Below are 72,089 nucleotides of genomic sequence, written 5' to 3'. Positions count from 1 at the left end.
TGATGCTGCTCTGAGCAACCAAGTCATTTTCTCCCATGTTCCTCAGTGTGACAGACCTAGAGCCCTGCACTGGCCCAGCAACCAGCCAACACAGGGCCTGCACTTCCATTTAGTATTTTTAGTGGAAGCACCCCGCTTAATAAGTTTTTAGTTTACCAGATGGGAATTACTGTTGAAGTTTTCCTGGTTGTTGGCCACAGTCTAGATATGACCACTAGGCTATCAAGATCTATATACTCCAAACAATAGGAGTAAAATAGTCCTGGTCATCAGCAGTCTCCCTTTAGCTTTGCAGGTCTGAAAGCTGTTGTCACTCAATGCATAATAAGCCTCACTTTCTCTATAATAATGGTGGTAGATGCTTGCTACTGTGTGTCATAAGTCTGAAGGTATATTTCCATTGTAAATACAGAATATAAAACCCAGTATTTGAATGTCATACCCACAACTCAGCTAACACTGTCACTGTCATTTTAGCATCCTAATTACATCAACATTGTCCTTTGTGACTCATACTGCAGATTTCCAATCAAAATGTCTCTGATGAGGGAAGCTGCATTATAGCAATCAAGCAGCAGAACAACATCTCTAAATAATCCCAGCTTATTCAACATCCCAACTGCACTGTAAAAAGGTGATCTAAACAGCTAAATATGGCAGGAAAGTACACATCACTATGTGAACAACTCTGGCTTAGATAGCTGATGAGGAGCAATTAAATATGTCTGAGTATTGCCAGAGTTCAGTACACATTACCCATGGAACCACATAATGATGAATGATCATAAAGAAAAGGTGAGAAAATATACTTTATGCCTGTTAATATCTTCTCTGCATGCCCTGTTTTTATTATTATTATATTATCTTTTATTTATTTATTTATTTATTTAAATTCAAGTGAATGGGGAAGCCTAAACTTGCATCAACCTTAAGTTCCTGGGAACCACAGCATTGTGAATTCACAAGAACCAGAGCTTCCATTTTCCCAAGGAAATACATTCCTAGCAATTGCAGCTGTAGAGGAAAGCTTGAAAAAGCAACCTGGTGTACCACAAAAAATAAGATAAAAAAATACAGTACTGATTACAAGAAATCCTATTATGGAATTGTAGGAAAGCAGCTCCCGAGTTTCAGTGCCGGCTACTTCCAATACAGCTTACAGAACTCAGTTCTTTTTCTCTCAAGGTGGAAGACTTTTAGTGTGGAAAGTTTGAAATAGTCCCCAAAAATGCTTCCTCCCCCTACCCCCCCCTTTTTTTTTTTAATTTCTCTTTTAATGTCACATGGATCCAAACCATTACTGCAGACTATGTGTTTGGAGCAAAATTATACTAAGTATACTTGGCTGTGATACTTCATTAGGAATTGATGTAGCAATTGAGTAGGCTCAGAGTAGAAACATATTTGGGTGATATTCTCTGTATTTTGGAACACATCTGAGAGGTGGAATGGGTATGGTCTGAATTGCTTTAGCTGTATTACTGTCACAGAATGACTATTATACTTCCGAGAAATTTTTCTTTGGTTAGATGCTCCTGTGCTGCTTTGCTGCATGCTAGGGCTATGCTAGATAGCATATGCTGTGAGGTATTTTCTGCAGTCTCTTGTTAGACTTTTTTTCTCCCCAACTTATCCATTAACATCAGTGGTGGAGAGTCCCATCCTCTCTGGAGTACCCCAGGACACTGGGATGACCAGAACCCCTCCTTAAGCTTGTATCTTCTCTGAGAACACTGTACCACTGCTGTCTGTACAGGACTGCCATTTGGTAGAGAGAGAGCAATACCTGTGGTTTGCCTGCAGTGTTATAATCACTGTCCCCATTGCTATAACATGAAGAAAGGTGAAGAACAGTTTTATTTTGTGATAGTGAAAAATATTACAGAAATTCTGCTGGGGAAAAGATATGCAGAAATAGAAAACACCCTGTTTCAGAGTTGCTTATAAATATCTAAAAATGTCTGATTTCTTATTTCATTCAAAAAAAGACATCAGGATGCTTACAGAGCTCTCACCTCTGGGATCCACTTCTGGGCAAGACCCCCATCCTGAGAACTGTCAGTACCGATCAGGATGCTGACCTGCAGCACGTCTTCCCAAATGCACACATCCTCCCCATTCACATTTTACTCTCTTCCACAGAATTTCCTGTGATTCTCAAACTTAATACTTAATCAAGGTATCCATTTTTAACATTGTTCCTAAAGGATTTCTAACTGTTACAGCATAGGTTTGGAAATGACAATATCTCTAGGGTGTAGTTAGAACTGTTGCCTGGCCAAACCGTCAACAAGCTTTTTCAGAATAACTGTGGAAAGCATAATGACTGGGCTGGTATTTAATTTTGTGGTGAACAAAAGATTTATCTCACTCAAATAAAATCCTCCCTCTAGACCAACAGGGAGAAGTTTATCTCAGTAAAAATTCATTTACACATTTAAAATATCATTTAATCCCTTTACACGGAAAAGCACTCTTTAGGCTACCATAAAAGAGAAGCTATAATCATAGTTTTGGCAGAGACTAAATACAAGAGGAACCAACTAGGAGGATACTCGCAGTTTCAGTGTGGATGACGCTGATACCTAGTTTGCTTGGGTGGTGGGACAGGTGATGGTGACACTGGTAATTCAGATCTTCTTCCTGAATTAGTTTCCTTGAATGTAAAATGAAGTTAAAAATACTTGCCTTCTTTATAAAGTGTTCTGAAAGTACCTACAGAAATTATCATGTAACTAAGATCGGTTCCCTTGTACTTACTGAATCTTCTGTTAACCAATTAATTGAAATCTGTGCCTGCTTTGTGCTTGCAAATCAGCACAGATGAGATCCAGCAGAGTGGAAAAATAAAAAACAAGTTATGGTCTATCAAGATACATTTTAATATCAGTTTCATGTCATGTGCAAGAAGTAGGTTGCACTGATTGCAGAAGAAACTCTGATATGCTCTACTGATAGACTAGTAGGTCCATATCATCAGATTATAGCCTTGGATTGCTTGCCCTCTAAGTAAGCCCAAATCAAGCCACTCTATTTCAGTGATGGTGCGAACACAAACTGTAATCTAGCTGATCTGATGTACCCGACCTTTAGCACGATGTCAAGAGGGCTAGCTGTGCTGATGACCTTAAACACAGCCCAGGGCAGAACTAGCTTACTTCCTGAGTATGGCCAGAGCAGTGTTACAGCACAGATCTTACGCAGCACAAATGCGTAATGACAGTCCTTATGAAGAAGAGATTCTTAAGGTTTCCATTAATTTGTGCAAAAGGACAATGAGTTTCTCTCATTGTGACTTCTCTCACAAGGCACACATAGGTGATCACACGTTGCTAGGCACTTGTGTCAAGGCCTTGCCATCTGAAAGACTGCTGTGCACTTTCTTTGATGGACACCAAGACTTTTAGGCTGGTAGAAGCAACCTCTGTTCTGGTATGGCTTCAATACCTGGAAGAAGCATTTCTTAGTCTTAGGATGATATAAAGAAGGGATAGGTAGAACTGATGGTTACAGAGGAAGAGAGGAGTAGGTAAATACACTCAGAGCTGATATTTTTACATTTCCTCTCCCTTTGTATTATATCATATGCTTAGATCAGTCAATATGCTATTAAAAGGCAAATGTTAAATTAAGATATATTTGCTACAGGAATATAACCCAATCTTTCATTCCACTTTCTGAGATATAGGAGTAGGTAGTATCAACAGTCTCTCTTCATCTGCTCATTACTACAATTCAAGTATTTTTATCTGGCATAGATCTTAAAAAAAGAAAACAACAAAAAAGTAGACTGTAACACAGATATACATTAGTAAATATATATGTATTTATGGAGATATGTCCCATATTACCCCTTTACTGCCTGTTAGTATTGTATTAAAGCATCTATCAAAACAGAATAAGAAATAATTGTTTTGGAAAGGATTATAAAGTTTCTAGTGGTGATGGACTCTATACTTCCCAAGGTAGAAGTTGTCCCTTCCTGTGTTCTTTTCAGCTGTTTCAGATTATGTCTCCAAACCATGATTTTCAATTCAAAGCTCTTTTGATAGAACATATGAATTATAGTTGTTATCACATGAAACCCCCTTTTTTTTTCTGAATAGTAACTTTAAAATTGCCCATTGCAAATCTGTAAGAACACTTTCTTTGTAAAGTCATAATCTTGTTTTATAACATAGTCAAAATGGCAACAGAAAAGAGTGAAACCCATGATTTCCACATTATTTCAGAATCTCTTAAGAGAATTAAAAAAGGAAGAACTAAAAAAAAATAAAAAATGTAATGATCAGAAGATTAAATCTTAAGAGTCAACAAGTGCTTCCATTCCTCTCTGAAGACTCATGTATAAAATTAATTTTTAAAGCTTCTTTTATAGTATTTTATAACTGTTTTACATAGTATGTTATATCTACTTTATACAGAGTGCAAGCAAACCACTGAATTTTAAACTATAAGTTAATTAAATATAATGAATTTTAATGGAACACAGAAATAAATTGTTACATCTTACAATTTGCATCTCATAATGATGGCCACATTAAAATTCCTTATTAATACATCTAGTGGTTTTAAAACCAGTTATAATTTAAACTATTGTTATGAATCTTAGCTTTCTCATATAAATCTTCCTTGAAAAATGTAAATGCTAAATTTAGTTTGCAGAATATGTTGCACATATAAAGTCCCAAGTCCCAAGTTAATGAAATGCACTAGGGTTCTCTTTGCAGAAGCACTAAGGGGGTACCCTTTCCAAAAGCCGGTATCATCTATATGCTTTAGAAATCTATCCCAATTTTCAAAACAAACCTAGGCATTTTAATTGGGACTTCATTATCTTAAAAATTAGGTGTCTGTTCTAAATTTTTCATATAATCTACATCTCATATTAAAGAAGAGAGAGGGATATTTCTCAGTAAGTCATATGTCTCATCATAAGATAACTATCTTGGACATTACATGCTTATTTCTCTGAGAGAATTGAGAGAACTTACTTCCCCTTGTAATGGAGAATCATTAACCCTCTTTTGGTCTTTGGTCAGTCCTTTCTGGGTTGGAAGGTGGGGGACGCAAGCTGCAGCTGGATATAACGCTGTTCTGGAAAACAGAAGAATCAAATCCAAATCCCTTCTGTGTTTGATTTAATTTCTTATCTTTTACGCAAGAGCTTAACAACTAAGCCATAAGGAGGCATTCAGAAATTAAGATCTCAGTGCATCCCAGAGTGAAACTTAAGTACTTGACTACTGCAGCAGACCTAACCAAGCTATTCTGGTTGTGGAGGTGAACATCCTCCCTCTATGACACATCACAGAATAAAGCAGTTGCATGTGAGAGCTTGGAGATGATGTAAATCTCTACTTCAGATTCTCAAACAAAACAAATTTTAATTAGTGATATTGTAAATCAATAAGTTCAGCTACTTGTCAAATAGATGTTCTTCCTCTAACTCCATGCCAACTGGCAAAGCTTAGACAAAACTGGTAATGAAGTCTGAGTATGCAGGTAGCACAGGGAAAATCCGTTTGGATTTGAGGATCCTATCAGGAGGTGCTCCAGGCACTGGAGCAGCAGTTCCCCTGTGGCCTGTGGAGAGGCCCCTGGTGGAGCAGGCTGTCCCCCTGCAGCCCATGGGTCCCACATGGAGCAGATCTCCATGCTGCAGCCCATGGAGGAGCCCCCAGTGGAGCAGGTGGATGTGGCCTGCAGCCCATGGAGAGCCCCCGCAGCAGCAGGGCCCATGCCGGAGCTGAAGCCCATGTGAGAGGAGCCCATGCAGCAGCAGAGGATCTGGGGGGAGCTGCCGCCTCCCCCCACGGGGAGGGGGCCCCGTGCTGGAGCATTTTGCTCCTGGGGGATGGACCCAGTGGTATGGAGCCGTGTGGGAGCAGTTGTTGAAGAGCTGCTGCCTTTGGGCAGCCCCCGCAGGCTCAGTTTGGGAAGGATGGCATCCCGTGGGAGGGACCGCACATGGAGCAGGGGCAGAGAGGGACCATGAAGGAGCGGCAGAGACGAAGAGTTAGGGACTGCCCACAGCCCCCATTTCCCTGTGCTGCTTGGGGGGGAGGAGGTAGAAGAGGGTGGATGGGGGGAAGTTGTTTTTAGTTTGTTTTGGGTTTCTCACTGCTCTACTGATATTAATTGGCAATACATTAAATTAATTTTCCCCAAACCAAGTCTGAGACAGTAATTGGTGAACCATCTCCCTGTCTATTTCTACAAGTGCCTGAAGATCAAATGTTTTCTGTTTATGTCAGAATCATTTAACGTGCCAGGGCAATTTTCTAAAGTTTTTGGGTACTGTTCATTAATTTACATTCATACCTTCAAATTCTGCCTTGTCCTTCCCTTGCACTTGCTTTTCAAAATGAAATTTCAGAAACTGTTATACAAGGTGCTTTTAAAAACCACCCTTCCCTTTCCTAGAAAAATGCAGAGTTTCTAGTCTTTTTTTTTTTTTTTTCCCCATAACAACAGGTTTACTTAAAATGTCATGTACAATAAATAAAGAAAAGGGAGAATGTAAATGTTAGCCTTTTAGGGTTTTGATATGTTTGAAAACCAAATCCAATTATACCTCCATATTTGCAATTCTTTATCCTAATAAAGTTGCCATGGGTGTTTTCTGCTATTTATACCATGAAAACATGAAGAAACAACATGATTATTTTCAGATTTGTGTTTAGATTTTTTTCACATCATAATCACATGAGAAAACTGCTTGAATGTATTCAATATTAAAATCAGCAAATAGTTTTTAAAGGAGAGAAGATAATTAACTTCCCTTTTTAATGATGCTTCTAATTTAGATTATGCATGAGATGTATCATAACTGAGAGAGATTTCACAGGAAAAGACTGTTCTGTAGCTAAAGTACTAAACTCAGAATCAATACAGTTTGATTCTGTTTTCATGTCTTCAGCAGACTTGCTGTGTGACCTTAACTGAATTATTTAATTATTCTGCTCCACAGTTTATCTGTAAAATTGAAATAATGACAGTCAGACTACTGAGAGGATGTGAGGATTAATTATTTAATATTTACATCTTCAGATAGAATAGAGTTAGAATTATATTATAGAATTATATGTTAGTTAGAATTATATGGTGAATGGTTAACATTATTTTGCTACTACCAAATTCTCAAATAGTAGCCTGGCTATTTTATTGTACAGAAATATTAATTTTTTATAGTCTTGCATCTGACAACTACTCTTCCTGAAATGTGTTAAAAAACAAATGTAAAGTCCTTCTCTTGGCTTTTAAATCTAATTAATGCCCAAAGTACTCCAAGAAGGGGTAGAGAACAGCACTGTTCAAGTCTACCTTTGTTGCTCCCACCTGCCAGTTCCACAGAAGGACGAGTAAAAGATATCTTCCAGATAATAGATATTTACCACAATCCAATTGTTAAAATAAATACCACTACCACAGAACAAAACAACAACAACAAAAAGAAAGAAAGAAACAAACAAAAAACACCAAACCAACCAAACAGAAAAACCAAACACAGAAACACACAGTGCATTCACTACAGGCTTATAATGCAGGTCCTGGAGACCAAAATAAATAAATAAACTAAACACTTTCTGCTTCTGGCCAGAGCTGGCAATTATACTCACAGGAAACAGACAAGATTTGTTTTGAAGGTGATGGGCTCCTGAAGTACAGATCTGTCCCACACAGAATCTGGCTACCTCAGATGTTATTCTATGCAAATCTCTCAGTCAGTGGTTAAAAGAAGAAGGCTGTATATATACCCCAAATGTGTATGAAATGCACTCTAACTGATGATAATGAATTGTCATCATCAATTGATAATTGATAATTGGCAATTACACAGCAATATTAATGATGTACAAGTACTACCATTTTGAATCAACAAGTAATTGCCAGAAAATGTCTCTAAAAATTTTCAGCATAGTTGTATTCGATATACTGAGTTAAATGGCCTTTTTAATTCAAACACTTTCTTGACATTATTGGCTGTACTTTGTGGATTATTACGTTGAACTGGAGTGTGCTGATAAAGGTCTTCAACTTCTTCAGATATGTGATGCAGCTGAGCAAGTTGAACTTCCCACCTGTTTGATTTATCAATGCAAGCTAGAGGAAGGTGGCATGTATCCTTTCTGGTATTAAAAGGAATGGAGACCGCAAGTGGATGATTGCTATCCCCGTGACCATATCCTAGGATGAGTCCTGCATACAAATACCTGCTCCTTATCACAGGTAGGGCACACAGCAAAGTCTGGGTTAGCTCATAGCTCAGCTGTGTTTTGCTCCTGCATATGTGCAAGGAAAAGTGATTTTAACTGTAGTGCTGAGGCACAGCTTGGAGAACTAAGAGCTCGTGCAAATACTTTGGAGAAAAAAGAGAAAGCAGAACTTCATTATTTCTTAGCAAGGCACCCAACACATTTAGAATAGATTATACTGAAATGCGATGATTTTAACTCTTGTGCCTGAGGATGATGCCAATAAAAAGCAGCTATTATCTAACATAGCTTAATATGAAATTTTTACAAATGGTTCATTTGTAAGAAAGAGGTCCCTGGTGAAAGGCAGGTTACTCAGATAAGCTGTGAGACCATAGTTTTTCACCCAGGAGTAAAAAGCATGAATTAGCCTACGATCTTACAGTGATGCCACAAGCAAAGATTAAACATTGTGAAACAGGCAATCTATAAGGTTCTTGAAGCTTAATGTCCAACAAAATCCCAATAGAATAAACTGTCTAAAATGACCTTTCTTATTACCTCACATTCTGTGAACACTGTGACAATATAAACACAGATAATTTAAAATAGCCTAACCCATATAAACACGATGTATGTGTATAAAAACTTCTCATTTTTGACTTGAATCTCTCCCGATATTTTACTTATCTCTATTACCTTTGGAGTCAGAAGCTTTGTTTCTGAATAACTGTAGAGCCTGCCTTGCTATAAACAAGCATTAAGACCCCTACCTGATTGGGGAAGCTTGTATTTCTTGGTCTTGATGAGCAAATGTAAGACTCACAAGTTCCACAACATAAAAAATAAGAGCAGGTGTACCTCTGAAGCAATTTGGTTCTTGTACGACTGCTGCTCAGACATAGAATCGTACATTATGCAGCCAGAAAAAAAATCACACAAAATTTCCCTGAGTTTTTCTCACATAGAATAGAAATGAATGGGATTTGAGCATAATTCCCATTGAGCTAAATTCTCTACAAAGCCTTATTCTGATTCATAACAGCAAGAAAAACCTGATCTGCTGATTCAAAATAAAAGCAAACTCCCCAAATAATTATTTTAAAGGACAGTACCAAGTTTTCTGATAATTTTGTTGGTCTTGGTCAATCACCTTACAGAACATTATTATGACCTGATAGGATATACAAAAGGCAGTGAAATCAGAGCAGCAAAAACTCTTAGTTAAATACTACTCTCTTTACTTTCAATGAACAAGATCGATTAATTCTAGGGCCAAGGTCTTTCTGTCCAGTAAAAATTTGCATGCTCTTGCTTTAGTATGCAGAAAAGTCTAATACCGCTATTCAAAAATAAACAAATAAATGAAATTTCTTTAACACAGAGAAAAATCTAATGCTATTGTAAAAAAAAAAAAAAAAAAAAAAAGTAACAATAAATAAAACCAAGGGACACTTTCCTGTCTATGTTTAATCTGCTCTGTGGACTTTGCACAAAAGTATTGTCATTAGAAGTATGAAATGTGATGAAATCAGAAATGTTCTACACCCTGTCTATAGACTAAGCTGAGCTGATATAAGAAGAATGCAGGGTGGTGGATATAAAAATCTTCTCCATCTTTCAGAATCAGGATCAAATAGACCATTGCAAATATGAAATAAATAAATAACTGTCCAGGAAATAGAATAAATCCTCAGTAACAGAGGTTCAAATATACTTAATGAAAATGTTGTTGCAAAGAAAATATCAGAATAAAATACTTAAGAAAGTATGGAAATTACAGCTTACTTACTTGGTTAAAGTGATGATTAAATATTTGTCAGGTAAAGTGACATGGTAACATGCAAAACTATACATAAATATTACAGTGATGAAGAAAAACAATGATTTTAGGAACAGAACCATAATCTCTTCTATCAAGCTCAAAGAGATTTACCTTTTTTTTTTTTTTATGTGAACATTCTTAAATTCACAAAAAAAAAATACAGAGAGGAAAAAAGTACAATTTCATACTATTTAATGACAGCTACACAGCTACATCACAGCCACTGGCCATGACAAGTGAAAATACCAAATATGAACCAATGTAGTAAATAAAATTCCAAATGCTTGGAATGCCAACCAAAAACATTATTTTTGACTTACAGGTCAAAAAATTAGAATTGCCCTTAGGAGGACAAAACACATATACTTCAGACCAGTATGATTATATTTTTAACACATGTCAATTACATTTACAACCCTGGATACACATTTGCAATCTATCAGAATAATCTAACTAAATGAGTGTCAGATGTGATTAGAAGCAGCAGAAGGAGGCAATGCAGTTAGAATATCAAATAGGCACAACATGTTTAGCCCTTTTCTGCATTCTGTCTACCCAGCTTTACTATATGTTTGCCATAGCTTTCTGCCCTGGACTCTAGGGAAACAATCAAAAATGAGAAATGTAAGATTTTATAGACTCATAGACTTTCTTTCATTCCCTAGCCATTTTTAACCCTTTAGATATTTCAGTTGTTTAGGTCTATCAGGTCACAATTAGGTCACAATGTGAAAAAAAAAAGGTGATTTTTATATGCCTCACTCACACTAAAAGATTTTGCTGTCACTGACTGTATCAGTAAATGCCTCAGTATTGCTCTTGATTAGCCACTGGTTTTCTCTGGATTATGCCAAATTCACCAGCAACACTGAGGACAAAGCCTTCTGAATATTCCCAGCACTTGGCTGTGCAAAGCAAGGATTTCAAGTGAGTGATGCCTCTTGCATTAAAACTGTTTGGACTGCTGAAGATGCAGTGAGACCTGCCACAAATACACAGGGGGTTTTGGAGCACAGCTGGTGACAGGTAATGGTGACATTGCATACCCTTACCTTAAAATTAAGAACATTTATTAAATATGTGCTTATAAGGCCAAAATTGTAACAGAAAAACATACTAAGTTAAAAAGGAATTAACATCTACTTGCTGCTACAGTGAAATGTCCCAGTTAGGGACTTTTCTGGATACCCTGGGCAGTCTCTTACAGAAAATATTGAAAATAGATAACAGCACAAAACCTGCCACCTATCTGTGCTTACCAAGGGCATTTCTTTCCACCTCCGTTCCTCCAACAGACTGTTTTTTTTTTTTTTTTTTTTTTTTTTTCCCCACAATATCTCTATTTACCCCCTCAGGGAAATCCAAAGTGAGCATGTGCCTTTGCTCCACCTCATATCACATCAGCTCTCAGTCACCCACATTCTCACAAGCTCTTAGTCTGATCTCAGCTAGGAATCATTAACTCTGCTTAAACAACTCTTTATAAAGATATCACTAATATAATGTATGCAGTACACAGTCAAGGTCAAGCTGCTTAACATGTGTGTTTGCTCAGGTGTTTTTGACTTTCTACCTGCAAAAGTGAGTATGTGGACTGGGCTAGCAAGTTTGATGCTCTAAGGGATAATAAATGAAATAATTGGGGGTAAGTTTCTTCAGCTGCATCCATGAAACTGGATTCTCAGACTGGGTTTTTAAGATTTTTTTCATTGTTTTAGAGACAAATTTCATTTTTCTTCTGAAAATATTAGCTAATATGTAGATAAAATACATAATGTTAGAGGACATTGCATTACTTGAGAAATGAAATACATGTAATTTGCATCTGTACTGTAAAACATATGTAGAAAAGAGTAAAGTTAAGACTGCAAATGGAATTTGTCATTTCCTGATGAGTACAACTTTATAATAAGCTATGTTATTGCATATCACCAGAAAAATTGTCACACTTTTTTTTTTTTAAATCTTTGTAAATACCATGCACTGAAAATTTACATTACATGGAAATCATAAATACTTTGTTGTATCCAAAATATTTTATTATGAATTCCTCTAGTTCAGTGGAATTTGCTTCACGTTCATGTGTTAAAAGTGATGACTTATGTAATACATGTAGATGATGCACTCTGAACTGAGTTTAGGTGGCTCAGACTTCTTTAGCATTTTGTAAGAAACACATGGGCACAGGACCCTTTCTTTTACAGAAGCATGTGTGCTTGGATGACCAACGCAGTTATAGTTTCTATAACAATATGGAAATTAACATATATATTGGTAGGTTCCTGCAATAACCCATCTGAACAGAAATTTTGAATGTATTTGCACCATGAAGATTCACATACATGTGGAAAATTTGCCACAAGGAACATTTTTTCTGAATCAAGATAAAATAAATGAATGCAGCAAAAGATAAGAAGAAAGACAAAGCAGAATTAAGATCACGTGTTTAAGTATGCATATCCAAACTGTTTTAGAAAGCTTAAAATAGATTTATATCAGACATCTGGTTTGCTCTTGAATTTATGACAAGGTACTTCTTTCCAAACTTCTTTCCTTAGGTCTTAATGGGAAGAGAATATGATCAATTTATGGATCAATTTTAGGAATCTATTGTAGGATTAAGAGGCTACCTCAGAGAAACTTCTAAGGTGTTTGCCTCCATAGCAAAAGAATGAATAAAGATGGACATGGTCCAAGGTGTTGTGATGTGCAATGTCAAAAACACAATGGCTGACCCTGATGTGGTAGGAAATAGGACAAGAAATAGAGCTTCAGAACAGAGGAAAGCATACTATAATAACCGACAGGACTATTTTGGCAGATGCATTTTTTGTAGGCAGAAGAGTGCAGTGAGAAGACTAGTTAAAAAAACAGGAGAGCAAATAACAAAAATCAGTTGTGGGTTTTAGCAGCAGTGGCAGGAAAACACACTTTGGAGGAGTAAGTGGCCAGAGATGGCTTTATCATGGCAACAAAGTAGAAGGAGGAACTGAAAACTTTCTTTAGTGAGTTAAAGGGTCACTCTTTCCTACCAGATGGGTTGTCTGAGCACACTACACATATTTCCTCATGGCAACCCAGTCTGAAGGTGGGAAGGAGCAAGTCATCCGTGTAAGAGAAACATCCCTGTGCCTGCACACTAAACCAATCACTGCTTCTCCTCAGTTTATTCCCTTTCCTTTCCAGTGTATAACACTATTGTTCTATTTACCAAGTATTTCCCAACATGGTCTACATTTCCCTATGATGATTTCTATTTGCTCAGTGCTTACTGAATCCCCTATTTTTAGAATTTAAAGAATTTCAATTATTCTTACTGAATCCCCTAAATAATCGAAATTCTTTAAATCTAATCATATTACTTATTAGCTTAGTACTTTGTGAGTAGACAGCTAACTTTGCACATAGCCTCTGAGATGTTAGAACTTGTGAGGACACTGTCCTGGCTGCCACAAAGGTCAGCATTATCTTTTCTCTTCTCTTCTGCTGTGTGGGCACAACAGTGAAGGTGTTCTAACCTTGTTCCTTTGAATTAAGGGATTTTCTCTGTAGGCTATGTCCTATTTGAGCACAGGTGAGAAGGGTGCTTTATAAAATGCATTTATGCTCAACAGGTGGTTAAAGAGCCTATATTACCAATCCCAGGGATGCTGTGTGTATGAATTATTTCTCAATAATTGCATTGTTTCTGAGTTAAATAATTTCCTTACCCATTTTTTTCATCAGTTTTCTACACCAAGTCACAGGTATGTTATCTAAATGCAAAATAGGCCTAAAATTACCCTAGCACACTACAATCCCTTCCCATACTGAAAGTTTCCATCCCAAATTATGTTTCACAAATCAGCTTTCCATCCTGCAACTTTTCAATTCTCTTCATTTTAAGCATTAATCTCTGAGGTCAAATCATCTTAAACACTTTTTGAAATAAATTCTGCACAGGAGTTAACTTCAATTTCATCTTCTCAGAACTCATATATGTCTTCTATGGATTTCTGCAGGCAGTAAAATGGCTACTTCATTCTGACTTTTCTCAGTAGCATGATGTTTTTTCTTTCAGTAGTATGTTGATTGTAATGTAACTCTCAGGGGTATTTTTATCATTATTATTATATATATATATATACTTTTTTTTTTTTTTTTTTCTAGTGTAAGAAAAAAAATGAGGAGAGAAGAATGCAGTGCTCAGTGTTATCTTTTTAAGAACTAGAAAAGGGCTCAGGCAACTGCAATTTAATGCTGCAATGCCTAAATCCTACACACTGAGAACCAAGTATAACATTTGCATTGAAAAGTGTGCAATATGAAGTCAGGTGTCCATGTTCCCTTGAATGCATGAAGAACATTTTGTAGCTATCAGCAAGTGAAACAATTTGGTGCTTAAATGAGTCCAGAGGAGGGTGAATCTACAACTCTTTTTCTGTTAGAAGCAGGCACTTGGTAGTTAGTCATCTCTCTTAAACTGAGAACATGAAGCCCAGCTCCTGAATATGGCTACCAAGCTGGATGTTGACTGGTCTTTGCTTCCTATGATGGGAAGGGCACATAGCTGCTTGAGTGCAGCACTCAATTGGAGTGAGTGGTCTCAGAAAACTGTCCAAGCCAACAAGCAGTAAGTCATTATGGAAAGATAATGTGTGTGCGTGTAACTTTTCTTTTTTCCCTGGTTCAGCCTGTCAGCCAAGACAACAAAAGACAAAAGGAGTAAGCATGATACCAAACCCTGAAAGGTTTTTATCTTTCAAATCTTATTAGCTCAGAACTTTGTGTTTATGACATTCACCTGAGAAAGAGTGTGCTGGAGGTTTCCTGCAAATGTGCTTTATTTTAGGTACTCAGAAAATATATTGTTTGACCTGGAGATAATTGTAAAGATAAGTAGATTCTCCTTGCATAGAGGATGCACAGAGACAGCCTAGTTATATTGCCTTAAAATGTTCAACTTGAGAGTAGAAGAACCTTCTGTGAGGTTCTGTGAGAAGAACCTTTCTGTGATGCTACCTTGGATTTAGAGTAGGAAATGTTTGTTGTTGGATTTATTTTTTGTCTTTCATTTGAAATTTGTGCGTAGTCACACTAAACTCAGCAGAACTAATTATGAATTTAGCAACAAGCACGTGAAAATTATTTGGAGGGCTTTGGACCCAAACTAACTGGTATGTCTACTTCATCTCCAAATGACAAGCTCCCTGGCTGCCTGCTTCTGGTCTGCTGGGAAAACCTGTGCAAGATTAAACTTTTTCCAACTTCATGCAAGAAAACTTTTTTTTTTTTTTTTTTTTTTTTTAATCTTGATACTATGTAAATCCTTTAGATGGGAATCAGGCTGCATGATATAAAAAACAGGACTAATCTCTTGAGAGCTGAAAACCCTTCTACCTTAACTTGATAGTTGTTGATCATTTCTTTGTTTGCATGGGGACGAAAAATCCTAATGAGCATCTCTGTAAATTCCAGTGTCAATTTAAATATTATTGAAAAACTGCTCAAGACTTACAAATGTTCTATTACAAAGATTACACTATACTGCATAGTGGTCTTTAATAAGAACCGAAAGTGATTCACTTTCAGTAACATTTTTCACCTTTTGATTCCTATAAATTCAGCTAGTACACAAAATAAACTTTTTTTTTTTTTTAATATATGACTAACGTGAACTGCTAGTATTGTTATTACAATTATTTATATATATATATATAAAAACCCAGCTACCTCAACCTAGCATCCTTAAGAAAAGGATTGACAGCCAATGCACATTGTTCATCAGAACAGCTGAGATCTATTTCCACCACAAGTTTTTCTCTGTTACTTTTAAAACATCAAATAATTTAATTCACCCTTCTATCTGAAATGGCATTCGTCATATCTATTTTTTTTTCCATTTTCAATTCTTTTTGCTATTTTTGCTTTTGCTATTTCTCTGTATTTTTCTTATGTTTTCATATGTTTTTATATGTTTATGTTTCATATGTTTTTTATTTGTGTATGTTAAAATAGATTTTAAAGCATTTTGTATAAATGAATAACTAGAATCACTTTGTATTTCTTCACAATTCAAAATGCTGAAAAGCTTTCACCATTCTTTAATGTGCTAAGTTTCTAAAGGAACCACAGCAAACATTTATTAAATTGCATGCTGGCAGTTCTACTGAGCTGTTACTCACATGTGTAGAGTTAAGCACAGGAAAAAAATTAAGACTATAATCATCTTTCTGTATATATTTAGAGAATATTGATCTAGAGGCACAATTTGGAGTCAAGTGCCAGATTTTTGGTTTGACAAAGGCAAAGCTGTCACATTACATATCTTTCTTCGCACCTGCTTATTGATACTAAAATTTTTGGCACCTTCCACATAGAATCACAGAATCATTAAGGTTGGAAAAGACCTTCAAGATCATCTGGTCCACTGTATGAAATAAGCATCAACTTAAATAACTGAATGTGGACAATCTTATTGTAGCTTTCTGTATATTGGATTAAATATAATGCCCAATAAGTATATTGGGCTAATATATATTTTAAATATATAGTTATATATAGAATGTTTCTATACATATATGGAATGTATATAGAATTCTATATACATGTATATAGAATGTTTCTATATATATATTATATATTGTAAAATATACATGATATATTAAAAATTATCTGTGTTGAGTATCCAATGGATAAATTAATAAAGTTCCTAAAATGACAAATAACTTTTTAATATAATATTATGTAAGATCATACCCCTTTTATTTTTCAACATTTTAAAAAATGGTAGTCAATTTGTATCACTCAGCTAATTATGACAATTTTACTTAGATATGTCCTTTGATATATTGCAACTTCTTCTGGAAAGAAGGCAATGAATGATTATGATTCCCTGGTTCAGAAGGTGGATCGGACCAGATGACCTCCAGAGATTCTGTGAAAAAAATGTAGTTTCTTTCTGGAAATTCTGCTTGAATAAAGAATTCATGATCATTTCCCAATTCAAGGTTTAGAAGAATGTTGGCCCAGCATTCATGTCTGTATCTTCAATCCTTTGAAGACACTGCAGCTATGTTTAGGTAAATATGACAAATAGCAGAACAGGCTTAATAAAAATCAAAACCAGATTTGTTTGAATAGGGATTGCGTGATCAGGTTATTTACTAGCAGAATAGAAACTACCCAAGGCCACAGGACCTTAGAGGGAAAACATATTCTACGCAAACAGTGAAAACAGGCTGAGCTTTATGGAAAGAATTATTTTAGAGTTTGAGAACTGTTGTCTCTGGTATATATAGCAGCAATGTATTTCTGCTACACTTCTACAGTGCTACATACCACTAGCCTCACCTGTGTTGGCCCCAGAATTTTCATCTGTATGCACAAGGGTGAACTATATACCTCACAGCTATTGCCTGCTCACTGTTTCCTCTTATTATTCTTTAAAAACAATAAATTTTTTTATCCACAAGATAAGTGACTTTTGCCACATTTCTCTCTCATCTACCTAAGAAGATTAATTGACGTAGCATAGATTTTAGATGCAGAAGACCTTTCCTGCAGAGATTTATAAAATGCTTAAATCCACTTGTATGAAACTTTTTTTCTGAAGTGAAATGCCCTTGATATTGTAAAGGTGCAGTGCCAAACAACAGATACCTGTCCTTTTGTTAATATGTCATTCACTTAGAAGTGATTTGTGCCACCAAAAGAATGATAAAGCTGGTGTAGTCTTTGACACTTACACAGACAACATAGCTACATTACAAAAAGGATATTTGTGTGTGTATTTGCACAGGATTTAAAGTACTCCACCTCTATAAAAACTGTCAAAGAACCTTTGTGTTACCTGACACCACTGCACTACCAGAAGTTTTAGAGTAGGTCCTATAGAAGATTCCTGTGTAAAATACATGAATGGAATGGGCAAGGAAAGGAGCTTATCCATAATAAAAAATATCAAAGTGTTCCTTAACCTTCTGGAGAAAAATATCCATTGGTATTTTGTTATAGTCTGGTACTGAAGGATGAGAAAGAGAAAGAGGAGTAGTGAAGAAGAATGAATAAATACAGAAACACTTAACACTGAATTAAAAACAAACAAACAAACAAAACTATTGTTTTTTTAAAAAAATGACTTTTGAAATTACAAATAGTTTCATGAAATGCTGGTTTGGATTTCTTTGTTTTCATACTGTTCAAGTCTCACTACCCCTTCATAAATTAGATTATCACTTCATACCCCCTCATAAAAAGATTATTTATCACTTTACGTTTTTGACAGAAGTTAAGAAAGCAATGTTAAAAAAAAAAAAAAAAAAAAAAAAGTGAAACAAAAACCAGACTAGTCTCACTAACACCAGTGTGTATTTTCCTATAGAACTGTAAATTTCTGTGCTATGGGCAGGGACACTTTCTACTAGATTAGGTTGTCCAAAATCCTATCCAACCTGCCCTTGAACTTTTCCGGGGATGGGGTGTCTGCAGCATCTCTGGACAACCTGTGCCATTGCTTCACAACCCTCATAGTAAAGAATTTCTTCTTAATGAATAATCTAAATCTATCCTCTTCTATTAGAAAACCGCTACCCCTTATCATATCACTCAACACCCTGATAAAGAGTCCCTCTCCATCTTTCTTGCAGGCCCTCTTTAGGTACTGGAAGGTTGCTATAAGGTCTCTCCAGAGCCTTCTCTTCTCCAGATTCTCTCAGCATGTCTTCATAGGAGAGGTGCTCTAGCTCTTTGATCATCTTTGTGGCCCTCCTCTGGGCTCACTCCAACAGGTCCATGTCCTTCTTGTGCAGGGGGTCCTATAACTGAGTGCAACACCTAGAGTGTTCCACTCTCATGAGAGTAGAGAAGGAAAACCACTTCCCTCAACCTGCTTGCCATGCTTCTTTTGATGCAGCCCTGAATACAGATGGCTTTATGGGCTGCAGCTGCACACTATAGACTCTTGCTCAGTCTTTCATCCACCTACACCCCCAAGTCTTTCGCCACAGAACTGCTGTCTATACCACTCAGTGCCCAAACTGTGTTCATGGTTTGTCTACTACCCCCTCCCTGTCTGCTACCTTTAAGCTACTGAGAACTGATCAGATGGAAGCAGGGAAGCAGGTAACTACAGAGATTAAGCATGATGAGAGTCAGTGCTGCGACAACCATTGTCTTATTTTCTCCAAATTTCTTTACAACAAAAGAGACTCTTGGTCTCTATGGTCTCTTACATATCTTTTTTTTTTTTTTTTTTTTTTTTTCAAACTAGGCACTTTCTAATTTTTGACAAAAAACACAAGTGGAGAACTACATGGAGTTAAAATTAATATGATTTCCATGGCTTCTCAAAAAATTGTTCATCAGTGACTCTGTGGCTTTTCATATGAACATTTAGGCTACAATACTAAAAGTGAGCACCTGCTTGTCATTTTGCATTGCAAACAGCTTCATTGATTTAGTGAGTTAAGCCAGGTCTCTGAGTATACCTTTGCAGGATCAAAGCTCAGCTGCTTCAAATTTCAAACAATAATAACATGACATGTCTAGGTCTAATGTTGCTTCTGCTTCAACAATCTATTTCTGTAGCTGGTTTTGTTAAGTACCCTGGTTTTTATCCTACCTCCAATAATTAAATTTGAGTTCAATCTCATGCTTATTTAGAGATTTTTTTTTAAAAAAGAAAACCAAAGTTAACTACTTTTTGTAACTGGATTTGACAAGAAAACAGAATGAGCAAAAGAGGTCAAAAGCTTTACAGGCAAAATAAAACCAAAAGAAGTTAGGAAACAATACAGAAAACTTGAGACTTAATTAGGATGTGCATAAGAAATCTTAGAATGGAACTAGAAAGACAGAAATGAAATTGTTTTCCACAAAATTAAGTGCCTACAAACTGCACAATGGAAAGATTGCACAGCTATTTCAACTTAGAAGCTAATATAGATATTTTTCAAAACCTGAAATAAATAGTAACTAGACAGAAGTAATGGAGTACTTCTGCTTCCTTGTTTCTTTCTAACAGAGTCTAAAGTTCAGAAAACCCAATGAGAATTACATGCCCGAGTTTTTAAATCATTCAGAGGAACCTTATCATATGACTTTCTCACTCTTTATTCCTTTCATTTAGACCTGCTTTGTGTGTTCATACCATATTGGTTTGCTAGGCAGAAAAGTCATTATCTTGAAAACTTACTTTCTGATTTGGTAGCTTTGCTTTGTAGCAATAGCAGGTACAGTAACTTTGTAGATGAAGTAGTCAAACTTTATGTCAGGAACTCATGAATAAGCTCAAGCAGGTCTGTCTATGATGGAAGTTAAACTGCTGATTAGTTACAGATGAAAGTGAACTTTATTGGCTTGCATAGAATCTAATAACTTAGAAATGTCCAATAAATCCCCAGTTTATGTAATGGCTATAATAATATCAGGTAGGTTAATCTTGCCTCTCTTTTATTCAAATTGGCCTTCAACTTGATTATTAGCTTGAAGAATGTAATGCACAAGAGAGACAGTCTTAGTGCTTTTGGTTCCCAGTGCTAGAGACCAGAGTGACCTGTAGAATACGGGAGAAGAAATTGTAGGGAAAGTCCCTCTCAGTCTACATAAGTCTGAGATGTAACATTCTCAGTTTAAATATATTTTCCAGAGAAGTTAGTAGCTACACTATTAACCATTTATGAACTAAACATTCTGAGAAGCTATTTTTTTTTCACTTGGCTGAGTTTGAGCATTCTTACATCTTTTTTCCCTTTCCCTTGCCCTTGCCCTTGCCCTTGCCCTTGCCCTTTCCCTTCCCCTTGCACTTTCCCTTTCCTTTTCCCTTACCCTTTCCCTTTCCCTTTCTCTTTTCCTTTTCCCTGTTAATAACAACAGCAGTGATACTAAACATCAAATCTCAGCCTTTTTACTTCCATGTTATTTGGAGCTACTTAAACAATTCCAAGAATTACTTTGAAGAACCAACCAACAAACAAACAAAAACATCCCGCAAACCCCCAAACAGAAACAAAACCCACAAAAAATAATGAAACTATCTTTCTTCCATTTTTATCCTTGGAAATAGCGAACCAGACTTGGTCTCAAAATTGTCATAAATCAAACACTTAATACAGAAAAATGCCGATCAGATGACTGAAACTTTACCACATAGCAAGAAAAGGATTTTGTGTCTGAATATATCATGTACTAGCTCTCCCTATAGAATCAGGTTGGAAAAGACCTCTAAGGTCATCTAGTCCGACCTTTAAACCTATAATAAACTATCATAAGTGACATGGCCTTAAGAGTTTAGAAGAGGACTTTTAAGCCATTGCTTCTCTCTCTCTCTTTATTTTATTTTATTTTATTTTATTTTATTTTATTTTATTTTATTTTATTTTATTTTATTTTATTTTATTTTATTTTATTTTATTTTATTTTATTTTATTTTTTTGGTCTTCAGAAGACATTGTCAAAAGTCATGGGAGGTGGCACTGATTGCTTTTGTGCTATCCAAGATATCTTCTAGAATAAATGAGCTAAGTACTTGGGTGGATAGCATTCTTTTTCAGATCCTGCCTTCTGCCTCCTATTTTTGGTGATCTATGCACTATTCCAGATGGTGAATAATCTTCATAAAATAAGACAATAAATCATAATAAGAGAAAAATACTACATTATGAGGTTGAATTGGAATAAGTTTCCTATGTCTAATGATCTTCTAGCAGTGCTCCATGTTTCGGTAATATCTGTTCATCCAGAGTATATTTCTCCTACTATTGCCTAGCATTAAGATTAGCAGCATTTTTGTTTCTCCAGCTGCTTTTGTTTCTCTTGCTTAGCAATTAAATACAACTACAGACAATTACTTACTTTATAATTTGTGTATGTAACTGGGCTGTCTTACTATTATATGTTTCAAACTGTGCATGATCATCTTTATTATCAAACACAATATGGAGGAAAATTTGTGGTGGCACAGAGAAATATATTTGAGTAACTATTATAGACATTAATAGAAATCACACAGCCTGATCTATTTAAAACTTGCTGGAATTTAAATACTGAAATATTCTAAAGAAATGATTAGGAAAACAGGATAATTCCAATCAAAGTAAATTCCATATGTCAAATTATTATTTTTATTTATATAACTTAAGGCCACTCATGAATATTCACCCACTTCACTTCTGTCAAGACAAAATCAATTTCTGTTGTATCAATTTTATACTATTGTCTGAAAAGTCTTTAACTTTCTTTCAGGATAATAGTGCTTTTTGGATGACTGTTTCTTTATTTTCTTTATCCACTGAGAACTTTCCAAATCTTGTGTTCAGTGAGTCAGAGGTCCTTTGAGAAAAATAGTATGTGATCATGTAATTAAAGACAACATGCACATTCACATAAGGGTAGACTGAAGACTCACAAACAGCATTGATTCAGGCATTTCCTAACTCACAATGTTTTGGCTTTGCAACCCAAATAATATTCTTCAGTATATTTTTTGCGGGTCAAGAACTGATTTATGTGAGTGAACATTTGTAGGAAGTATGGTTCAAATAGGAGAACAATACTCTGGACTAAATATGAATGTTGCAGAACTTCCAAAGATGGTCATTTCGTTGTGCAACACACTGATTAACTTTTCCTACTTCAGTCTCAAAATGTCTTAGCATGATGTCATGACGTTACTTTATATCTTCTTGTGGCTTTAAGGCAACTCCTCTGCTTTTCACCACAGTATGTAGTTATTTATCTTCAGCCCAGATGTATTTATCTCTGGCTATATATATATATTCTTCTTACAAGTTAAAGAAATGACTTGATTGAATTTACAATTTAGTCTACAGTAGAGTAGTGTTTGAACTTCATGGTTTAAAGACAAGGTGATAACAAATTTGGAGGGAATCTTATATACTGTTACTCAGATATGCTATTTTTTGGTAAATGAGAGCCAATTTGGTGCAAATTGCAGCATTCTGAAGTAAACATATATATATATATATATATATCTGTGGAAGCTAGATGCTAAGAACTGTATAATCTCCCATTTCTCTTTCAGTTCTACTGAAGTTCAGTAAGGCTAGGTGCTGAATGCGATGATACAGGCTGAGGTAAGAGTTGCTGGAGAGTTGCCTGGTGGAAAGGGACCTGGGCGTATTGGTCAATAGCTGACTGAACATGAACCAGCAGTGTGCTCAGGTGGCCAAGAAGGCCAACAGCATCCTGGTTTGTATCAGGAATTGTGTGGCCAGCATGACTAGGGAACTGATTGTCCCCCTGTACTCAGCTCTGGTGAGGCTGCACCTCAAATACTGTGTTCAGTTTTGGGCCCCTCACTACAAGAAAGACTTTGAGGTGCTGGAACATGTCCAAAGAATGGCAATGAATCTGATGAAGGGTTTAGAAAACAAATTTTATGAGGAGCAGTTGAGGGAGCTGGGGTTGTTTAACCTGGTGAAGAGGAGGTTCAGGGGAGACCTTATCACTTACTACAATTACCTTAAAGGAGGCTGTAGCGAGGTGGTCTATTCTCCCAAGCACTAAGTGATAAGACAAGAGGAAATGACCTTGAGTTGTGCTGGGGGGAGTTGTGTTGGATATTAGGAAACAATTCTTCACTGAAAGGGTTGTGAAATATTGGAACAGACTGCCTAGTTGAGTCACCATCCTTGGAGGTCTTCAAAAAAATGTGTAGATTTAGACATGGTTTAATGGTGGACTTGGCAGTGCTAAGCTAAAGGTTGGACTAGATGATCTTAGAGGTTTTTTTCCAACCTAAACAATTCTATGATTCTATTGGGTCTATCCTGTTTTGCACGAACCAATAAGAACCATTAGAAACATAAGAACCATTCTCTGATAGGAAAATCTTATTCAATTCTCATGACTACTCTCAGCAACTTGATGGATGTTAACTGAATATGAGTTCATTACTTGTGAACATATACCAGGATAGGATTTTTTGTCTGCTGCCATTCTAAGATAACTTCTGAAACTGCAATATTCTTATTAAACTAAGTGGTAAAATAGAAGTATACAGGCAATTGTACAAATAAACCCAAGATACTGGGTCATAAAAATATGACATATTTACCATAGTTTTTAACGCAGTATGAAACAAGCAACAGATACAAGACTCAGAGAATGAAGCTCCATCTTTTTCTTCCCACCTGTAGATTTCTAAAGCAACAATGCTGTAATAAATACAAAGGTGCCTGCCATCTGTTCTATTTTATGAAGATTATTTGTTGCCTTTGTAACACTGGAAACTTTCCAGCAAATGTTCCAGCAAATTTGAGCAAAGAAACAATCAGGTGCAAGGTATATGACCATTATTCATGTGATGTGCTATAAAACATAAAGCAGCACAGAAACACACAAAAAATAAATAAAATAAATAAAATAAAATAAAATAAAGTACCAAGCAGAAGAAAATAAATGTTAATAAAGATAAATGATATTTGATATGTTTTTTTTTTTTTTTTTCATTTTCACTAAAAATTAATAATTCTATGCACAGAAAAAGGCAGTGGCTCATAGAATCATAGAATGGCTTGGGTTGGTAGGGGCCTTAAAGATCATCCAGTTGCAATGCTCTTACCATGAGCAGGGATGCCACCCACTAGATCAGGTTGCCCAGAGCCCCATCCAACCTGGCCTTGAATGCTTTCAGGGATTGGGTATCCACAACTTCTCTAAGCAACAATTTCCAGTGCCTCACCACTCTCTGAGTGCAGAATTTCCTCCCAGCATCTAATCTAAATCTCCCCTCTTTTAGTTTAAAACCATTCCCACTTGTCCTGTCATCATGCGTCCGAGTGAAAAGTCACTCTCCAAATTGTCAAGCTGTGATTTCAAACACTTTTAAGCTAGATAATAAATATGTCATTGATGAACACTCTTGATCAATAGCACACATCCCTGGTAGCTTTAGGAGAAACTAAGCACTACCTGAGCAAAGTGAGGCCAACAGTGAGGTTTGGAGCTCGTGAGAAAGTACTGTTGTTATGTGTTAAATGGATAGCAGCAAACAGCTCTAAAACAAGACAGGATGGAATACTTGGATAACACTTCAAATTTGGAAGAAATTACTGTAATTTCATTAGGTTTGGAAGAAGAATTGACAACAATTTAGCATTATTTTTGTCTCCTTTTGTGAAACACTGTATGACTTTCAGCTTTACTTCATTCACTTGACCATCAGAGGTTGTCCAGTCCTCATTTATGAACTAGTAAAGTGTTCTTACTGTAATCTCTTCAAAGATGCAGCAGGATCAGCTTCAGGTTTTCCAATAAGATGTTCTCTAGAAATAAAAATGAATGAGATGCAAATAGACTTTTAGAAAAACATTGTTCTGGCCAGTGGATTCAGGTTAGGATGAATGGTGTTTGGAACAAAATAGAGACCCAACTGTTCTAATTTTTACTCAGAGCTTTGACATAGCCATCCTCTATGATCATGGATAAGACCTATTGTAGACTGGAAAGTCTGGCAGAGTTGAACATCTAAAGATGATAGTCACTTGGAATATTTTTCATTTGGAGTCTTTATGCATTTCTACTTTGACTGAAGCCAAATTTTAGTTGGAATCCTATGACATGCCAGGAAAAAAAAAAAAAAAAAAAAAAAAATCAACTATTGCTCAAACCTGAATGGAAAAAAAAAAGAACAGGTTTCTTTTTCAGTTTATTTGAGATTTAGTTTTGTGCGCTCATATTAGATATTTTGTCAGTGTGTCTAGAATCTGAAATAGAGCTTGTACAAGACCCAGGTTAAATGGTCATGAAAAGTCAACACTGCTATCTCAGTTTTTCATCAGTATAACTATGCTTGCTCTTGAAACATTCTTCTCAGTTGCTATTAACATGTTTGACCAGCCAAGAAGCAAACACTGTTTACATTGAAAAGGAAAGAACAAGTCTATGATCCATGGTGAAGACAGTACAAGCTACTGGAATTTTCAGGGTTACCAGAAAACTAAGAAAATATGCTCCAGTTCAGGATTTATTTAGCTGCTTTTGTAGTTAAAACACCTTTTCATGTTAAGATATTCATAAATAAACTCAAATAAAATAATGTGTAACAAAGAGGTGTTTTGAAGATGCATCATAAGAAAGAAATAAAACAAGACGATATCTCTCTGTACCACTCAGGGGAGGACACAATCCTGGATATCAAGGCTTCAGAGGATATAGATGAAAACAGAGCAAGATCAGGAAATGGAAGAAAAGTGATAAAGAGTCCTGGAGGAATTGATTTATGAGAAAGATCAAAAAGGTAAAACAAATCTATAGCTAAGTAGTGACTAAGGATAAGAGAGAGCAGGAGAAACTGGCATGCTTTATAGCCACACAGAGAAATGTTACTGGAATAATAGCGGGGAATGGTAGTCCTGTGAAACTCATTACAGAATAAGCTGGTAGAATAGCAAAGTAGGCTGACTAACATCTTAGAAAAACAATGGGAGAAAAGATGTTAGTTATTGTAGGCAGATGACAGAGAGAACATGACTATTTTTTTAATTACAAACTTGGTAGTGTATTAATGTTAAACTGGAGTTGATGAATAAATTAGTGGTGCTGGCTGCTGTAGTGGGTGGCCTCAGCTTAAATCACTTGGTTTATTTTTCAGTGATAACCTCATCACACAAGGCAAGGAATACATAAGAATCTTGTATACCTATGATGCTAAATTGTGTATGAGGCAGGAAAGATGCAAAACCTTCATTCAGTCTAAATTCAGAGTGTTGGGTTGTGGAATGAACTGAACTATGTTCCCTCTAATTAGTGTCTGACTTTCTGAATTCATTCATCATAATTAGTCATTCATATGAAGACAAACGTGGAAGACCTCTGTGTCTAGTGACCACAGATATATTGCCATCCACTTGGAAAACAAACAAACAAACAAAAAACCAAAACCAAACAAAAACAACAACAACAACAAAAAAACACACAACAAAGAAGATTTTGTTGACCTGATATGAAAAACTAAAGGAATTATTTGGTGTGTGAATTGATAGAAAGATATTGATACTAGTATCTAAAAGGGCAATCCCGAATTTATCATATGAATTACAGCCTCTGGCAGGAACATCCGCAGGGGAAAAAATCCAGGAGAAAGAAGACTTTCTTCTATTTTTGAATGAGATCAAACTCCCTGGATACTCTAGTGAGGGAAAAACAGAGCGTGTATTGGACCTGCCTGCTAATGACAAGCCTGGGTCCAGAATTTCTGGCACTAAAAAACTATGACTGGAATTTAGCACATCAGGGAAGATAGAAAAAAAGTATTATCTAACGATTCTATCAAACTCAGTGATTCTACTTTTGATGAAAGTGATTCAGATTTTGTGTTCTTCTAAAGCATCCCTATTCAGAAGCAAAAGCAAATCCCAAAGCTGCTCTAAGTCAACAATGAATGATAGAATCCTAGAATGGTTGGGTTTAAAGGGAACTTGAAGATCATTTGAAGACCAAACCCCTTGCAATGGGCAGGGACATCTCCCCCTAGATAAGATTGCTCAGAGTCCCATCCAGCCAGGCCTTGAACTCTTCCAGGGATTGGGCTTTTCTAGCTTTTCTGGGCAACCTCTTCCACTGCATCACCACCCTCATAGTAAAGAATTTCTTCCTAATGTCTAAGCTAAATCTATCCTGTTTTATTTGCAATCTGTTACCCCCTGTATCATTCCACCCCCTGATAGAATCCCTCCCCATCTTTCTTGTAGTACTGGAAGGATACTATAAGATCTGGTCTCCATCCTTGGACATTTTTAAGATCTGAATGCACACAGACCTGTGAAACCTGGCCTGACCTGAGTTTGAGCATTTGAGCAGAAGATTGGACTAGAAATGTCCTTGGATCCCTTCCAAACTGAATTATCCTAAGATTCTGCCTCAATAAATATTAAGGAAATGTAAAAAAGCAAAGGAAGGAAGAAGTGAGAATATTTATGGTAAGATCAGAAAATTGTCTGTATACTAACTCCTGCAACCTTCATTCAGGTAAAATTGTCATTTTATCTTGTGTGATATAGGCAACTGGGATCTACAGAAGGATTTAAATGACTGCATTTGCATTGAACTGAAATCAATGAGGGCTGTACCTATTTCAGTAGAACACTAGATTTAACACCCAAATCTGCTAAGTATATCACAGACTTTTAAAATAATTCTGCAACACTTCAGTTCCACCTTATTCAAAATAGGAGTAAAGTAATATCTACTTAGAGTTACAAAGACTTAAGTGCTTGTTTTTATTTCTGCATTTTTATTTTTATTTTTTTTGCATATACAAGGTGGTGCAGTCTTACTGATATCCCAGAACAGTAACAAATAAATAATGGTTCAGTGTACGGTCAAGGGAAAGTGAGTTGCTGATGGAATTAACACTATTGTTTCCTGGGTTACCTGTATGATTTATAAAATCCCTTCCTGCCTTTAGAAACAAGAAAATTTAACTTTTTTTTTGATCTGCCAACAAATCAACAAACAAACAAACAAACAAAAAACTTAAATACAAGGACATCAAGTTTATTCTGTAATTGTGCTTGTAGCCAGTGTTATACCTAGGTGTTGCCAACAAAGATCTATTTTTTTTTTCTTTTTTTCCAGTTATCTTCTCCACTGCCACAGACATTATATGTGAAATGAAAGGCACTCACAGTGCACCTGAAGAGTTTAAAGTCTGTACATGCTACCTATATAAACATGTAATATTATTGTAACTATCACAGAATCATAGAATCATCTAGGTTGGAAGAGACCTCCAAGATCACCTAGTCCAATCTCTGACCTAACACTAACAAGCCCTCCACTAAACCATATCACTAAGCTCTACACCTAAATGCCTTTTAAAGACTTCCAGGGATAGTGACTCCACCACTTCCCTGGGTAGCGCATTCCAATGCCTCACAACCCTCTCAGTAAAGATGTTCTTCCTAATAGCCAACCTAAACCTCCCCTGGCGCATCTTTAGCCCATTCCCCCTTGTCCTGTCACCAGGCATGTGGGAGAATAGACCAACCCCCACCTCACTACAGTCTCCTTTAAGGTAGCTGTAGAGAGCAGTAAGGTCACCCCTGAACCTTCTCTTCTCCAGGCTAAACAATCCCAGCTCCCTCAGCTGCTCCTCGTAAGTTTTGTTCTCCAGACCCCTCACCAGCTTTGTTGCCCTTCTCCGGACTTGCTCGAGCACCTCGATGTCCTTCTTGTAGTGAGGGGCCCAAAACTGAGCACAATACTTGAGGTACGCCTCACCAGAGCTGAGTACAGGGGGGCAATCACTTCCCTAGACCTACTGGCTACACTGTTTCTTAGGCAAGCCAAGATGCTGTTGGCCTTCTTGACCATCTGAGCACACCACTGGCTCATATTCAGCCAACTATGAACCAATACTCCCAGGTACTTCTCTGTCAGCCAATACAAAATATGGTTGGAATTACCTTTTTGTGTATTTACTTTCCTTCTACGTTCCTAATTCCTCTTTTATTATGTGTGTTTTTGCTTTTCTTCTTTTTAATTTCTGGAAGTTGTCCAAATTATCCCTATCTTGGAAGCACACACTTCTTTTCCACTTATGCTCTAATTCCCTCCTTTCCCTTATTCTTTGATATAGGTTAATCTCCCTTTTATTCCAACCCATGACTTGACATTTGCTCCTTTTAGGAACCAGAGAATCTGTAATATTTCAAGAGAGAGAACAGAACAGAGCAGGAGAAGCATGCAACATACTGAAAAGAGGAATGGAGAAAAATTTGGTGTGGGAGGGTGGTTGAGCTGAGTAGAGAACTAGCAGAGTCCTGACTATTCTTTAGACACCAGAAGACTCATGGTGTAGGACTGACAATGGACCTTTGGGGTGATGAAACATCAGCAGAGAGCACAGTTGTGATGGCCTTGTTCAAGACAAATAGGAAGAAGACAATGTCATATAACAATAAAAAAGTGACAGTATATGTCATCATTGCTATTATATTTCCTCTCTTTGTGTTTCCTCTCTCTGGTTTCAGAGCTAGAAAATCTATAATATGCCTTTCTGTATATTTTGCCATCAGAATTGATCTCTTTTTATACACTGTTTCAGTTATCAACAACATGCTTTCACCACAGGCTGCACAATTAAGAGACTATTGTGGACTATCCTAAAATAATGACTAATGTACAAACTAAATTATCTGTAGAAAATGTAAAACAAAACAAAACAAAACAAAACAAAACAAACAAACAAACAAACAAACAAACAAAAAAAACACCAAAAAAACTAATTAAAGAATTCATCCCCTTGGAATATGAAAACCTGAAAGCAAACAAGTCAGAGCACTGCTTAACTTTCATGCTAAGAACAAGACAATGTAACTAAATACAATTATATACAATAAACAAACAAGAAAATATTTATTGCAGCTATGTTCAGAAGTCATGTTAGAAACATGAATACTTTCTGAACTTATATTAAAATGAAAAGCTATGTACTTTTTACCAGAAGTTATAAACCATGTCTTAGCTCAGTTTTCTGATATAACATACTTTGCAAAAGCACCTGCATTGTAAAATGAAGAAAAATATCACTTTTCAAAAACAGAAAATAATTTCATATTGCATGAAAGATGGATATTTATATATATATATATAAAGTTGCATAGTTTATAACTATATACCTTGAGTTTTAAAAAGTCCATCAAGAAATTAAGGATAACAAGATGGTCATCCTCACAAGTAATGAAGATATTTTGTTTTCAAAATATAAGCATGGGCTAAGAATTATTCGAGATGGGAAAAATCAACTTTTACTGGGGAATGAAAAAAACAACATTTTAATGAGGACTTAGAGAACTTATACATTATACATGATTACAGGCATACTGCATACTGATGAAAATATTAAAATAAGCCAGGTTAAAGGAAAACAAGATGTCTTATTCTGCATAAGTCAACATTTAAGATTACTGTTTCAAATCAATGATTTTGAATATAGTGACCTTCTGTGATTTTAAAACATGTGATTTAAAACTCTTCCAAGTTTGATGTTATGGCACAGAGATTTGAATCCTCATTGTTGACAGATTAACAGCATAGGTAGTCGTACCCTACTGCTATGGATACAGCATAAAAACCTAGATAGATGAGTTACATATGCCAGATTTCCTAAGAGAATTTAGGATCATGCTTCAACAAAATTAGAACAATTAAGTGGCAAGCATGTACTTCACAAAGAAATACTGCCCATTACAGGTACATCATGTAAGCCATATGGTACCAAATTTTCACAACAGAAATATAATTTGGTTTTAAAAATGAATGAAATGAGCAGGGATGGCTTAGAATGAACAGAAAACTTTTTAAGCATGAAATGCATGGAATAATGAGGATGTTGCACCTCAGTGGAGAAACACAGCATAATGACACAGAGATGCTTGCAAACAACTGCCTTGTACAGTAGACCTTAATCAAATTACACTGTTCTTGTTTTTACAGTCCAACCCCTCTCGGTTTCCCTTTCTTTCCATTTATTTCTTCTCTCATAGTCACTAGGGATGACAGAGAGTACATGTAATACTTTTGACAGAGATAGGGAGAAAGGACAGATCTGGTTCTGCTCTGAAAGTGATTTTCCAAGGATCATGCTACTAGTAGTCACTACTAATGAACACTGTGAAGATAGGAAGAATGTACATTTTTGTATGACTCAACACCCACTGAATTAAAAGGAAAATTACTTCCTAAAATTATATTCTTGATGCATTTTTGAGTGTGTGTAGGCACAAAGAGAGAAAGAGAGAAAGAGAGAGAGAGAGAGAGAGAGAAAGAAGGAAGGAAGGAAGGAAGGAAGGAAGGAAGGAAGGAAGGAAGGAAGGAAGGAAGGAAGGAAGGAAGGAAGGAAGGAAGGAAGGAAGGAAGGAAAGAAAGAAGGAAAGGAAGAAAGGAAGAAAGGAAGAAAGGAAGAAAGGAAGAAAGGAAGAAAGAAAGAAAGAAAGAAAGAAAGAAAGAAAGAAAGAAAGAAAGAAAGAAAGAAAGAAAGAAAGAAAGAAAGAAAGAAAGAAAGAAAGAAAGAAAAAGAATACAAAGAGAAAACATGATTTAATTTTCAGTTTTTAGGAAGAAAATTAAATTGATAATAGCTCCTGGAAAAGATATAACTACAGTTTATTTTTAAATGTATTGCTCTCCTAAGTTAAAATTTTTTGCTATATAGATATTGTGTTTCAGGTCTATATGGTGGCTTGGAGTGATGCAGATCACTGAGGTTTTTCAAGGAAATGATTTATCGAATAAAATACAGTCCTTAAAGAACAGGCACAAGTGATTGCATATAGGATAAAGAAGAAATAATGCTGGAAGTAATATTTGATTTGAGGAATGCTATTCAAAAGTAAAATGCTACGACATGTAGAGCTTGTAATGCAATAATTCTTGCATGTACAGGTAGTTTTAGCACTGTTTTTCTGCAAGACAGAAGTCTTTACAATTACAATATTTAATTTAAAATAATATGGGTTCTTTTCCTATATTAATTTACTTGAGAAAAGAAACTTAAAAAGGATCCAAAGAAGGAACTTTACCTAGGCTTGCACTACTTCCTGTAAAAAGAACTAGAAAAAGAATGCATTCACATATTCATTCAGGTCAAGAACCTGAACCTGTGAATGTTTATATCCATCTGGATTCTGCAATCAGATTTGCCATGGCTGCTAATAGGGATTAAGCTATTCGTGTATCAAGGAATCCTAGGTGCTGCATCACAAGGCCTGGACCCTTCTGAATTAAGAGATAAAAGGGTAAGCCTAATGTGTGCACCTGCCTAAAAACTTTGGTTCCAGCAAGTTCTATAAACTGAAACCATATTATTAAAGAACTCAAGAACACATATGCATTTGTTCAAAAACTCCAAAATCCTATTTCCTTTTTAAATCTGGTTCTGGGCCATAACACGTCACAGGGACTGAGCAATTTATGGAGTACTTAATTATTGAGTGCAAATTTTCTCAAGTGCCTAGCTAATGAGTTTAGCAAAAACAAGCAAAGCAATAACCAGAAAGAGGTTCGAGTTGAAATTAAAGTCAGTGCTTCAGCCAATTTGTATGTGTGTAATACCTCTTTAGACTGTTTTTGTAATTCCATCTGGAAAAGATATGCTTCTTTTATCACCTTTAAACATTTCCATTTTGTTTCTATGTGCCATTGACCTGAAGCTGTATTTTAAATCTAACCTGATGTATTTTGTGGCTTCAATTAACTCAGTGCGTATTGAATAAGGGTCTGATCCTTCATCTTTGATTCACAGGTATATTCTGTATTTGATTCATATCTGTATTCTTTGCTTATCTGGACTATCTATTTGTAAGAGTAACAGTCTGTAAAAATGGCCTTTGGAGCTCTTCAAGCACTTTCAGATGAGACATGAATTACTGTTCTATAGCAAATTTCTTCTGTCTCTACTACGGTGTTTTGACTTTTATTTAACCAATTCTCTCATTCTTTTTCTAAATATATGCTACCCTTATTTTGGTCTTTTTTCTATATCTCACAATTAGAAACTTCTTTAAGTCTCAAGACATGAAGCCTCAAGACTTTGGTAAGTAGTAATGGTAATAATTATAGTATGTCTTGTTCTTTATTCTCTTTTTATTGAATGAGACCTGGTATAATGCAAACATGGTTATCGCATGATTGTTTTAATTATATTACATTTTGTGGAACAACATACAACTGTGCTAAGTTGGTGTAACAGCCTACAACATCAGAACTGTGCTGGTCTACATCCACTCTGAAATTGCTTTGCACGGACAAACACATATACAAAAATGGTAAGGGGGGGGGGAGAGAAGACAGAATCAGACCTTCTCAGTATAGACAGAGTTTAATTTTAGATCATAATTGAATTACTGTAACTGGCTTAATGCCTACTAAAGTCTGTTTCTTGCATAAAACATAAGAACATTTAAGATATGTGTTTCTAACCTCATAAGACACCTTTATAATGTGGATTATTGAAAATTATTTTAGACTTGTTATCAAATAGGCCCACATAACTATTCAAAAAGACTTGTAATTTTCAACCATCACCAGCAGAAAAAGTCTTCAACAGTGAAAGAGGTGGACAAAGAGGAAAGCATATTAGTTGAGCATGCCAAAGGGTAACCAACAGAGAAAGAAACCACTCACCCTTTAAAATTAAAGCTTGCTTGGTGCGCTTTAATGTGTTCTATATCTAGGGCTGTGCTTTTCACTGCTCTTGAAATTCCTTTCTAGTCCAGAGACAACAGCTATTAGTGTAGCTGCTCTGAATTAATTTACACCATATTTTATTGCATATATTTTTACAACGAAGCTTTTATTCAAATCAACCATACCAACATATAATTATCAATCATAGCTTTCTCCTGGAAAATTACCAGTATATTCAAATAATCTGACTGCATGGGAAATAAATATTATTTAGAGCTCTATTTCTGTAAAACTGTGAGATCAATACTTCTGAGGCTGTGGAATACTTTATTTTTATGAATATGATGTGAATTAAGTTACTGCCATGACTGATGTGTTAAAAAGCTTTATTTATTATTTCATGCCAGACTCACTGAAATCTTTGGCCTGTTCTGATATGTAACTTGAATTCTCTTCATTTTCCCCCAATTACTAACTGACACAGAAAAGAAAATCAGCCTACAGAATTGCTTCCAGGAGAGTCTAAGGTGAAACTTTATTTGCTTCAGTAGTACAAGGCAAATTCTAGCAGTTTTAAAATTATAATTTTTTTAACAACATCAATTTGTGCACTGATCTCTTTTATGGTTAAGAAGTGTCTTCTGTAAATGCGAGTACTGGTAAAAGACATACACAAAACCAGGGAGGTGCACTATTAATTATTTGAATGTGAAGATGGAATTGAAGTTTAAATGTGAAGCACTAGTCCATGGTTCTTTATTTCTAGGTACTTTCTAAAGCCTTTAGCCCTGTGTGCATATTAATTCCATGATCTTCGGACGGGAAGGCATCAGAGCTGAAGCTGATGAAGACATGAAAGTTGATAAGGTTATGTTTCTATGCTACCTGTGCTGTGCTATGCTATGCTTTACTGTCTTATCCTACCCTTGACAAATCACATACATTTACAGGACTCCTAAAATCAATATTTTTATCTACAAGGAGACTTCAAAGGGGAGTCCTTCTTCAGCCAGAAGGAGGCAGGATCTAGATGGATAATGAAAGATAAAACACTGAGATGATGGTACCATTTGCTTGGTGGAGATTATCTATGGAGAAAAATACAAACAAGTAGACCCCAAAAGAAGGTTGTTAAATCTCATGGAAAATTAAGGAAGGAATGGGGAGAATCTGCTGAAGTGGAAGACAAGAAGTGTTCATCAAGAAGATAGTCAATATTGCCTGGCAACCTAGGGAATGTTAAGTTCAGTTCTGAGACACCTAGACTGGGACATACTTGTAGAGTGACTTCACTACAGTGGGTAGAACTTGATTTAGAAACAATCTAGCATAATTTTTGTCTGGTCATAGAAAATGTTGCTGGTCAGGCAGGACTTGCCTTGACACAGGACTTTGTGTCCTCCATTCCATTCTACCTTTCACTTTAAGGTTTATTACTTTTAGAAGTCTGGCAAAATGTAAATTTTTTGCTCTCAATATAAAAGGGCATGATATGATTGGCTCAAAACACTTTAGTACAGTCACTTCTGAATGCCTGAGTACAAAGGCACTGGCAGCAAAACATATAAAACAGGAGAGAAGAAGAGTGATGTTGTTCATTTTGAGCGAAATAAGGTCAGAAAGGCCTCAGCCCATTTTTTTTTAGACAGCTGTAATAAAGAAATCTGTGGCAAGTCATCAAACATCTATGTGACTCACCTCTTTCCTTTATTTAGTGTCCTCAGTATGATGTTTTCAATAGCAGAAAATATCCCTAGGTGTTTTTACTCTTTTGATTTGCACTTCTAGTTATTCAGGCACTTGGCTAAACTGATGCTGCCACAGAGCTTCCTGTTATGGATAACTTGTTGGAGCCAGGAACTTTACATGAAACAGCAGTGCAAGCTACAGGCATACACAGTATCAGCTGAAATAACACTATGACCCAGATGATCGTCCTGGAGTTCTGTATGGTGTATAATCATGCATATGTTGTTTTCTCCTTTGAGTACCAGTCTCTTTATAACCAAATGCTCAGAAGTAAAAGCACTTAACCTGATCCTACTGATTATGCAGTGAGACAGTGAGACAATGTGCTCTCCTCTGTCTTTTAGATACAGCATTTAGGTGTCTGACCCCACATCTGAAGCTGATTTTTAAAAATCATAACAATCAAATTATGGATTTATTTATTTATTTATTTTTTAATAACAAAACTTTTAAAGCCTTTCTAAGTAATCTCATCTGGGATGATGTTGTCTTCAATAATTTTAAGATACCTTTTCTTCCAAGATGAATTTATGCTAATCTTTCATACACATTATCAGATTTCATGAGGTCCAGGTTTTTAATTTCTCTCTTGATACTCTTGATAACAACAGCTATGAATATGTCTTTTTCCAAATCACTATTTAAAATGTTATGAAAAGTTACACTTACCAACAAAACTAATAGCAAGGTCTGGATAATTCATCAAGTAATGCATGTTTTATTCTTTGAATTTAGTCCTTCAGAATTTAAATTATTTGGGTTCAGAAGCTGCCAGGATGAAGACAGCATTTATATATTGCTTCTCCATGCCTCCATGTTGTGGAAAGAAAAAGTTATTAAGATTAAATGAAGGCAGAACAATTCTGCTCAACTTTTCATGGATTTCTGGGATTTTTTTTGATGTGAAACCAAGCAGATGATCTACACCTTTGGCAGTGCAATGACATGTCACTTTATGTAGATAGTAACAACATACATTCATACAATACCTTGTAATCTTTACAAGAACTGTCACCTTATACTGTAGCAAAATGTACTATTAAGCACCATTTAATCCACATATCAATGGCATAATGCCATGGAGTAAGATTATAACATTTTCCTTGCAGTTCTAAAAATTATCTGTCTGAATTGTCAGCTCTTTAAAGACTGACATGATTTTGGTGTGGTGTTACAAGTGTACATCATGATAAAAAATGTAATTTAAAGTAACTCCCCTGAGTGTACAGAATCTTTTTAAACAGCTGCTTCAGATTTATTTATTTTATTTTGTTTTATTTGTGAAGCATAAAACATAAGAAGATATCAACTCAGTAGGTAGCAAATGTACCTATACTTCTTTTTTAAACAAAGTCTTTGTCTGAAATTGAGCCAGGAACAGTATTCCCTTTCCAGCAACATACTGTCACAGTGGAATATGAGATATATGAGATATTCCTTCCCATGTTCCACTCTCTCTTCTCCTGAAATTATATATACATATAAATCTATTTTCCACTAGTATCTTGTCACAGTCCTCTACACTTCAATGGGAGAAATAGATATTCAACATGAAATCAAAATGAAGGTTTGTAGCATGTATAAAGTAAGCATGTAGCATGCAGAACTTATTTATATATTTTTTTTAAAGCATGCACTTTCATTAAACTCCATGCAATAGACCTGATGGGAAGAATTGTTTTTGAGTAAATGTCTCAAAAGGAGTTCAGTCATTTCTCACCAAAGTACTATATGTAGAACAGCTAAAGAAGACAAGAGGATATATTAGTATTCTGGTGATCTTTTATATGCAGACTGCATGGAAATCACAAAGGTTAATTTACTGCTAAATTAATTAAAACAAATACAAAGTCAGACTGTGGAATTTCCAAGGTTTTTCTGTCTCACCCAAACACTAATTCTTGATTTTATTCTTCAAAGAAAATAATACTTCTTTGTGTTCCAAGACATGCAAAAGACTTAGGAAAGCAAAGCATAATGAATCTCATAAATCATTTTAATTCCAACCTCAAAAACAAACAAACAAACAAACAAACAAACACTTTTTTTGTTTGTTTCTTAGACTACTGATATTATGTAGACTGCAAAGGAGATCATACTGAACTCATGACTGTGAGAAGTGCTGTATGATGTCATTCAATCATAATTTTTGTTGTTGTTATTGTTTTTTTCACCCATCTTTTCCTGAATAAGTGCAAAGTTGTTAATAATGTGTTAGACCAAAATGTGGGGCAGAGAAAAACAGAGAAATAGTACTCAGGGGGAAATGAACAGATCAGAAAACTGGCAAAATAGAGCAGTGATCATAAATTATGGGAAGGAAAATCAAATGTGTTTATATATATCAAAATATCAGCCCTATTCAAGTACTTGTTTCTATTTCCATGAAATGAAATGACATCTTAACTGAACCCATTAAATTCTATGCAGGAGAATGAAAATGACAAAATACTAAACTTGAATTTAAAAGCAGAAAACACAAGATGGATAAATATGGTCACATTTTGTGTTATCAGTATTGGGAGCCTCCATAGGCTGGTATTGACTGAATAGGCCTATTAGATCACGTGGTGTCTCTCTTTCCATTTGACCACAAGCAATCATTACTTTTTTCCATGACTGCAGTCCTGTAAAGTGATCATTGATCACTTCATAGATTTTAAGGCCAGAAGAGAACTCTGCAGTCATTTAATCTGACCTGCTATGTGACACAGGCAGTAAGATCTCACCCAATAACTTCTACACGAAGTCCAATAATTCATGGTTGACTACAGAACACCTTTTAGAAAGAAACCAACACTGATTTTAAAATGTTGTATGATGCACAGAAAATCTACTACTTTCCTTCATAAATTGACCCAATAGTTATTTTCTCCTCACTGTTGGAACTGTGTCTCATATTTCCATTTTGAATGTGCCCATCTATAAACTGTGGACATTTTTGTTGTTGTTGTTGTTGTAGTTTAAATAACATGGTATCCATTAGCCCTCCCTTGTTACATACATATATGGGAGTATTATAGGTCAGTCTCTTTATTTTCCCCCTGATAAACAGATTATTTCCTGACGTATATTCCTGTAAGGGAGTCTTTAAGCCTCATGATTCATTCTTTTGAGCAACAGAGCTAGAAGTTACATTTTCAGCCTACACTTTGTACCTGCAAACAACAGAACTAGAAAACTTTCCTGTATAGAGACAATATAAGCTTTTGGTTTCTGTTGTAATTATCTGTATATACACAAATAATTTAACTTAGTATCTGTTCTAATGATCCTATGAAGATAATTGTGTAGTTTGTCTTAATGGGGAAATGGCACATGCACATTTGCAAATAGAATAGAATTTACAGCTAGCTAAGTGTAAGGAAAACTAACTATGATAAGCAGAAAGTTACTTAGTCCAATATTTCCTTAGTCTGAAATATTCAACAGACTGTGGAAACAGAGATTCCCAGGAAGGAAAAGGTTAGAGCATACCAAAATTACGTAATATTTTCTGGATCATAGCACATAGTGCACTGATACTAGAAACATCGTTCTGATTGCAGCCTAACTTCACATGTATGTGATATTATTAGAAATGGAAAATAAATATTTTTATTTTTTATAAGCTTTAAAGCATGTTTGACAGTCTTGAGAGGTGAGACTATGAAATTAATGTGAAATTAAGCAAGACCAAGTGCAAGGTCCTGCACTTGTATCAGGGCAATCTCAAGCACAGATACAGGCTGAGTGGAGAATGGATAGAGAGCAGCTATGAGGAGAAGGACCCAGGGGTGTTGGTTGTTGAAAAACTGAATGCAAGACAGCAGCGTGCACTTGCACTCCACAAAATCAATTGTATCCTAGGCTGCACCATGAGAATTTTGACCAGCAGGTCGAGGGAGGTGATTCTCCTCCTCTACTCTGATCTTGTGAGATCCCACCTGAAGTATTGCATTCAGTTGCAGGGCCCCCAGCACAAGAAAGATGTGGACCTGTTGGAGTGAGTCTAGAGGAAGGCCATTAAGATGATCAAAGGGCTAGGGCACCTCTCCAGACAGAGAGTTATCCAGCCTAGAGAAGATCCGGGGGTGACCTTATAGCAGTCTTCCAGAACTTAAAAGGGGGCTACAAGAAAGCTGGGGAGGGACTCTGTCAGGGAGTGGAGTGATTGTGGAGTGACAAGGGGAAATGGTTTTAAACTAAAAGAGGGTAGATTTAGATTAGATAGGAGGAAGAAATTCTTTACTCAGAGGGTGATGATGCACTGGCACAGGTTGCCCAGAGAAGTGCAGATGCCCAGTCCCTGGATGTTCAAGGCCAGGCTGGATGCGACTTTGAGTAACCTAGGCTAGTGGGAGGTGTCCCTGCTCATGGCTAAGAGTTTGGAAGTAGATGATCTTCTACCCTATTATTCTATGATTCTATGATTTTATGATATTATAAAGTGATAGAAATTAGTGATAATGTTTGGAATGTTCTTAGCAACTCCTCAAATGAATAAAGTTTCTAACTTTCTGTCTTAATACACCTCAAATATACTGTAGGAGTCCTATTTCACTAGGGCCATCAGATTCTCTTTGCTGCATTTCAGAGTTAGTTTGGGATTTTGAAAAGTCTTTTTCCAAATAAAGCTTCCTCTCTCCTTTCAGAACAACCCAATTTCCAGTTTGATTTTCAGTTTCAAAGCTTCTCAAAACCAAATGAGATATGCTGGATTTTCTGAATTATTCTAATGACATAACCTAGTTTCCACAAAAAGCAATGGGAGCTTGATCGGTTGCTCTAATGGGAGCTAAAATGGAAAACTTGAAAAAAAAATCACCCATAGCTAATTGGCTTTTGTGTACATATTAGCTCTGCCAAGTTGAGTTGTACTGAGGAGCCAGCCTAGAACTGGCAGGATACTTGATGATGCAGTTGCCATCCAGTCTGCCAGAAACACTTTTTTGAAATAATGCTACACTTCCATTACTTGAAACTTTCTTATTTCATTTTCTGTATAATCTGATGTATTAAAACAGTTGGTGAGGGAAAGAGTCCTGAGTTTACAAAGAACAATGTGAATAAAAATTTCTAGAACTATGAAAGACCAACTTTAGGATTTGTTTAATCTTATTTTATAAATGCATATGATCTAAGCAGTAAACTATGTAGAATTCTAGAGTCAAGGTAGGGAGATGGTAAATCACACCTGACTAATCTGATTACCTTCTATAGTAAAGTGGATGGATCTGTGGACAAGGGGAGAGCAGTGGCTGTAATTAGCGTCTGTTTTAGCAAGGCATTTGGCTGTCTCTCAGAGCTTCCTTGTATGCAGATTAGGACATGATCTGTATGGGTGGATAACTATATGGGTGGAAAGCTGACTGGCTGGATAGACTCAGAGGATGCCAGTTAATAAATAGGCCACAGTCCACTTGAAGGCTAGTAAATAGTGAGTACCACAGAGGTCTAAATGGGGACCTGCCCTCTAACATCTTTATTTATGACTTGGAGGATTCAATGGACTGCACTCTCAAGTTTGCAGATGATACTGGGGACACTCATCAGTTCACCTGAAAGCAGAGATGTCATCTAGAAGGTACCAAACAGCATGGAGGAATGGACCAGTATTAACCTTTGAAATTCAACAACATTAAGTTCTCCACCTACAAAGAAGAACCCTTTGTGATTATACAGTCTCAAGACTTAATGGCTTGAAAGCAGCACTGTGGAAAAGGACACAGATATTGTAGTGATCTTGGAGGAGAGTAAGCTGAATGTGAGCCAACAATGTACCCTAGCAGGAAATGTCAACAGTTTTGGGGGCTGTATTAACAGAGGAGCAGAGCCAAGAGGTAAATGAAAGTGATTATCCTTCTCTACCTGAGACAATTCCTAGACACAGTGTCCAATTTTGAGGCTCCTCCTTCTCCTCCCCCTTCCTTCCTTTCTCCCTAGCCCTATCAGTAATCTGGAGAAAGCACAGCAGAAGTGACCAAGATGCTCAGGGGGATGAAGCACTTGCCCTGTGAGGAGAAACTGATGGAGTTCACCTTGCTCAGCACTTCCTGAAGAAGAAGCAGTTTTGAAGGGACCTAAAAGAAGCCCCCTAGTAGCTACAAGATGGTCACTGAGAAATGGTGCCAGTCTCTTCACAATGGTGAAGGATGAGAGACAACAGGAATAGGCTGAAACAAAGGAGGTTCAGGCTAGATATAGGGAGAAAAGTTTTCCACTGAAGACAGCTGAATCATGGAACAGGCTGCCTGGAGATGTTGTGTAGTCTTCATTCTTGGAATTTTTAAAGGCCCAGTAGGATGAACCCCTGAGAAACAGTAGATTGGACTGAGAATTTTCTGAGACCACTTCCAACATGAATTAGCCTATGATTTAAATTCTTTGTAAGACATAATTGCCCTTACCAAGTGTCTAAACTGCTACAGAAGGAGCCTAGCTTGGGGTAAGATGACTAATTTTTAATGTGTCATTGTTAAATAAAAATGTCCTCCTATTAGCAGGGAACTGCAAGTCAGCTAATGAACTGAATGGGTGCGATTACTGGTAATAATAAAAAAGCTTTTAAATCACAAGCCAATTCTCCAATCTCACCTGCATAATAGTGACCAAAAATCTTTTCTATTGGACAAGGCATTATCTGTAAAATCCTGTTATTATATATTTTCCTCCTTCCCCCACTTTCCCCTCCTCCCCCCCACCAATATACAAACAGTGCAGCAGCTGTATCAGAACTCCACAATAGTTTCTGAACTATATTTATACCTATTTTGCTTACTTCAATGAGCAGTAAATTGCTCTAACTTTCTGTTTAGATGTGGACATGAGACCCAGAAGGATGTTGCTTTCCTGGTTTCTAAGCTACTTCTCTGTCCACTGCACTACCTTTCATCTTTATCAGATGGTCTTCCTTGAAAATTATCATCCTACATAAAGGTCTAATCACATGAAAGAGTCAAGGACCAAGGTGCTGCTCGTCATGCTTTATTCAAACAATGCTTATTTTTCCTATATCTTATACACTAACTTCCAAAGCAGTAATTAGCTTCACGTTCAATGATCTTACAGAATTCTCTGGTCTTCATTAGGCTTTTAGCCCTTCACAAATATGAGCTATTAATTCATTAATAGATGAGCAGTTAAATTATAATGTCTTTTTGGTGTCAAGAAAGAAAAATATCTTAATGTCACAGCAAAGCTGAGAATAGTTTCAAGGAATATAGAGAAGGTTGTTGTCTGGAGTACAGATGTGAGAGGATAAGATAAACAAAAGATGAAGTAATAGTCTGAAGGGAAACCTGATACACAAGGATAAATTATGTGTTCTTAATTCTTAGATGAGTGTTTCCTATATCTACTAAAATGTAGGATAAATAGATGTAAAAGGGAAGCATCCTTGAAGACCACTGTAGAGAGGATAGCAGGAAGTGGCAGGAGTAGAAACCATAGCCTGCCTGCTCTTCTTTATACTCCAGAATAAATAGGGCAAGTATAGAGATCTGGAAATGTCCATAAGCAGTATGAAAAATTTTAAAGAAAAAGTATGGACTTCTTATTGATAGGAATAGAAGAAAAGGTATATGTTTCTCGAGACTCTTTTCATCATTCTTTCCACAGTCTTTCCCTTCAGCAATTAGTAAATTAATAAATTTAATTAGTAAATAATTAGTGATCCTTTAATTTACATGATTATAGTATACATACATTAATAAATTAACACAATTTGAAGAACTCTGTCCTTTCTTGTTTTTAACCTTCCAGTCATGCCATCTGGTCCTGTGCAACGGCTGCTTAAATCACTCATTTTCCTTTTTAAGTTGACCTTGGGTTGACTTCTTCACTTTCCACATAACTGATTAAATTTAGTGGCAATTATTTTTGGGTAGTCTAACATACTCTCAATCCTTTTTAATGTACTTGCCAGAAATATAATTTTAAAATAAATTTGCACATGTACAATTTTTGCTGTTTGCTTTGCTTATATAATTATACTTGCACCACTGTGCAGGCAGCTTCAATATGTTCAAAGATGGGTAGAAAGATCTTCCTGTAAATGTATTCACAAAGGTAATTTTGGCATCACCTTTCAAATGTAAAGGTAATGATGAATCAAGGGCAAACACCCTTTCTTTACAATTTGGTCTGTAGTAATATATGTTCCAACAGATTAATGTCTTTGGCAGTACAATTTTAAGACTTCATCTCAGTCATCTATTTTTTGTTGGAAATTTCTTGAATCTTTGCCATATGCTGAGGCAATCCCTGTTCAGTAGGCCAGTTGAATTACCGAATAAAATTCAAAAGGCATGCAGGCATTTTGTCTCAATAACTTGATATTGTATCGTCACTTATACTCAGAAGTTATTATAAATTAATTAAAAGAGCATCTGAAACCCCTCAGGTAATTTTTAAACACAAGAAGAACCTCTCTTGTAGTGATACTGCTGTCCCCGTAAGTCTATGAAGATATTTTAATCAGACATACTAATTTTACTGCACTAAAAGGAAAGGGGGAAATATATGATTATGGTCTGTGCCTACTGTCAGAAATGCATAAATTTTCTGGCATAAGTAGGATACACAGGGTGTAAATCAATGGCACAAAACCAGTGCCATTGATTTCACATGAAGTATAGCAGCCTAAAATGAAGTAAAAACATTCTGTGTAGGCTGTCATGTTTAAGAAACCAAGATGCAGAAGGATTTACTTGACACCTTTGGCAATTAATATACATATGTGCTGTGATAGTTTGTGGAAGAGGTTGGCAACAGTACTCTCTAAAATAGCAATTTGGCTGAGATGCTCAAGGATTTCAGGGTATCCACTGATGACAAAAGATAGCTGTCCGAAAGCTACTTCTTTCTGCACATCTCTTTTCCAGTCTTACTCAATGAGGCTCTTGATGTGTAACATAGTTTATGAGCTGTCATACTGCTGGATGGACTGGAAAATGATTCCCATCCTTCTCAAGTTTTTTCTTGTTTTGGCTTCGTACATGTAAAAAACTTCTTCTGCAGGCTATTTTGCTCCCAGGTGCCCAATATTTTCTGCTTACTGAAGATACTGTTCTTGGGATAGGTCTTTTACTGCTCATGCTTCCTTCTCTGTATTAGTCATTAGCTGTTGTAACAGGGACTTGAGCCTTATTTTCATTTCATTATGTCACAATGGAGCAAAGGCTCTAATGAATTTACAGGAGCTTTTTAAGTTACTGTCTCCCTGTATGTGCTGACCTACTTATGGCCATGTTATTGCTAACATGGAATGGACAAAAAAAGTGGAAGTGCATTGGCTTCTCAGTTGACACAGTTCATATCCTATAATATGAAAGTAAAATCCATTAATTTCAGTTCAGTATGGTATGATGTGCCACAGGGTGTCAAGAACGAAGAGAATAATATACATTCAATTTTCCTATCTCTGATACTTGGGCAGAAAAAATCTGGAGCAAAAAATAAGGATGATAATTTCTTAAAATATTTCACCAGGATTCAGGAGGCCTCAGTAACTGCTTCCATTTCATGTTTTCCTTCTGAAACTATTCCATTTTCCAGGGGGTTGGCCAAAAGAATTTATTTATTTTTAGAAGTGGTTCTTCTAGAATGGAGAATGGCTATGGGTGCCTAGAAGCTTGCAAATTAAACTGGAAGGAAATAAGAAATGATTTCATCATAGCTGGACCATAGTTTGGTATGATATATCAGTATGTAGTTTTGCAGGAAGTCATGTGTCTTTAGATATCCCTGAAAATTATTATTCTCATAGAAACATGATTCTCCATAATAGGTGTTTTAATCTATAATCCTGGTAAGTAATATAAAGGTAAAGTAAAATGATGAAAAAAATTCTTAGTTCACTTGTATGCTTTACAGTTTTATATTCTTATATTTATAACTCTTAAGGGCAAAAATCACTTGTTACTCATATGAAAATGGATACGATAGTAAGTGTGCTGTTGAAGAGTCAGTACTGACTCTGACTTCTGGTTATGATTCTTTTTTCCCCCTGTTACCATACTGAAACTCTGCAGAAGCAATGCAAAGAATGGAGAAAAGTATAATAGAAGGGGAGGGGAAGGGTGTCACTTTTTGAAAGCTGATCAGCTAACTCCATCACATTATTGTGTTTGAAGGAAAGCACACTTATCTTCCAGGCATGAATACAATGATAACAATTTTGGCCCTACACTTTCATAATATCTTTAAGGTAGTTGTAGAAAGTTCAAAGGTCAAAGTGTGACAGATAATAGCCAGCTCTTTTAGGACAGTTCCTGAGGCTGAATTCCATGCTTATCCAATACTTTAAAAAGTGTCATTGATACTTGACATGCAAAGATTTTAAAAGCCCGACTCATTTTAAATTCAACAATATCATTAAGCTACACAGGACTCAACACTGCCATTGCTTTTCAATCTGAGAATTTAAAATTCAACTTGGAAAAAGTGTCCTAAGGAATCAAAACTAAAGTAAAATAAAATAAAGCAAATCTAACATATGTAGACCTCTTAAACTATCTACAAATACATTGCTATTAATTTTTTCTTCTATTTACTTAAAAAAAAAAAAGAAAGAAAGAAAGAAAAAAATGTTTGCTAAAATTCTACCTCATATCTTGCTTTGGAACTCAAAGTAAATATAAAACAATTCAGCCCGAAGAAATATCCAGATCTGAAGTGTACTGGTCATAGTGCTCATATCAACATTCACTACAAATCTGCACAATCAAGTTCTATAGCCAGATTTAAGAACACAGAAGCATTTACATTTACATCTTTTTACTATCCAAACCAACCTGTAAGCTGTGGAATATAAAATGGATTTGTTCTTTACTAAAGAGCAATAGAGGCCCTACAACATGCAACCAATCCTCCATAAACAAAATATAAAACAGGAATAAGTTTCTGTTACCTACAGCCCATATAACAGCAGTTTAAATTTTGGTCCAGATAGTGAGAATTCCAAGATTCTAATTAATTCACATTTTGTCTGCCTCAAACTTACAGAAGGTCAATATTTTAAAAACAACAGCTAGAATAATAAAAAACTACAAACATTTTTGTGATCATGCACAAGAACATTACCCCATGTCTCTGGCAACCTTGCAGCAAAATTAGCTGACTAGGTCCAAATTATACTGATAATAAATTTTCTCACTGCATAGCCTGAGGAGAGAGATGAAGAAAATGAACAAATACAAAATGAAGAAAAGTGAGAAAGGAGAGACATGGAGGGAGAGTAAATATATATTAGAGACAAGGAAGCTTTTAATAACACTGTTCCCTGAGCTTGAGCTTGTTCTTTTCTTTTGTTCATAAAGGTTTATAAACTATGAACTCACAGAGAAGAATCACTATATTTTTTCAAGGAAGTTTTATAACTTTTATTATCATTTGCACAATCCAATAGATATGTAGGACTCAATACAAAGCAAATTGATATCAGATTCTATCTTAAGTACATATATGGAATTACAGATGGAAATATAGAAAAAAAAAAAAAAGTTTAGCACAGCATATCTAAGCCCACATTTAATATCTTCCATGGAGTAGCATTGTTTTCAGTGCAAGCTGATGACATTCACTTGGATATTATACTAACTCTTGCATTGGTATATAAGAAATCATAATTTTGTGTCCAGATAAATGGCAATGTAGAACATGTAAATCCTAACAACACGTTACTGCTTTGGATGCTTTCTAGTATTAGGATGCTTTGGAAGCAGCACCTAAGCAAGCATCATCATAAAACTCACAAACCGTTTAGAGGGATATACATGTAAACCTACTGACAATATTTAATTTGAAGAAAGGAGACTTAAAATGGCTCAATTTCAAATTCAGCTAATTATATCTTGTGCAAATCAGACAGATGAGAAAATTATCTATCACTTTACTTTTAAAAAGCTTAAATATTTTTTCAATATTTACTCACAACACTGGAAGAAGGTGGCATTTCCAGGCTGAGACAATTCAAGTATAGTACATTCTTTTGGGAAAGATGCTCCCATTATCAGTTAGAGAAATTAATTTATAAAAGGTAGTCTAACAGTTAATTACTCTTATTTACTCAAAGGAACCAATAGCATAAGATTATGTTGGTAGAACACCAGCCCTACTAAAGAAAAGTTACTTTCAAAGCTTAATTGATACCAATTACAATAAATTTCTTTCCTTGACTGAAGCAAAATGCGCTGAACTTTCCCAGTACTCAGACAAAAGCATACTGATTCGATACTTTTTCCATAGGTCTTGAAACTCATCACTTGACTCCTCTAGTAGTTCTGCTTTAATGTGACATACTGGGAAAGCTACAATAGTGAATCATATTAGCTATTTTTTTAGCATTATTTTGGAATGCAGTCTGGGTTTACAGTCTTAAATAAACAAGCATTGGGTCATTTCAAAAATACATTCTACTGCTCTGTTACTTTTGTGCAATTTAGAATGAGATAGAAAATCTGTGGATTGAAAAAAAAAAAAAAAAGAAAAAGAAAAAAGAAAGAAAGAAAGAAAAAGATCGAGGAGTTATGCCCTTTCATTCTTAAAATGTACTTTTTGGCAGTGAAAGAATCCAACTGAAAAAAGGCTTTCTTTTAATCTGGGGGCCAATTTAAATGTCTGCACTTAAATTTAGTGCGTAGGTTAATGTCCCTCCAATTGGATCTCAATTACATACACTCCAGTTCTTGCATTTAGATCATTGTACTCCTTAACAAATCAATAAATAATTTAGCTCCCTGGGGAATAAACTATTAAAGCAAAATCCAGTGGACTTTAAGAGAGGGGTGTTTGAACTTTCTAAATTATATTGGAAGTCTTTCAATAGTTATTGTGTAAAGCTAGTACAAAATTATGCTGGTAATGATACTGTCTTGCAGATACAGTGACATCACTCACTCATTTTGCCATTACAAGACATTCTCTTATCATTTATTTTTACTTAAGAGTTTATTTTGGTTAATGCTAATGAAATAGTATTGCTCACAATTTTTCTCAGCTTGAGTGAATGCTCTTTTACTTTGCACCAGCCAAGTATCTTTATTTATTCATGATTCCTCCCCAAGAAAGCTGGGTGTCACAGAGGCTCCTTTTGAGGGCTGTGATATCACTGTCCCGTATGGAGCACAGTGGCCCCATGTTACCTGTGACAGATCTACAAACCCTTACAATGAAATACAGCTCTGAGGAGGTGAGCATAAGTGCTCAAGACTTAGAGAAGAGTACAGGAAGTGACCATAATTATGGTAAAGGAAGACTAATTTATCTCAAGACAAAGTGGACTGCAGGGTGGCCTTTGTTTTAGGTGATGGTTATATCACTTGGATAAATCAACTGGTTCTATAAATGGCTTTCACATAGGTAACCAATAGAGAGTATTCTCTTCCTGAGCCAGTCAGATCAGTATGGGGGAAGCATATATGTGCAGCATAGAATAAGAAAACTGTCAAACAATGAAATGAACTTTGAAGAGAACAAAGGGCTTTAAACCACATAACCTTTTCCAGCAACATGGGATGCCCAGCATCATGACAATGAACATATAGAGACCAGTAACAGGAATTACATTTGTATTATGATCCAACTGCATGTCGCAGTTGTTATATTCCATATGTATTTTTATTTCAGTACACTGCTGTAACACTCTTGTAAATCAAAATCCAGTGTAATGTCAGATTATCTCAAAATAAGTAAATTCTGAATTAAATGTCAAATCCTCATTATGTAAAATACCTAAAAAAACCTGGTCAGATAGTATTAGACTCTGACACTGCTAAACCTCACTGACTTACTGTTCCAGAGCATTTTCTAGCATGGTTCCCCTTCTTGGGATAAGAGGCAAAGAGGACAAATTTAAAAACAAAAAACAAAAAATGACAACATGACATTCCATATGAACACAAGAAAACACCTTTTACAAAGTGGGTGGTAAAACACTGGAACAGGTTGCCCAGAGAGGTTGTGGAGCCTCCATACTTGGAGATATTCAGAACTGGAGTGAACATAGCTGAGAACAAATTGCTCTTGCTCTTGCTCAGAGTTGGATTAGATGTCCTCAACAGGTCCCTACCAATTTAAAGGATTTAGTGATTAGGCACAACAGGCAATTCAAAGATGTGTTACAAAGTGAAAGAGAGTAACAAAAACAAAACTGTCAAAGGAGCAAGAGGTGTCCAAGGCTCTTCATCATGGCAAAAGTCTTCTATAAAACCTCACTCTTATAATTTGCACTTTAGATATATGAATACAGATAATGAATACAAATAAGTACTAGTTGAAACATAAACTTAAGCCTAAAATGCGTGATATTTCACAGATTTGAAATGAAGCACTACACAGATGCATGATACATCTGAATTACTCCTCAAGCCATTGAAGCAGCTCTGCTAAAACTCCTCAACCATTCAACAAAGATGAAATGCTCAAAGATGAGCATTGGAGATTGCATAAAGTTCTGCAATACTGATCTGTGAAACACAGGTAAGCCCCTAAATTGGGTAGTCACATAATTAATTCTGTATCACCAGCCTCCTGTGGAGTGTGATTAAAGCGTGCTCGGATACATGTTGCAGACTTCTCTGCACAGCCCTTATCTCCAGTACTGGGGACAGCTCAAGGTCCCTGTTTGTGCCTACAGGTTACGACACCAAGATTCCAAACAACTTAAGTGACTGTAGCAGCACCCACATCAGAAGTTAAATTCTATTAAAAATGATACCACACAAGCAAGTGTTAGGAAAAATAGATAAGTGTGACAAATTGGATTAACTCCTGGCAAGATAAGACATGCTTCACCTTTCGCCAATGACTGGTCTGAGGAAGGAATTGTGATGCAGCTTGATGATCTGTCAGGAGATATTGAGTGATGAGAATAAGATAAATATTTAATGGAAGCAAAATAATCAAACCAATGAACAAACAAATATATAAAATCTACACATTTTAGAAAAAAAAAAAAAAGTATTATAGAACATAGTGACTGCAAAATTGCTGTCTTCAGCACAAATAAACTTTACCGTTATGTCAGAAACTTGAATTCTGACAGCAGAGCATAGTTACAGACCACAGCGTCTATCTGTAATCATTGATGAATTTTCAATATCCTAGTTTCAGACTACTCCATACCCAGAAAAATGCTGAGACCATCAGTTTGCCTTGCTATGGCATCAAAGTCATACTGCTTGTTGCAAAGGCAACTGGCATATTTACTTTCTCTAATTCATATGGCTGAAGAAGCTTGTTAAAATTTTCAGTACTAATCTGTGTTTCTGAGAGACTGATGCCCACCATACCTATACTATTTTCTAATTAACAAGAGAGATAAAACACTTGTGTAACTAGGGCCAGTCATGAGCAAGGTGAAAAGACACTTCCCAGGCCAACCGAAGAGAGTAGAGGTTTTTATTAGTGGTTATATCTAAAGAAGAGTTAAGTATAGTGCTTGGAAACTACAGACTATAAGGGACTGACTGTAGATATGAACTTTAAACAAGAGGTAGAAGTTTCACCTTTGTTGTGGCAAATATTTCCAAGAACTTTCTTCTGAACTTATAAATAACTGACTTCCTTCTGTTCAACTTCTACTGGCTGTTCTCCTTTCCAAGGCTGATTGTGTCTATGTGCTGCAGTTGTTAACTGCTCTTGCCTCAGTCCCTATGGAAATGGAAATAAATCTGAGATGATACTGAAAGGTTGCTAGGAAACAGCCTGATGATGAGGAGGAGGAGACCAGTTTCCTGGCCTCTCTTCAGGGTATTTCCCTGCTGTTTGTCGATCAAGATCACCACTGATGATTTGCCAATTCCAGGTGCTACTACAGAATTCTATTAATAAATAGATCAGGATTACTTTTTTTTTTATACCTGTGCTTAGTAAGGCAAATGCAAAATTTTCTTTCTGACAAGATTTTGAAGCCTTTTCCAACTCAGCTGAAATGCACTGTACGTGGAACTACTCTTAAAATTCATTTAAACTCAGGCTGATGCAGAATGCAACAACTTATTTGACAAGTTAATACATTTATTATATTTTTTATATCTCTTTATAGCTTAGTCACAATGAATATTTGAGTGCCTTCCAGTAGTGCGTTAAGCAATGTGACTAATGCTTGTTACATGTTTATTCTTTCATTCCTCTCCCCAGGGGAAGATATGTCTACTGTGCAATGTTTTGTTTTACAATATACAATGCTTGTCTGACTGTTCATCCAAATGTTTATGTTACAGAATGAAAGGTTAAGAAAATCCAATTTGCACGTGGAAAGGGAAGTGGCACTCAAACTTGTTCCTCCTGCAGAAGTTGATTTCTCAGTCCCAGACTGGCCCCAGCAAAAGCACTCATTTCTGTTTAATAAGATTTACCCTCCCTGCAAAGGTTTCTGTTTTCCAGTAAAACAAAATCAACAGTCACTATTTTCATTTGGGGACTTCAGTTTAGATACTCTGAACTCTGGCCACAAAAAAGACTTTGAAAAACCTTACAACTTTGAATATGATTCAGTAGTTGATGAGAATGGAAATGATACTGCAGAAACCACAGTACTTGGAAGAGCTCAAAATTCATCACAGCTCACAATTTTCTTACCAGAAAGACAGTTCCTTCTGTCATACAATGTTGTTGTAACCTGTTGTAGTGGGTTTACGTGGCAAGGTTTTGGTAGCAGGGAGCCATAGGGGTGGTTTCTGTGAGAAAGATCTAGAAGCTGCCCCATGTTTGGGAAGGGCCCCATTGTTTTCCAGATCCGAGCCAATAAGCGATGTTGTTTTGCGCCTCTGTGAGAGCATATTTAAGACAGGGAAAAAACGCTGCGCCACACAGCAGCCGGGAGAGTCAAGGGAGTGAGAGAACAGCCTTGCACCAAGGTCAGTGTAGAAGGAGGGGGAGAGGTGCTCCAGGCGCCGGAGCAGAAGTCCCCTGCGGCCTGTGGTGAGGACCATGGTGAAGCAGGATGTCCCCCTGCAGCCCATGGAGTACCACGGTGGAGCAGGGTTCCACGCTGCAGCCCGTGGAGGAGATCACGGTGGAGCAGGTGGCCCTGCACCGACGGAGGCTGCCGCCTGTGGAAGACCCCTGCCGGAGCAGATTCCGGGCCGGACCTGTAGCCTGTGGAGAGGAGCCCACGCAGGAGCAGGTGACCCGGCAGGAGCTGCTGCCCGTAGGGGAGCCAGGTTGGAGCAGTTTTCTCCTGAGGGATGGACCCCGTGGTACGGACCCATATCTGGAGCAGTTCTGAAAGAGCTGCTGCCTGTGGGAAGCCCACGCCGGATCAGTTCATCAAGGACTGCATCCCGTGGGTGGGACCCCACAGCACAGGGGACGAGAGTGATCGAGAAGGAGCGGCAGAGAAGTGCTGTAGACTGACCGTAACCCTCATTCCCCCGTTCCCCTGCGCCGCTCGGGGGGAGGAGATGGAAGAGGGTGGATGGGGGGAAGGTGCTTTTGGTTTTTTTTTCCCTTTGTTTTCTCACTTCTCTCGCTTGTTAGTTGTAGGCAATAAATCTTACTATCTCCTTATGCTGAGTCTGTTTTGCCCGTTACAATAATTATTGCGTGATTTTCTCGTCCTTATCTCAATCCTTGAGCCCTTTTCACATATTTTCTCCCCATTCCTCTTTGAGGAGGGGGAGTGAGAGAGCGGCTGTGGTGGAGCTCGGCTGCCCACTCGAGCGGAACCACGACACCTGTAAAGGCACTGAAACCAGGAATCTGGTCAAAGGTGAGTTTCTGATGGTATACGCTTCAGGAGAAATGCTTATTTATGCAGGAAGCTTCTGAATATGAAAACCTAAGGACTGGTGGTATCTAGACCCCTATAGGAAAACCAGATTCCTGGAGAAAATAATAACTGGGAATGAAAAGAAGGGATTTGTGGTGATGTATTTTTAAAGTAGAAAGCTTTGGAACAACATTATACTTTCTTTTTTACTAAATTTTCAATACAATGTATTGTACTGAAATTTTCAGTAAATTTTCAGTACAATATTTAATAATGAATTGATTAATGTGATAAAATATGTCACTAGATTCTGATTTTAAACCTTTTCTCTACTAAGTTTGTAGTGAACTGCAAACAATTTTGTAATAGGAAAGTATGAGAGAGATATTGATTTCAGTTTTATCCTTATTTTACATCTTCTCTATAAATAGTATTTTGCCATAAAATTGTTACTCCATGCTTTATGGTATTTTTATGCTTTAGTTGTATTACTGTCATTATTGTAGATTTTACATTTCAGAGAATATAGTGTTTTGGAAAGCAACAGAAATGGCTTTGCCAATACCAGGCAGTATCATAAAGGCTCTGGAAGGTATGTCATAGCTTGCTTTGTAGCAATCAAGACCACATACTCAGTGTAGAACATCTGGAATAGCCACTAGGCTCAGGATTTGCATGTTTGTGATATTCAAAGGGTTTGAACAGGTATCAGAAACTTCAGAAAAATGAACTGTCTGCTTACAGCCATGAGTGGATCTCCAATGAGAAACTTGGTTTGTTAATATACACATCCCTCTCAGATGTCTTTATTTGGACAACTCATTTTTTTTTCTTTGCAATTTGCAATATTTTTAAATCAAAAAGGAGAGTAATGGATTAAACTTGTTTTTACTAGTATTTTGAAGGGAAAAAAGTGATGACTACTGTAAAAGAATATATATTTTTTTCCTTTTATTTTCTGTTCTCCCTTTATACATTAATGGATATTAATTATAGTTTGATGGATCTCTGAAATACTTAACCTTCTGGAAGAGTATAAAAATAAACCTTTTGTCTATTATAGTCTACTACAGGGAAAAAAAAAAAAAAAAAAAAACATTCTCCTTTTCAGTCCTGTGTTTAAAAATGTAATATCAATGGGATGTGTGTAGGCAGATTAAGATTCCTTTTCACATTCTCTTACACCATGAAATGTAATTTGATGTGAGTAAATGTTGCTAAGAAGGCAGCTTTTGTGATCTCACTAATTAAGTGTAAGAAATCTGATCCTGATTGCATTGATGATAGTGAATAACATCATTTAGTTTAGATCCAGATGGGACCCATGGTTTAATTAATGTTGCAAGCACCCATAGGATTGTACGGAGGTGTTGAAAAGAGTTTACTCTAACTTCAGTGATACAAAGTTTGCCTCAGAAAAGCAAATTGCAAAAATGTGTAATTTGGAAAAAATGCAGGAGGAAAAGTCAAAATATGCTATATTCTACCTTTAAAAAAGAAATCTAAGTTACTCTAGGAATCTACTACTGTTCCTTTCCTTAAACGACTATTCACTTCTCTGATATTCCTCGCACTCCTTTCTTAGATAAATGAAAATAAGTTTCTTTCAGATGTCTCCTATTTTTTTTAGCTCATTCCTATTAGTCATAGCAACATCAGCCTCAAAGGACTAATATCAGAAAAATCTATTTGTACTAGAGTCTACTTTATAACATGTGCTTTCAAAAACTTCCTAATAGCAGCCATTGTAAAATCTGTATAACACCTGGTACAGCTTTATTTTCCCTTTAGAGGGACGAGAAGAACTGGAATTGAAGATCACCTGTTTATTTGTCTACTATCTTTGGGTTTGACCCAAAAAAATCTTCCATTATATTTATCTGAGTTTGAAAAAAAAAAAAAAAAAAAAAAAAAAGGTTTATTTTTCCTGTTTTCATCAGGCAACTTTTGTATCTTAGTAAGAGTCTCCTTGGTCAAGCTCCCTCCACACATGCATCGAAATATCTGGTATCAATTTTGATCTCTTCTATTTATGTAAAATTTATTCTATCAGAAGAATGATGAGAAAAGCCTTACTGTGATGATCAGAAGAGGGTTGGTTGTTCTTGGGAAAAATTAAGAGGCCTATTGAAGAATAGATTGAGAGGATTTGTTATTACTTTTTACAAATATACCAGAGCAAACATGCGAGTTAAAATAAATACCTTGAAGAATGATAAACAAATTGATAATTTAGTGACTAAATTCTACTAATTACTTATTATATCTTTAATTCAAACTGCAAAATTTCTATTTTTCTGTTAATTAAGGTTCCAGACTCATTCTGAATTCAGATAAAAATTGGATTGCAACCTCAGACCTGACTCATGACCTTTTTCTATAAAAAAATCTTGTAAGGACTCAGTCAAACACTATTAGTTATAACATGTTTTATGTTTTATTTTGTTACTAAACATACTAAATTATAAATCAAAAAAATTATTATTCCGGCATATGTGTTTTGTCCTTTTCTCCTACAAATTCATCAACTTTAAAAAGAAATTCTGTGTTTCTAAAATAGGCAATGGACGTGTTGTTCACTCTGAAAATAAAAACATATGCAACAATCAAGTGCTATGAAGGTATTTTTCAAACAGACTAGAAACCATATGAGAATGCTATAGCAATGATATGTTCCAAACAACAAACTCCTGTGAATCCTTGTAGAATGCAAACTCATAGAATGTCAGCTGTGTCAAACAGTCAAATAAAACTGGCATTCTGATATTTTTCTAACTTTCCAATTTTCACACTTTTTAATAGCAATGCAACTATTTGTGCATATGAGATTATTATATTAATTATTGAGTGCAGTGATAATTGATATTACTGAGCTGTTAGTGGAACATTTATTTATCAACTGATAACGTCTCAGTTAAAGACCTACACAACATAAATGGGATAGTTACCATCAAGAGTTATAATGATGGGGACTTAATCTGTTACCTGTACAAAAAAAAAAAAAAAGAAAAAAGTAATAAAAAGCAGTAAAAAGCACTGTCACCATACATGTTGACTGCATCCGAACTTAGTATTTACTGTAAAAATATCTTATGGTATGTATGGGCATCACTTTCAATAAAAAAGGCTGTGAACACAATTTTAAATTGCTGGCTAACAGCCAGCCAACTCTTTTTTCAGTGCAGCTTCGTCACACTATGGCTGTTCCTTGAACATTCTTCAAAGTGTTATAGAATGTGATTTACCCCTGCCATATTTGATTTTGGATGTATGGCCCTGTAGAAGTTATGTTGAGTCAGATGCATTGAAGGATCACTTCTTTAAACTTGGAAAGATACAAAGCAGAGAAAATATTGAGCTACTAAATATCACAATTAAGCAGAAAATACACATGCAACTAGAATACCTAAATTTCTGTACCAACTACAAGCAGTGTTTGCATGCTTAATTGGCTTTCCTCAAAGGCTTACCTACCTCTTTTTATGCTCCCAATTATGCAGACAATTACTATTATTAGGCAAGCAGGACAGATGTATCTGTCAGAAAATTCTTGTAAATCTCAGAAGGTAGTTTTGAAGTGGTAGACTTTTTACTTCCAGTCTCAGACAGGAGGCTCTGAAGGTTTGGAAGAGTAAATATCCTCCCCTATGTCATGTGTCTGTTATGGAATTTTGGATCTTCAAAAAAAAAAAAATTATTAATTAATTAATTAATTACTCCATTGAAATCAATGGGAACTTCATAACTTCCTCCCTGTCTCTCCAGCAGCAACATTCTGCAGAAGAACGCTCTGAAAAATGAGTAATAAACATACCATTTTTTTTTGGTGTTAGCTTTTGTTGATCTTTATGCTATAATAAGTTTATGAGGCCTGAGTACTAAAGAGGTTAGTTGGTCTTATATCTGGACCTCTCTCAACAAAGTTCTTGGGAAGTCTGGGGAAGTCCCTGCTGACTGGAAGCTAGGCAATATTATACCAATTTACAAGAAGAGCCTGAGGAAAGACCCAGGAAACTACAGACCTGTTATGGTCTAATCTCTATACCTGGAAAAGTATTGAGAACATTATCTAAGCTACTAAAAGTTACCTGAAGAACAAAGCTATTATCAAGCATAGTCAACATAGGTTCATGAAGGGAATATCCTGCCTTAGTAATTTGATCACCTTCTATGATAATGTCACCTGTTTGTTGGATGAAGGGAAGGCAAGGGATGTAATATATATACATGTATACATATATTTTTGACCTTTTATGCCATTCCTTATGGTATCCTGAACAAATTGTCCAACTATGAGATAAACAGGTCCATGCTACACTGGATGATGTGCTGGCTCAACAACAGAGCTCAAAGGGTTGTAGTGAATGGGGCTATATCTAGCTGTCAGCCAGTCACTAACAGTGTTCCCTGTCAATTCTAGGGTCAGTTCTGTTCAACATTTTTACCAATAATCTGGATGCAGGAGTGGAATGAGTCTCAGCAAGTTTGCTGATGATAGTAAACTGGGAGGTACTGTTAGGTACTGGAGGGATGAGGGGCCTTGCAGAGGGATCTAGATAGACTGAAGTGTTGAGCAATCATCAATGGCATGAAACTCAGCAAAGGAAAATGCTGGCTTCTTCACCTGGTACACAGGTGAAGACATAGGCAAGGTTGGACATATGCACAGACTGGGAGATGAATGGCTGGAGAGCACCTCAGCAGAAAGGGATCTGGTGGTGGTAGCTGACAGCAGGCTTAACCTGAGTCAGTATTGTGACCTGGCAGCCAGGAGGGCAAACTGTATTTTGGAATGCATTTAAACACACCACAGCCAAAAAAGAGGTCAAAAGAGGTGATTCTTCTGCTAGAGAGCATTGGTGTGGTCTCACCTTGGTTATATTGTACAGTTCTGGTCTCCACAATATTAAAAGGGTATTAAGATACTTGAAATCAGCCAGATGAGGATAACAAAGCTTTTAAAAGGGCTGGAAGGAGAGGGTGAAGACACCTGGGTTGGCTAATCATCCCAGGCAATAATACAAAAAAAATCAAGAGACAAACAGTAGGTCTGTTTGACATCATCAGCAACCCCCTGCAGAGAGCCACCAAGAAGATCAAGGGACTGGAGCACTTCTATGAGAAGCTGAGAGAGACAGAACTGTAGAGCCTGGAAAGGAAAAGGCTCAGAAAAGCTCTTATCAAGGTGTATATAATACCTGAAGGGAGAATGCAATAAAGACAGAGCCAGGCTCTTTTCATTGGTGCCCAGCACCAGCAAAAGAGGCAATGGGCAAAACTGGAACACAGGAGGTTCCCTCTAAACATCAGGAAGCGCTTCTATACTGTGCAGGTGACTGAGCCCTGGAACAGGTTGCCCAGTGTGGTTGTGGAGTCTCCCTCCTTGGAGCTATATGGACATGGTCCTGGGCAACCTGCTCTAGGTGTCCCTGCTTGAGCAAGGGGCTTGGACTAGATGACCTCCAGAGGTCTCTCCGAACGTCAAGTGTTTTGTGATTCTGTGATCATGTCACAGAATGAGAAAGAATAAGAAGGTTGAGTTAGAAACAGTGAGTTTGTATTTGTGCGTATGTATTCCTTTTCATTATTTCTTCCTCTCCCAATCCTTCCCGTCGTCATTCCCTGCTACATACTTCTTCAAGTAATACTTCAGTCTCATTCTTGCTGTAAAAAGACCAAATCATCAGCAGAGGAATGTCTGCTTCTCTGGTGAGTCAAAGTCAAATTCCCTTTTTGGTTCCTATCATCCCCCAAATGTGTTTTGACCTTGTCCTTCTCCAGTCTAGGCATCACATAGACTTCTGGTATGTGGGTGCATGTGGCTGTGCTCATGAAAAGGACAAAAAATCATGTTTAGAATGAAATAAATACTGCAAGTCACTTGATAGCCTCATCCACCTCTCCTAACCACAAACCTCCATCCCCAAGAGATGTGTTTTGTATTATCCTACGTTATGCAGCCATCAGTTATAAAGATGATGAAAGTTGTGGCCTTTGTGAGGTTGTTATTGACAAGTTTCCCTTGATGAATAGATCTTATTTTTTGCCTCCCACACCTGTTTCCAGGCACATAAAACACTACTTAACCTTCAGGGTATGTCACATATTCAGCTATGATTCTCTGTTAATTAGACACTGTTTGTATTTATAGGAATGCCCCTTTTTATTGGGTTTGAATATCTTTGCTTAAGCATGCTTTATGTAGCAATTATTGAATTTGAGTTCTCTGCAAACTAGCCATAATTCAGTTTCCTTTCTGTGCTTACATAGAATACTATTAGCAGCTTCTTTAGGTAAACAGAAAAATATGAAAAATGTATCATTAGCTGGGATATAAAAAAAAAAAGAAATGTTTCTGTAGAGTAACTAGTTTTGATTATGCCTGCTTTTCCCACACGTTTTTCAATCTATTTTCAGCTCTCTTCTCATAGGCACAAGGGATTCTGCACTATAATAGCTTCTTCCCTATCCTCAAAGGAAATAAAACTGATAACACCCTTTTCTATTAAGCAAGCAGAGAAGTCAGTATGCTGACAAGATGTTAATTTTTTTTTTTAAAGTTTTCTCATTTCCTTTTTTTTTTCTCACACTACTTCATTGTAGATAATTGGGCCTGTGTGTGTTTGTAGTTTTAAACCCAGACAGCAGTTGTATTGTCACTTGTTTTCCTCATCTAAAATATTTGTAAATTCATCCATTAACACTTCGAACATTCATTTATATATACATATATATATATATATAAAATGTGGGATTATCATATATTTAGTTTTTATTCATTTAAAAAGATTATACTGTGTTAATTCTTCAAAGGAATACCAAATCATTCAATTATGTCCTAAAATGTAGCTTTTTCTTGTTTTGGAGGAAAGCCAGTTTCCCAGTCTTTGCTTTCTGCCTCACTGTCCCTGTCCACTTATTCTAGTGGTCATGAAAAGAGTTTTTCTTTCATGACTGCTTCAACATTGAGTGTTCCTCTCTTGTTAAAAAAAGTCAAGCATTTCATACTAAAAACGAAACTGACATTTTTATTATAGTGTTGATTCTGCTGAGTGAGAAGACCTCAGACAAAGGAAGCTTGTACAAACAAGCTATTCACATGAGGTACTTGGTTTCTTGGGAATGGGAAAAGCTTTACCTATTGTCAGCAGCTAGGGGCTGCAAAACAGAGCAAAACTGAATGCAGTAACAGCACCTCAGATTTCCCAAGCTGAAAGCAAGAGTGATCAGTTAACAACACTAACATTGACCCTTAATAGGTAGGAGATTATGAAGCTGAATATCAAACAATAAATAATAACATAGGTCAGGCTACATGATGCAATATTAGTTCTTAATTTTTAATGCTACCTTCATTTAAAAAAGGAGAAAAAAAAAGGTACAGTGAATACTGAAAATGCCGTAATCACAGAAGGGTCAGTAAATAGATCATTTCCTGCTAATAAGAATGCCATCAAGACTCAAATTGGGATTAAAAAAAATAAATAATAATGTGTCTTTGGTAATAAATCAAGATTTAGGAATTACCGTGTTGCCTAATTCAATCTCCAAACACGGTCTCCAACTTGAGCTAATTGATCTGTTCATTAAGGATTAAAAAGAAATTATATATGGCATTAAATAGCACTAGCAGACATTTTATTATTATTATTATTATTCATTAATTTGTTTGGACAGCATTAGTCCTTCACATTTAGATGCTGTTGCAAGGACGAAGGATGAAATCTGTCAGGGTTGATCAGGATCTCTTTGTCAGGAGATTTCCTTCCTATGCCCATGTCTATAGCCAGTCTAATGTTCCCTCAGTGCTCTCAAATGGGACTCAAGAATAAAAGCTACCTCCTCTCTGACAATGATGATACCCAAATCTAAGAATGAACAGTTTCAAAATTTGATCTGAGAGAGGACTATCTCTTCTTACTTAACTTTATCTGTGCAATTTTAGTTCCATTCCCTGCTAATGAAAATGAATAAAAATAAAAATAATATAAAATGTAGTTAACATAATATCTTTAGCATAAAAGAGTTGGTTTTTGTTTGTTTGTTTGTTTGTTTGTTTTTTCCCATTGAATAAGAGGAACAAGAATCTATAGGGAGGTAACTAGCATCTACTCATCATTTGATATTTGTAAGTGTCATCTCATAAACATCCTGCAATGCTGTCTAGCATATTTCTGATAAGTGGAGTATGTGTCAAATGTTGGAACAGAGGAAGGGAAGACTGACCTTTGGCTTTCTTTGGGAATATAATGCCTTTCGTGTCTTTTTTATTCCTTCACTGACAGTAGTACTTCCATATGTAGAATTGAGAACAACCCATTTCATCTTGCTTAATGATTAAATATAAAATAAGTATCGCGTGGAGCAGAAGCCAGGGTTTCCTCTTTTTATCTGACTATCCTATCTTAAATATAGAGTAAAACTGTCTTTTACTTATTCTTGACTACATGTATATCACTCTATTTGCTGAACAATACTTTAACAGACAGCTAAAGGGATGGAACAAATGAGAATATCCCATGGGATATTCAAGAAGTGGGAAGGGTAAAGGAAAGTGGATTTCCCTCATTCAATAAGGTAGCTTGGGTGAATCTGCCATAAAAATAAATAAATAAATAAAAATCAACATGACCGCTTCTGCTGCCAGCCATTGGCTTCCTTTTTTCTCAAGCATGGTCCAGCTCAGTCTTTCCTACTACTTATTATGTGACTGCCCTCAGAAGGAGGTATTTGCTTGAACCTGAGAGACAGTTGCACTTCTATACCTCAGAAATAGGGCTATATAAGCAAGGTACATGGTGCATATCTCTTCATAAATCATTTGTCCCATAGAATTTATGTTACTAGATCGATTTATTTATTTTTAATAGATCTACTTTCCTTTGCTAGTGGAATCTCTATTTCTCTAACTTAAAACATATTTAGAAATTATTTTGGTAATTCTGTCATTGTGTCATCAACAATTTAATTTTACAGTCTACAACATTTCTTATTTGCTAATACTGTTTGTTTTAATTTCTTCAGTCTACAATTGTTTTCATTAAGTCCCTTATTTGAATGAATATTCTCAATCTGTTACACGCTGCCATTATTCTTAGTCAGTAAAAATACCCCCACCAAAACAAAAAAAAAAAAAAAAAGCACGACCTTTTTATCCCTGCATCTTAGCACAACTTTGACAGATTATTAAATTATCCAATTTGAATGATAAGTTCAGTGTAAATTCTTATTGATAAAAATCTGTCATCAAAAGGAAACAAATCCTCTTGGACATAAAGCTGTCATTCACCAAGCTAGTTTCTTTCAATATTCTTAAAAAATAGACAAACCAAACCTCAAGTAGGCTGTTCCACCGGAAAATGTTACTTTCCTCACAAAATGGCTGAGCAGACAAATTCATAACCATTCAACTACAGTAAAATTTAAGGTTTTACAGATGAACTAGAAAGCACTGAAAAATGAAAAGTCATATCTTAAACTTGTATGTTTAAATCTTTGTTTGTCTAAGAGTTTATTTAGACTTTAAACAAAGTCTGTTCCTTTTAAAACACAAACAAGCAAAAAAATAAAAACATTGTAAAGCTAAATCCCCTCACAAAACTACCTGTGCGAACAGCAACATAAGCTATCTCCATTCAAAACTCAGTAAATCTTCCCTTCCCTCCCCTTCCTTTTTTTTAAAAAAAAAAATAAATATATATATATATATATTAATTACTCTGTTTATTTAAGCAAGAAACTTCTAAAGTTAGAGTTAAAAATGCGTTCTTAATTACTAGTGCACTAATTTCACTGAGAAAACAGACAACTTATATTTAGTATCACAGCAAGAGGTTTTATTATTACCTGCAAAAGTATGTACTGAACTGAGTTTAAATACTTCATTACATAAATAAAAGTAATTGTTGCTGTAAAGAGACAGTGAGAATCAAAACCAGAATAAATTTGAAGTGCTGATACTAAATTGATTATGTTGATTATGTTGACCATACCTCAGCAATTTTCTAAAACTAGTATTGAGATCTACTTCTGTGTGCAAAATTTCACATAATTTAGAATAAATTTATCTATATCCAGCATAATTTAGTTTCATTTAACACTTACTATATATCTATACAAAGAAAAAATACATTTTAATCCAAAGAACACATCATTACATAGTCATGAAAATAATCATATTTTCCAAGGACTGAAATTTATCACTTTTACCAAGACTTGGCAAGTTGAAAAATGGACTGATAACTATACCAAGGTTATAATAAAACACAGAAGTCAAATCACAATGAAAACAACATTTAAAGCTTCTTAAACAGAATACAGCAAACAGACAAATGTTAATTGTGGAATATTTTGCCTAGGAATTAGGAATGGGCCTTCTTTTGTTTTGTGAAAAAAAAAAAAAAAAAAAGTGTTTCCTTCATTAGAAAATAGCTTAGAAAGGAAACGATGATCAATGTTTCCTGGGGACAGGTGTTACAGGGGACTTTCCACTCCCTTTGAAAACATGCATATTTACAAGGGTCGGCTCTGCAGGCTCTGTGAGTAAGCAGCTCTATTATCCTGCACCTTCCAAGACTTATTTTGGGAGCCTGGTAGGGTATTAGTGAAGGACAGTAATGTTAAAATTTCTCTTTTCATCTCTGTGTTGAGTTCCTCATGCCAGTTCCCAAGCTGATGGGTGTCTACAGATAGGCCCAGAGGGCATTCAGAGGAGCTGTGAGTGCTGGTTGCTGTGACCCACCATTACCAGCTTCAAAGCAGCAGGGAGTAGCAGAACTTCAGGACATTAAGGACCGTGTCTTTCTCTGGATGTCCCAATATATCCATGATACTCTGATTTTCCCTAAAGCACTGAGTTACACAGAGCAATGGGAATGACCCTGTGAAGGTATTTCCTGGAGGCTTGACACTGGTGCCTGCAAGGATCTTTAAACTGAAATAACAGAAATGTACAAAGCAAAATTCTCTTCCCACAATACTATTTGCTGAAGCCTAAAGCAAAATTGTGTTAACTGCAAAACAAAACTAGCATTTAGGAAGACAGTATCTTTCAAAATACATATTGAAACTGAATATTCTCTCAGTTACTCTGATGTCTGATCTCCATCATAATTCTTCTGAATCTTATACAGTGGCAACTTACAAAGATTGGCTGGCAACAGAACAGTAACTCAAGACTTTCTCAGTCTTGAAGCATAAGTAAAATTGTGAAAGCTAGCTAAAATCTATATTTATTTGCATAAAGACCTTCAATAGATATAACAGGACATGACCACAGCAATCTTTGAGTCATGTAGAGAATACAGAGTTGGGCTACAAACTTGTCAAGTATCCCTTTAAATGAATTGAGATTTTCTGTTTTGAAGATCTGTTTGCCCAACAAAAAGGTCTGCAGACCAGAGCCTATGAGGCATCAACAAAACACATAAAATCACAGTGTGACCTGAAGTCCAGTAAAGTGAACAAAAAAACAACAACCCAAATGTTTTCCTGCAAATATCAGAAAGAAATGAATTCCTGAATTTCACTGATCCATAAGATTTTAGAATACCATGGCCTGAAATGAAATATAGGCATACATTTTACAATTGAAATGATTACTGCTTGTGGGTGTTATTCCCAGAAAAGAAAAGAAAAAAAAAAAAAAAAAAAAAGTTATCAATTTTCTAAAATATCAGGTGGATAATATAGTTAAATTGTTACAGCACAGTGTTGGTAATAATTTAACAAAATGTAGATGCTTATGCAATGACAAGTTCCAAAAACGGTAAAAAAACACACAAGGCTAGAACTCAGATAATCCATTGTGATTAATGATAAAAGAGATGACCTAGTAAACATGAAATGTAAGTCATAGAAATGCTACAACTTTTTTCTCCTAAGGAAAACTCAAACAAAAACCTCTCCTGTGAAAGCAAGAAATCATCAGATACACAAGATTTAAAACAAAACCTTCTCTGTCCATATGGGGGGCTCAGAATGAATGTTGGCAGTACACAGCCAGAGACTTGAGTATTTTCCAAGTGAAAGTGATAGTCAGAGGGACAATTTCCAGTAAGTGGAATGTGCTCATGTGCAGACCTTTAGTTCCTCATAATACTCTTTTTGCTCTCAAAACTGCAATAGAAAAGTATACATCCCTACTATTCTATCCCCCCCTCCCAGCTATTTTTGTTACATTTGAGCACCCAGTGTTTCATACTCCTTTCTCCTGTTATTTTCTTAAGTTATAATTTCAACCTGCCTCCAATGATGCTTATCGAAACTTTCAGCAACTTCTGCAAAAGCAAAATAGAAAACACAGATGAAAATACTTGACCATCTGGGAACATACAGTAGAATAAATACTATGAATGAAGCAGCTACATACAAAGAGCAAGACCTAATGAGCAAGTAAAATATGCAGAAAATCAAAGACCCAGTGTAGAGCATTATGTCTGTCAGAAAAAGCAGCTGCTCTGGGAAAGCTGCAGCTCGCAGCATCAAAACATAATGAGTTAGCATGACCAGTTCCCCACACCCCATCTCATAACAGAAAGACACATAGACTCAGTAAAGATCCAAGTGTAAGGCTTAACTTTATCTATGAAGCAAAATGAACAGTTAAGAAGAATACTACTTTACAAAAGATTATAATTAGAGCATCAGAGGTTTCCATACTGAATTTGGCTCAAGACCCAATTTTGCTTTCTTTACTGCCCCTGATTTATAATCCTAGTGATGAGTAGGATTACACACACTGTTGTCAATAGTACTATCTGCCTAAGTATATATGTCCATCAAAGTACAGAAGGGAAATTGGGATTAAGATTTACCAAGGTTAACATAATTCAAGTTATATCTAAAAAAGATATATTTTTTTTTAACAGCTAGCCCATTAAAACTATTCTGTGTAGAAGGTTTTATTTCTACAGGTCTTATTTTGTTTTATCACAAGAAATAAAACTTCTATAAGCCAAAAAAATGTCTTTTTTTTTTTTTTTTTTTTTTCTGCACAATTTCATGGTTCTCAAAAGGCGAGAGAAAAAATAATTGGATATTTGTCAAATTATATGACAAAGAGTATGTATAAAATAGAAAAGTTTTCTACCTCCTTTCTGAAGCACAAATTTATCCAACTTCACTGCACTCACTCAAAATCATTGTCACTCTCCAGGCTCCATCTTAACTACCCCAGTGATAAAGATTGTTCTGTAGAACTGCCAAAAGAGCTCAAAAATGGTAACTCAAGCTGTACAAGACAGGCTCAAAAAATATTTTACTTAAAAATAAAAGAATGAGGAAGCTTTTAAAATATGCTTTAACCTTGCTGTTTTTTGTTGTTGTTTATTTCTGGGAGTGAGGTATTTTGAAGCTGTGACCTACACTCATGATATCTATAAACTTATCATTTGAAAACAATCTCATCCTACAGTTCTGGTTACAGATATGACTTACCTTCACCTACCTACATTACCCCTATTGACAGATGGAAGTTATAACTTCTATGATCCAGAAGTTCAACTGCTCACATAATTTCCTATCATTTGTTTCAGGCTAAAACATCTAATCTAATTTAAATAATTTAAATAGTATCTGTTAGCTAACAGAACTAAGAAACAATAATATTTAGTAGGTGTAGAAGGATTTTGCATAACAAATGTAATACTTATGTTCCTAGCTTTTCTTTTTTCTGTCTCATGGCATTTGAGATTTTCATGCAATACTGTAATTTTCTAAGTTGACGCATTAAGAGGGAGAGAAACAAACAAGCAAACAAACAAACAAAAAAACAACACCGGGCATATATCATAAAATAATGAAATTAGGCATCAACAGCCCTTTCCTGTGCCCCTATGTAGTAGGGAAAATTAAATACTGAATCTGTAAGCTTGTAGTGAATTTAAAGATATCACTGCTATAAAACTGATTTTAGTTCCACTTTTGTGTGTCTTGTTACATTCAGCCCAAAAGGCCAGTAAGGAACTTGTGTATATTGAAGAATTGAGGTCAACTCTCTACTCCAGGGAGACAGAGCCGGATCTGTTGTCTCCATACTCAGCAATTGGAAGTTAGGAAAGGAGAAAATGTTCTGACATTTCACAGCAGGGGGCGCTAGCTATTCCCCCCAAGCATTTAACAATGATAAAACTAGTTGAGCCCTCTGATTAGATTAGTATTTCCTTTCATAGAGATTGTAGTAACTTCCTAAACTAAAAGGACTTATAGGTGAAACAACAGAGAGTAACCCTAGTGTAAAAGAGTATTAAACCAAAATGGGAAACAGTCCCATCCTCATGTACCATCCTTTGGCAAAGACCAAATTTAACTCTACCTAGTCAAAACACTCCCTCTGACAACACGCTATGTAGCTCTAATATTTCAGAGTCTTATTTAAATGGTATCCATTCAGATGGCAAAATGACAACAGTGGCACAGAAAGTCAGGCTTGCTTTGCAGGCTTTCCAAGAAGATTGCAGTTTTATTCTTCATAGCCTTGCAGTTCTAAAAATAAATATTGGTATGTCATGAACACCTTCAGAAGATCTTATTTGGAATACTATTGTGGACATCTATTGACAAATTTAGGTCATGCATGCTTTAGTTTTAGCACTAATTGATGGTATGCAGTCATCTATTAGCATCTAGTTTGTATTCATTCACAGAAATGAATGAGAGGACTTTTCTGTAATTAAATTAAGTTGCATTACTATAAGCCCTACTCCAGAGCTGAGTATCAGGATGTTCTCACATTTTCCTCCATTGGCTTAATATAGATGTGCATACATACAGAAATGGTAGGACAAAATGAATGATTGTACTGCTTCTAAGGGAGCATATATTCTGTAACAGAAAATGACTTGTACAGGATGTCCCTAAACTTGCTAAATTTTTGTAATGATTTGTTCAAAACCTAGTAAACTGGGAGACGGGTTAACTGGAAGAAAATTGAATACATAGAATATCCTACTTATCTATTTGAAATAAACAAATTAAAAGAAAATTGAGGTACTGTGCCAGTGAATTAAGCTAGTTTCAACAGAGTTTCTTAGCTCAGTGTGCAGTGTCACAGGAACACAGCTGTGCTGCTTCTAGCCCCACAATGGCTTATGTGCTGCCAGCTGAAATCTCTCTGTACCGTACTCCTCAGCTTTCCTAAATACAAGGGGAGCACAGCAAGCTCTTTTGGCTCCATTCCTACTGTCTAGAGATAGCCCAAGTCAGCCGCAGGTTATGGCCTTGGAAATGAAAGTCCTATATAAAAATAATTGATGGTCTTAAATAATTAAATTGCATCTTAAAAGAGAAAGACATACTCTCCATAGTGCTCACAGAAACTCCCTTATAGTCAGAGGGAGGAACAAGTACTTTCACCGGGTAATTCCTCCCATTCTAAGAGAGAGGTCCAGAAAGCACAGTGAATTGCTCTCTGGAAATGTCTTTCCCTCTCTTAACTGCAGAGGAAACTCTGAAAGTTAGCTTGCTTTTGGTGGCTAAAGTGAGGTGAAATGAGGGCCATTCATGAATACATTTTTAACCTGTTCAGGCACCTCTTCACAATTTTGGGTTGATTATAGTTGATTACAAGTAGAATCATGTCTGAGTGATAAAATACTGCTAAAGAAGATGGGAAAGTAAAGAAAAAAAATGAGAGTCAAAGATGCAAATTATAAGTGACCAAAAAGAAGATAATAAATATAGAAATTAAAAGACATTATCATATCTGTATTTAGACTTAAAATTTTGGTGGCTTTACATAAAAGACTAGGCTGAGTTATAAATTAGTTAAATGCTTCACAGTCAAGGGCACATTTCTAGCTTCACTCACTGCCTTTCAAGAAAATTTAGGGATTTCAAAATGCAAATATTTAAAGTGGGTTTTCCCAGGTATATTCATGCATAACTGATCAGTAGATGAGGATTTGATTCTAGCAGGAAGTAATTCTGGCATATCTATGTGTCAGAAAGGAAAGCCAGTTTTCTAGAACTCTGAAAGAGACATAAACCCAATAATGATTTGTAAGATTAAGAGACCATGGAATAGATATATTCTAGTAACTGGACTGTAAATCTAGGAAGATTCCAGGCCAAAATTGGTCTATCAAAAAACTGCAGGCTAATCATCTGAAAGGAATAATATATGCAACAATGAAATTCTATGCTATAGTTAAAGAGACATTTCCCACTCATTATAATTTAGATAAAATTTTTCCTTGAAAACACTCTTTTGAGGTTAGAGGAAGTCATAAAAACAGGGAAAGACAGCCTACCAACTGAAACAGGTTTGCAGGCACTGACTACATTATTACCTGTGATACTCTAATGCTCTTGTCAACTTACTCCTGCTTCAGAAAGGTTTTGGTCTAAACAGAAGATAATAAATTTTAATGGCTAGTTCTTTCCCATAATCTTTACCAGAGAAGATTTATCACAAATATTAGGGCTTTCACTAAAATGATATCTACAATTTGATAATTGCTCAAGGAGCATTAGGAAGTATGAATGCTTAACTCAGTATGAATAAATCAGATTTTTAAGGACTTCAGAAAGGTGTTTGTTTTGTTTTTTTAAAGTGTTGCAGAAACCTATGTAAAGGTTTGCTTTGTAAAATAAAGCGTAAAAACTAGATTAGATTATGTTGAGCTATCATGTTAGTACACAACAGCTTTTAAGGCTACTGGAAAAGTGTCTACCATGAAGACTTTAAAATCTTAAATAAGAAAAGAGACAAAGGACTGGTAAAGATATTTGTTTTTTAGTAAATAGTCCATCAAAAATGAATGTCTATAAGAAAATGATAGATACTTACTTTCATCCAATGCATAATTCCCTGAACTAATATATTCTTCTCTTCCCTTGGACATTAGCTTATTTTGTGCCTTGGCTATAGACTTTAATATCTTATAACAACAAATGGAGGCAAAGTGATGAAGGACTATGGGAAAGCTATATTATTGCTCAGTGCACTATATCTATTATATGCAAGAACAGAGATCTTCAGTTTCCAAACTAGCAACTAAGTGCTTTTTATAGACCATTAAATTCACTGAAGGTTTCTATTATTAGTAGTTCTCTGTAGTTCCAAAACCTCCTTTTAACACTCTGTTTTTTTAAATGAACTATAAAGGTAAAACTTATCAAGGGGTTTAGTTGGTGCTTTGGTCAAATGCTAAATTCAGTGCTAAGGCACCACTAATGCTTTTCAGCCCTCATGCAGCTGCAGCCTAGCATCTCAAAGCACTGTGGTGCTTACACAACAAATCCTCAAGCCCTGACCCTGCCCAGACTCTGAACACAAACTCCCTCACAAGAGCAGCAATTGACTCCACAGAGCAACATTAGTCCACTCTTCTGTGAAAGAAGAGTGTCAGATTTAAATTCTTCCTCCATTACCTCTTTAATCAATTATGCAAATTGGCAAAGTTTCAAAAGGAGAAAGTCACTCACTTCATCCCAAAATAACCATTCAGTCAGTAGTAAGGGCACATTTCTGACCTGAAAGTGTCTGTGAGCGAAGTATTTTCTCTAGTTCAGACACATGGGGACATTTTTAAAAGGTCATCCACCCAAATGGTAAGTCCTCTAATTAATGGATACTTGGGTAACAATTAGCAGCATGTTTTAATTATTTTGTAGAAAAGGCAGGTCTGGTGTACGTGCTTACTTTCAGTAAGTAGGTGGTTGCTCAGTGCTGAAAGTAGATCCTTTAAGGTGTAGGTTGTATGTGTATTACTGTCCCATTGTATTTCCTTCTGACGCTCAGCTTGCTGATTTCACTTAATTCTGCTCTTACTCATCTATCTCCCATGCTTTCCATGTGAAGCCTAATTCAGGGCAGAGAAATGAGTCTTTAACTGACAAGTACTGTGTTTATAAATGTTTCAATGCCTGATGGCTGAATCCAAGAAGTCTGGGTATTAAAAGACAATTCATTACTTCACTTTTGGTGTCTTGAAGACACATCACATAAAGCGTTCCTATTTAAGTTGCACACAGTCCCTCAGGAAGTCAGGTGGAACAGGCTGGGCTGTGGGCACCCTGCACACAGAACAGATAGTTATGTGAAGTTAGGACACTGACCAGACATTTTGATACAGAGGACAATACATGTCACAAAGCCTGTTTTAAATTCTACCAAGGCAGAAGTTAAGCATCCTGCTTAAGGTTTTAAGGAAGTATGCATATCCATCCATATATTATTCAGATCCTTCTAGCAAAGTAGATATAAAATACTTTCTTTTTTTTTTTTTTTTCTTTTTTTTTTTTCCTCTCCTTTAGAAACTGAATGGAAGACAAAAAATAAATTGAAATTATTTTATTTTAAAATAAAAGGAAAGGTGATGGTGGTGCTCTGCTAATAAAACTGATAAGATTTGTTTTCCAAACTGTCCACAGCCTGGGTTTGGTTCTGCCGACTGCCTTCTCTGGCACTGCAACCTGCTGCTCCCAGAGATTATTCTGAGATAAGACATTTGTCACACCTGTAGGAACGATGCCACTACATGGTCAG

General features: G+C 36.0%; 1 long non-coding RNA gene across 1 annotated transcript; it reads left to right on the top strand.

The window, feature by feature from the left end:
• Positions 1-11,547: 11,547 nt before the first annotated feature.
• LOC309877001 lies at positions 11,548-52,735 on the top strand. Its single transcript, XR_014317301.1, has 6 exons — positions 11,548-11,604; positions 26,140-26,263; positions 27,717-27,944; positions 34,922-35,022; positions 50,201-50,364; positions 52,110-52,735. It is a non-coding gene; the product is annotated as an uncharacterized lncRNA (long non-coding RNA).
• Positions 52,736-72,089: the final 19,354 nt, after the last annotated feature.

Source organism: Aythya marila, assembly GCF_965140915.1.
Source record: "Aythya marila genome assembly, chromosome: 3".
Taxonomy (NCBI): Eukaryota; Metazoa; Chordata; class Aves; order Anseriformes; family Anatidae; genus Aythya; species Aythya marila.
This window is presented reverse-complemented; position numbering and strand designations above follow the sequence as displayed.